Here is a 72089-nt window from a genome sequence, read left to right on the forward strand (position 1 = left end):
ATCCCCCTTATAAACAAGCCCTCTCTGTTGATCTAGTGAGGTATTAAATATCCTCTTATAAACAAGCCCTCTGCTGATCTAGTGAGGTATTAAATATCCCCCTTATAAACAAGCCCTCTCTGCTGATCTAGTGAGGTATTAAATATCCTCTTATAAACAAGCCCTCTCTGCTGATCTAGTGAGGTATTAAATATCCTCTTATAAACAAGCCCTCTGCTGATCTAGTGAGGTATTAAATATCCTCTTATAAACAAGCCCTCTGCTGATCTAGTGAGGTATTAAATATCCTCTTATAAACAAGCCCTCTCTGCTGATCTAGTGAGGTATTAAATATCCTCTTATAAACAAGCCCTCTCTGCTGATCTAGTGAGGTATTAAATATCCCCCTTATAAACAAGCCCTCTCTGTTGATCTAGTGAGGTATTAAATATCCTATTATAAACAAGCCCTCTGCTGATCTAGTGAGGTATTAAATATCCTCTTATAAACAAGCCCTCTCTGTTGATCTAGTGAGGTATTAAATATCCTCTTATAAACAAGCCCTCTCTGCTGATCTAGTGAGGTATTAAATATCCTCTTATAAACAAGCCCTCTGCTGATCTAGTGAGGTATTAAATATCCTCTTATAAACAAGCCCTCTCTGCTGATCTAGTGAGGTATTAAATATCCCCCTTATAAACAAGCCCTCTCTGCTGATCTAGTGAGGTATTAAATATCCCCCTTATAAACAAGCCCTTTCTGTTGATCTAGTGAGGTATTAAATATCCCCCTTATAAACAAGCCCTCTGCTGATCTAGTGAGGTATTAAATATCCTCTTATAAACAAGCCCTCTCTGCTGATCTAGTGAGGTATTAAATATCCTCTTATAAACAAGCCCTCTCTGCTGATCTAGTGAGGTATTAAATATCCCCCTTATAAACAAGCCCTCTGCTGATCTAGTGAGGTATTAAATATCCTCTTATAAACAAGCCCTCTCTGCTGATCTAGTGAGGTATTAAATATCCTATTATAAACAAGCCCTCTCTGCCTTGAGAGAGAGCTTCCCCTCAATCCAAATCCAACACACACACACACACACACACACACGGCTCTCTCCCCCTCAATCCAGAAACATGTGTCCGTCTGCTCTTTCCCAGCCACATCTCCGTTACGTTGCTCCCGTCCCATCTTTGTCAAACCAATACCAGTTGGCCCCCCAGCACCCTTCAACTGTCTGCCTGGTCCCTTTCCTGTGTAATTATCCTCTCCCTCCTCTCTGGGCTGCAACATGCAGAGAATAGAGCTGCCTCGTCTTACAGCCTCTCCTCTCCCTATCCGTCTTGTCATGTGGAGGTTGTGTGTGTGTGTGACTGTGTGTTTGACTGTGTGTGTGTGTGTGTGACTGTGTGTGTGTGTGTGTGTGTGGGGGGGGGGTACCTCTACAGATACTGGACTGGATTTAGGAGGGGGGGGGGGGGGGGGGCTTGTGAAGTCCAACTGAATGGTGAGGGCTGTAGACATACGTCTTCTCCTCTGTAATAACATGGCATTGGGTGGTCCCACTTGGACCCCGTTTGGGATTAAAGAGGGTCGACGAGGAGATACCGCTTCATAGTGTACATACATACACATGTATGCCTTCTGATTAGGTAGACGTCTAGGTTCAAAGACAGTCTCCAGAAGAACATGTAGTCCAGGAAATTGGGCCGATGTCATATAACCGTAACATATAGTGCATGTAGCAATCTTAATAGTACTATATCTTGTCAAGAGATTTAGATCTCTTAGTTTCACAGCTAAAGTATTAGGCCGACAGTCACAGGGACCCTGGTTTGAGTCGTGGTAGTGGGGGTTTACCTCCTAATGCGGCACATTGGTGTCAGGGCCAATGAAAGCGCCCCTAATTCGCCATGATAAAATAATCTTAGATTTTTTGGGGAGGTTAAATATTCAGAGCAGTTGTTATCATTGAATGAAATAATCGACTCAGATAATTGCTAAAAATTGCTGTAAAACATATTTATGCTGAACAAAAATATGAACGCAACATGCAACAATTTCAAAGATTTTGTATGAGTTACAGTTCATTTAAGGAAATCAGTCAATTGAAATAAATTCATTAGGCCCTAATCTATGGATTTCACATGACTGGACAGGGGCCCACTCACTGGGGAGCCAGGCCTAGCCAATCAGAATGAGTTTTCCCCCACAAAATGGCTTTATTACAGACAGAAATAGTCCTCAACACCCCCCCCACCCCCCCTCAGACGATCCCACAGGTGAAGAAGCCGGATGTGGAGGTCCTGGGCTGGCGCGGTTACACGTGGTCTGCGGGTTGTGGACGTACTGCCAAATTCTCTAAAACTACGTTGGATGCAGCTTATGGTAGAGAAATTAACATTACATTATCTGGCAACAGCTCTGGTGGACATTCATGCAGTCAGCATGCCAATTGCAAGCTCCCTCAAATTTGAGACATTGTGTTGTGTGACAAAACCACACATTTTAAAGTGGCCTTTTACTGTCCCCAGCACAAGGTGAACCTGTGTAATGATCATGCTGTTTAATCAGCTTCTTGATATGCCACACCTGTCAGGTGGATGGATTATCTTGGTAAAGGAAAAATGCTCACTAACAGGGATGTAAACAAATTTGTGCACAAAATTTAAGAGAAAAAAGCTTTTTGTGCATATGGAACATTCCTGCGATTTTTTTTTTTTCAGATCATGAAACATAGGACCAACACTTTACATGTTGCGTTTATATTTTTGTTCAGTGTATTTCAGCGTCTTGTTACCTGGCACCTGCGCTGCCTATGTGCGGTCCTTTAAAATGTGTACTCTGCCGCCACCTGTTGGATAGTAGTAGGTACTTTAAACAATCATCCTGAGATTTCCAATTTCTTGATGCCCAGATTGAATAACTATCAAACGAATTATTTACACATAATAACGCAAACTCCGTTTAACCAATCAAGTAGTATGCTAGCCTATATTTCTGCTGTTACTCCCAACCCACAACCCATCCGGATTCCAAAAGTCCCCAGCAGGCCAAGAAAGAAACAATGCAGTTAGTGACATCACTGGGCAACAGGTAAAGTCGCTTTTACATTCCTGAGGGTGAGAAACAAATGCGGTGTTTGAATTCAGAAGAAGTGGTTTGTCAGGTGCACCGAATGCTATTTTTGTTACGTGCAAATGTCGAGTTGAAATATAATCCTCCTTTGAACGCGCTGTGTGGTTTGGTCGTTGGAGACCTACAGCGGAGAGAACTCTCTCTGTTGGATTGAACAGCTGTCATGTCGCGGCACAGGAGACAGGTAGATAAAACTATTGTTCTTATAGGAATCCACCTGCCTGTCAACAGGATGTTTGAGTATCGGTTTAGCCTACTTATTTATTAACTATACATGAACAAATAATCGTCATACGTTTTTATTCATTGCTAATTGGGTATGCATTTGCTGTGGTCTTTCACATTGGTGGGTAATTAATTGATTCATTTCGTAGCCATTTCATGGATTGGAAGAAATAGATGAATGGGCAGTTTAATATGATGCTGTGATTTACCTTAATTGCATAGGCTACGTTTTCAAATATTGCATAATTCCACTTTTTATTTGCATAGCATACCCAGGCTTAGGCTAACACATTGACATAGGTGGCCCCTGCTCTTTCTCTCAACGTGCCATAATACACATGGTCATATACAGTTGAAGTCGGAAGTTTACATACATCTTAGCCAAACTCCGTTTTTCCACAATTCCTGACATTTAATCCTAGTAAAAATTGCCTGTTTTAGGTCAGTTAGGATCACCACTTTATTTTAAGAATGTGAAATGTCAGAAGTAGAGAGAATGATTTCTTTCAGCTTTTATTTATTTCATTACATTCCCAGTGGGTCAGAAGTTTACATACACTACAAGTTTACATGTAGTCCCATGTAGCTCAGTTGGTAGAGCATGGCGCTTGCAACGCCAGGGTTGTGGGTTTGTTTCCCACGGGGGGCCAGTATGAAAATGTATGCACTCACTAACTGTAAGTCGCTCTGGATAAGAGCGTCTGCTAAATGACAAAATTTTTTTTTTTTTTGGTAGCATTGCATTAAATTGTTTAACTTGGGTCAAAGGTTTCGGGTAGCCTTCCACAAGTTTCCCTCAATAAGTTGGGTGAATTTTGGCCCATTCCTCCTGACAGAGCTGGTGTAACTAGTTTGGGAACCGCAAGTCTAATTGCTGTCTTGGAGTCATCTAATTAAAGAAGATGAAGAAGATGATGTTCATACTCACCGTGCTGTGTGGTCCTGTGTTCTCACCATGTTTCAGGCCAGCATCGAACTCCTGGAGCTGATGGGAGTGGTGAAGGAAAACGGGCACCCTTCCGATAGTCCTGAGACATCACCACTACTTCCCACAGTGGTAAGAGATGACTGATGAAACGCAGGCCTGTTTCACTGGGTTACTGTATGTAACCCGGCTTTACAGTGCATTGCTGGTTGTTGTATATACTCTATCGACAGTATACAGTGCATTCGGAAAGTATTCAGACCCCTTGACTTTTTCCACATTCTGTTACGTTACAGCCTTATTCTAAAATTGATTAAATTGTTTTTTTCCCCCCTCATCATTCTACCCACAATACCCCATAAAGCAAAAACTGGTTTTTAGAAATGTTAGCAAATGTATTAAGAATAAAAATAATGAAATATTACATTTACATAAGTATTCAGATCCTTTACTCAGTACTTTGTTGAAGCACCTTTGGCAGCGATTCTTCGGTATGACGCTACAAGCTTGGCACACCTGTATTTGGGGAGTTTCTCCCATTCTTCTCTGCAGATCCTCTCAAGCTCTCTCAGGTTGGATGAGGAGCGTTGCTGCACAGCTATTTTCAGGTCTCTCCAGAGATTTTTGATCGGGGTTCAAGTCTGGGCTCTGGCTGGGCTACTCAAGGACATTCAGAGACTTGTCTCGAAGCCACTCCTGCGTTGTCTTGGCTGTGTGCTTAGGGTTGTTGTCCTGTTGGAAGGTGAACAGTCACCCAAGTCTGAGGTCCTGAGCACTCTGGAGAAGGTTTTTTATCAGGGATCACTCTGTACTTTGCTCCGTTCATCTTTGCCTCGATCCTGACTAGTCTTCCAGTCCCTGCCGCTGAAAAACATCCCCACAGCATGATGCTGCCACCACCATGCTTCACCATAGGGATGGTGCCAGGTTTTCTCCAGACATGACACTTGGCATTCAAACCAAAGAGTTCAGTCTTGGTTTCATCAGACCAGAGAATCTTGTTTCTCATGGTCTGAGAGTCCTTTAGGTGAATTTTGGCAAACTCCAAGCAGGCTATCATAAAGGCCTGATTGGTGGAGTGCTGCAGAGATGGTTGTCCTTCTGGAAGGTTCTCCCATCTCCACAGAGGAACTCTGGAGCTATATCAGAGTGACCATCGGGTCCTTGGAAACCTCCCTGTCCAAGGCCCTTCTCCCCTGATTGCTCAGTTTGGCCGGACGGCCAGCTCTAGGAAGAGTCTTGGTGGTTCCAAACTTCTTCCATTTAAGAATGATGGAGGCCACTGTGTTCTTGGGGACCTTCAATGCTGCAGAACTTTTTTGGTACCCCTCCCCAGATGTGTGCCTCGACACAATCCTGTCTCGGAGCTCTACGGACAATTCCTTCAACCTCATTGCTTGGTTTTTGCTCTGACATGCACTGTCAACTGTGGGACCTTATATAGACAGGTGTGTGCCTTTCCAAATCATGTTCAGTCAATTGAATATACCACAGTTGGACTCCAATCAAGTTGTAGAAACATTTCAAGGATGATCAATGGAAACAGGATGCACCTGAGCTCAATTTCGAGTCTCATAGCAAAGGGTCTGAAATCTTATGTAAATGTGATATTTCAGTTTTTTATATTTTTATATACATTTGCTAAAATTTCGAAAAACCTGTTTAGAATAAGGCTGTAACATAAAAAAAAGTGGAAAAAGGGAAGGGGTCTGAATACTTTCCGAATGCGCTGCATGTAATCATCATGTCACAGATTCAGTTATTGTTTTGTTTAATCGTCATGTTTAGTATTAGATCCATCAAATCACTGAAGTCTACACTATCTTGTTCATCCTTCCTCCTCAGCATACTCCACTATCGTACGACTATGTCCTGGTCGCTAAGACAGTGGATGATCCGGAGAAAGATACCTTCAAGATGCAAGAGGCCTTCATCGAGAAACTAAAGATGAAGAACTTGAAGATAACAGTGAGTTATGTTACCAGTTTAACAAGCTGTAGAGTTATGTTACCAGTTTTAACAAGCTGTAGAGTTATATTACCAGTTTTAACAAGCTGTAGAGTTATGTTACCAGTTTAACAAGCTGTAGAGTTATATTACCAGTTTTAACAAGCTGTAGAGTTATGTTACCAGTTTAACAAGCTGTAGAGTTATATTACCAGTTTTAACAAGCTGTAGAGTTATGTTACCAGTTTAACAAGCTATAGATAGATACCTTCAAGATGCAAGAGGCCTTCATCGAGAAACTAAAGATGAAGAACTTGAAGATAACAGTGAGTTATGTTACCAGTTTAACAAGCTGTAGAGTTATGTTACCAGTTTTAACAAGCTGTAGAGTTATATTACCAGTTTTAACAAGCTGTAGAGTTATATTACCAGTTTTAACAAGCTGTAGAGTTATGTTACCAGTTTAACAAGCTGTAGATAGATACCTTCAAGATGCAAGAGGCCTTCATCGAGAAACTAAAGATGAAGAACTTGAAGATAACAGTGAGTTATGTTACCAGTTTAACAAGCTGTAGAGTTATATTACCAGTTTTAACAAGCTGTCGAGTTATGTTACCAGTTTAACAAGCTGTAGAGTTATATGACCAGTTTAACAAGCTGTAGAGTTATGTTACCAGTTTAACAAGCTGTCGAGTTATGTTACCAGTTTAACAAGCTGTCGAGTTATGTTACCAGTTTAACAAGGTGTAGAGTTATATGACCAGTTTAACAAGCTGTAGAGTTATATTACCAGTTTAACAAGCTGTAGAGTTATATTACCAGTTTAACAAGCTGTCGAGTTATGTTACCAGTTTAACAAGGTGTAGAGTTATATGACCAGTTTAACAAGCTGTAGAGTTATGTTACCAGTTTAACAAGGTGTAGAGTTATATGACCAGTTTAACAAGCTGTAGAGTTATATTACCAGTTTAACAAGGTGTAGAGTTATATTACCAGTTTAACAAGCTGTAGAGTTATGTTACCAGTTTAACAAGGTGTAGAGTTATGTTACCAGTTTAACAAGCTATAGATAGATACCTTCAAGATGCAAGAGGCCTTCATCGAGAAACTAAAGATGAAGAACTTGAAGATAACAGTGAGTTATGTTACCAGTTTAACAAGCTGTAGAGTTATGTTACCAGTTTTAACAAGCTGTAGAGTTATATTACCAGTTTTAACAAGCTGTAGAGTTATATTACCAGTTTTAACAAGCTGTAGAGTTATGTTACCAGTTTAACAAGCTGTAGATAGATACCTTCAAGATGCAAGAGGCCTTCATCGAGAAACTAAAGATGAAGAACTTGAAGATAACAGTGAGTTATGTTACCAGTTTAACAAGCTGTAGAGTTATATTACCAGTTTAACAAGCTGTCGAGTTATGTTACCAGTTTAACAAGGTGTAGAGTTATATGACCAGTTTAACAAGCTGTAGGCCTTTTCACACTGCATGTTCTTAGGCCAAGGATAGTTTAGCCTCCTTTTGTTGTTCTTGTAGAATACATATTATCTTTATTAGAGGTTTTAAAACCAAACGTAAGTATAATCATGTCTCTGTGGGCTTGAAACTAAGATGAGTTTACCTGCTCAGGATTTCAAAGTCTATTGTCATAGCTTTGTTACAAGGCATTATATAGGCTAAGGCCTCTATTTTAACAAATCTAACACACTGGTCAATCTAAGCACAGTGGGTAGCGCTAGGTTCAGGGGTGTGTCTGAAATATTTTCGCTATTTTCACTATCACAATTATCGTGGGGCACTTGCTTAGCGTTGGCGCGAAAGGGCCGTGTTTTGATGAATAAACAAGTTGTGGGTGTGTCGAGGCTTGGCCCCTCACTGGCCAATCAGAACGTGCTCCATTGGTGAAATATGTGGTTGCTTCAAGTTGAGTATTTATTATTATGTAATTGATGTATTACATTGGAATCAACTCAAATTCCAATCTTAGTCAGTTATAGTTTGTTAAATGGCTTACAGAAACGAAATAACAAAATGACCTATCTTTGCTAAAATACTTCAACTTGAACCCATTTGCAGTCCACATATTTCTAACTAATTGCATGGCTTCAATAGCATTCACACTGATATAGGGGCTAGGCCTACTGTAAATTACATTATGGCTGAGCATGGACATGCCAAACATTGTCAATAAGCAAGACTAAATTCATTATTGATAAGGCCTAAAAAGAGAACAAATTCTAAACAAAACGAAACAACTAGTTTAAAATAAGCTATGTCACACTTACAGGCGCCATCATTTCACTCCCTGGGCATATAATATTAAAACAATGCAGACTAGGGAGGGTTTTACGCACGTCCAAACTTTTCACAGTAGCTGGACAAAGATCCAATATAAAGAGTAAGGGAGAACGTCCTCTCACCGTTATACTGTTTTATGAACATAATCGAAACCATCTTACAGATCAGATCGCATTCAAACATCAGCAGAAGTTGCAATGCATGCTCGCCACAGACGTTGTAACCATAAAAGCAGGAAGGTGAATCCTTCTAATAACGTTGCTTGTTTTTTTCGATTGATTTTACTACAACTAATCCGTTTTTTTTTAAACAACCACAACAATAAATACATGTAAAATGTAATGATGTCATAAAACCTCCAGGATAAAAAAGACATTGTTGTTGAACCAGCCTTCATTATAGTAGACCTGAGGGAGGGGCTTGTTGTTGAACCAGCCTTCATTATAGTAGACCTGAGGGAGGGCTTGTTGTTGAACCAGCCTTCATTATAGTAGACCTGAGGGAGGGCTTGGGTTGTTGTTGAACCAGCCTTCATTATAGTAGACCTGAGGGAGGGCATGTTGTTGAACCAGCCTTCATTATAGTAGACCTGAGGGAGGGCTTGGGTTGTTGTTGAACCAGCCTTCATTATAGTAGACCTGAGGGAGGGCTTGTTGTTGAACCAGCCTTCATTATAGTAGACCTGAGGGAGGGCTTGGGTTGTTGTTGAACCAGCCTTCATTATAGTAGACCTGAGGCAGGGCTTGGGTTGTTGTTGAACCAGCCTTCATTATAGTAGACCTGAGGGAGGGCTTGGGTTGTTGTTGAACCAGCCTTCATTATAGTAGACCTGAGGGAGGGCTTGGGTTGTTGTTGAACCAGCCTTCATTATAGTAGACCTGAGGGAGGGCTTGGGTTGTTGTTGAACCAGCCTTCATTATAGTAGGCCTGAGGGAGGGGCTTGGGTTGTTGTTGAACCAGCCTTCATTATAGTAGACCTGAGGGAGGGCTTGGGTTGTTGTTGAACCAGCCTTCATTATAGTAGACCTGAGGGAGGGCTTGTTGTTGAACCAGCCTTCATTATAGTAGACCTGAGGGAGGGCTTGTTGTTGTTGAACCAGCCTTCATTATAGTAGACCTGAGGGAGGGCTTGGGTTGTTGTTGAACCAGCCTTCATTATAGTAGACCTGAGGGAGGGCTTGTTGTTGAACCAGCCTTCATTATAGTAGACCTGAGGGGTTTTGAACATATGAAACTGAAAACAAGCAATTGTTACAGGTTACAGATAACTTCTAAATACGAGGTTCACTGGTATTCGCCGAGGTTCTCATCTCTCGTTTCATGATGGCCATGGAAACAGCCTACCTCATGAAGGGAGTTTTATAAATTGATTGAAAATTGATTTTACGCACGTCCAAAATGGGACCTGCTTGGCTAAAATAATGTGGGCCTGCCTACAATACATAGATAAAAAGGGAATGTCAGCTCACTGTTTTACTCCTCTCAAACTTGATATTTTAGTAAAGCTTTGGTGATAAATATTTATTTCCAAGCGGTCTCAGCAGCCAAACCGTTTATCGACAGTCTTGACTACTTCGCGATTGCATTGAGCAGGACAAAAAAAAAAGCCTTAATTGAGAGGAGGGGAGGCTATGCTTGGTTTTTAACCAAATAAAATGAAATGGGGAAAAAACATTAGTCTTTTATGTTTCTAAATACGAAGTATACAGGCACCAAAAGCACATTAGGCTACTCTTGTTCCATGTGTATATGGGCAGTGCGCGTCACGGCTGGATAGGCTGCGTTTTCGCTGTCAAAATTCATGACGTAACCTACTGCGTTACAGCTAAAACCAAATATCCATATCAGCGGTACCTGAAATTAGCACTTTGGATCATGTTTCTAAGGACACACCTAAAATATTTCCAACCCTACCATCTGAGCACAAGCAAAGTAACATGACGAAATTGAAAACGAACCTGTGTTTAACATTAGCGCCAGCCGAAAACAGAGCCCTCATACATGCTATACAAGTACTAAAGCATTATACCTGCAGCATTTAAGTAGTAGTTTAACAAGTACTAAAGCATTATACCTGCAGCATTTAAGTAGTAGTTTAACAAGTACTAAAGCATTATACCTGCAGCATTTAAGTAGTAGTTTAACAAGTACTAAATAATTATACCTGCAGGATTTAAGTAGTAGTTTAACAAGTACTAAATAATTATACCTGCAGGATTTAAGTAGTAGTTTAACAAGTACTAAAGCATTATACCTGCAGGATCTAAGTAGTACTTTAACAAGTACTACCCAATTGTGCTATCTCTAGATGAGTTTGACAAAAAAATACTGTAATTGTATTGCTTGTATTTCTGTGTTATTAATATTGCTTGTATTTCTGTGTTAATAATATTGAGTTTGACAAAAAAAATACTCTAATAATATTGCTTGTATTTCTGTGTTATTAATATTGCTTGTATTTCTGTGTTAATAATATTGAGTTTGACAAAAAAAAAAAATCTGTAATAATATTGCTTGTATTTCTGTGTTATTAATATTGCTTGTATTTCTGTGTTATTAATATTGCTTGTATTTCTGGTGTTAGAAAATTGTAGACGACACTGTGGTCTTTTATGGGATCCAAGCCCCAAAGGAAGTCTTTGAGAAGTACATGTATCTACTGAAGGTGTCTGATGCGTGCAACTGGAGCAAACAGCAAGGAACTGTCCCTCTTTCCACCAGGTAAGGCATGCACACACATTTTTACATTTTTCATACATAACCCCCCCCCCCCGTGGGAAACAAACTCACAACCCTGGCGTTGCAAGCGCCATGCTCTACCAACTGAGCTACAGGGGGACACGCATGCAGAGACACACACACTCACACGGTCTGATGACTCAACGTATTAGCATGACAAACATTCTAAAAAGGAATCATCCCATGTACATAAACAGATACTCAGTCTTGTCAGCCATCTTTAAAATATCTTCTTTATTTCAGGATCCGGATTGTTCACTATATGCTGAATCATGTCTTCCTCGATACAGGAGGTGAGTAGTGCTCTTCCCTCACCCACGCCAATCCTCTCTCTCTCTCTCTCTCTCTCTCTCTCTCTCTCTCTCTCTCTCTCTCTCTGTCTCTGTCTCTGTCTCTCTCTCTCTCTATCTGTCTCTCTCTATCTGTCTCTCTCTCTCTCTCTATCTCTATCTCTATCTCTATCTCTATCTCTATCTCTATCTCTCTCTCTCTCTCTCTCTCTCTCTCTCTCTCTCTCTCTCTCTCTCTCTCTCTCTCTCTCTCTCTCTCTCTCTCTCTCTCTCTCTCTCTTTCTCTCTCTCACACGTTACACTGGACCCTTCCTAATGTTCCCCTCCTCCTTCTCATCTGTCCATTCTTACAGAGAACCTGTGGGAACTCATGAAGAAGAAAGTGTTTGAAGCAAAGTTCTGCCTGCACGAGGTAAAGACAGTAGTCTGCTGCTCTGGTCAAAAGTAGTGCACAATGTAGGGAATAGGGTGCCATTTGGGATACAACCTGTGTCTCTATGGTGTGTGTGGATCTCTTCCTGACGCTGAACAGCATGGTTCAGGTAGACAGTAGACACACCCATGAGGAAATGGGGTCATGTAGTGTCCATAGATAGAAAAGTACCTGGATTTACTGCCAGAATGAGAGTCCATTTATATGAAATGTTATGTACTGTAGTATAGCATTGTATAACAGAGTTTAATCAAAGGGTATGATAAGTAAATAGACAATGTGCCTGGCTGGCAGTGAAATGTTTCTACAGTATCTTTCATTACAAATGTCATCCCGTGTCCCATTTTACCTTTACGTCATTTAGCAGACGCTCTTAGTAGATGCGAGCGGAGGAGCACACAGACAACTTATTGTGAAAAGGGAAAGCATACCTGTGAGGGAGAGTCTACCCTACACCCTGTACCCTACACCCTGTACCCTACACCCTGTACCCTACACCCTGTACCCTACACCCTATACCCTACACCCTGTACCCTACACCCTATACCCTACACCCTGTACCCTACACCCTGTACCCTATACCCTATACCCTACACCCTGTACCCTACACCCTGTACCCTACACCCTGTACCCTACACCCTATACCCTACACCCTGTACCCTACACCCTGTACCCTATACCCTATACCCTACACCCTGTACCCTACACCCTGTACCCTACACCCTATTCCCTATACCCTGTACCCTACACCCTATACCCTACACCATATACCCTATACCCTATACCCTACACCCTGTACCCTACACCCTATACCCTACACCCTATACCCTACACCATATACCCTATACCCTATTCCCTATACCCTGTACCCTACACCCTATACCCTACACCATATACCCTATACCCTATACCCTACACCCTACACCCTACACACTATACCCTGTACCCTACACCCTATTCCCTATACCATATACCCTATACCCTATACCCTATACCCTACACCCTACACCCTACACACTATACCCTGTACCCTATACCCTGTACCCTACACCCTATACCCTGTACCCTATTCCCTGTACCCTACACCCTATACCCTGTACCCTATACCCTGTACCCTACACCCTATACCCTGTACCCTATTCCCTACACCCTATTCCCTATACCCTATACCCTACACCCTATTCCCTGTACCCTATTCCCTATTCCCTTTACCCTACACCCTATACCCTATACCCTATTCCCTATACCCTATTCCCTGTACCCTACACCCTATACCCTTTACCCTATTCCCTACACCCTATGCCCTATACCCTACACCCTATACCCTGTACCCTAAACCCTATACCCTGTACCCTACACCCTATTCCCTGTACCCTACACCCTATATAGTGTCTCTGGTCAATATAGGGAATAGGGTGCCATTTTGGATGCACACTATACACTACCCAAGTGTCTGGGTTTATCTGATTGAAAATACGTTTCTGTGTCAAAGTGATGTGAGAGAATGGCTGCCGTAAAGACTCCTAAAGGTCAAAGTGATGTGAGTGAATGGCTGCCATAAAGACCCCTAAAGGTCAAAGTGATGTGAGTGAATGGCTGCCATAAAGACTCCTAAAGGTCAAAGTGATGTGAGTGAATGGCTGCCGTAAAGACTCCTAAAGGTCAAAGTGATGTGAGTGAATGGCTGCCGTAAAGACTCCTAAAGGTCAAAGTGATGTGAATGAATGGCTGCCATAAAGACTCCTAAAGGTCAAAGTGATGTGAGTGAATGGCTGCCATAAAGACTCCTAAAGGTCAAAGTGATGTGAGTGAATGGCTGCCATAAAGACTCCTAAAGGTCAAAGCGATGTGAGTGAATGGCTGCCATAAAGACTCCTAAAGGTCAAAGTGATGTGAGTGAATGGCTGCCGTAAAGACTCCTAAAGGTCAAAGCGATGTCATTGTTTTCCTCTGTTTCTCTGAGAGACTACTGAGCCACCCTCAGAGTTAAACATAGTGAGGTGATTATTTTCTGTCTGACGGCACCTCCTCTGTTCTTGTTAACTGACATTTGCATGAATGCGTGCACGCACACACACTCAACACACACACTCACACACACAAGTGATGATTCATTTTTGAAGATGTTAAAACATTTCTCATGCTAATACATTGAGTCATCTGTGTATGTGTGTGTGTGTGTGTGTGTGTGTGTGTGTGTGTGTGTGTGTGTGTGTGTGTGTGTGTGTGTGTGTGTGTGTGTGTGTGTGTGTGTGTGTATATGTATGCTCCAGTCCCTGACTCTGTGCTTGTGCTTTCAGAGGAAGAATCAGAAGGAACTGAGGAAGAGTTGGGCCAGATGGACTGCCTGTCTCCAGGGCCAACCCATCAGTGATGTTAGGTTAGTTAGTTCCACCACCCGTGTTCTGCCTGTCTCCAGGGCCAACCCATCAGTGATGTTAGGTTAGTTAGGCTCACCACCCGTGTTTCTGCCTGTCTCCAGGGCCAACCCATCAGTGATGTTAGGTTAGTTAGGCTCACCACCCGTGTTCTGCCTGTCTCCAGGGCCAACCCATCAGGGATGTTAGGTTAGTTAGGCCCACCACCCGTGTTTCTGCCTGTCTCCAGGGCCAACCCATCAGTGATGTTAGGTTAGTTAGCACCACCACCCGTGTTTCTGCCTGTCTCCAGGGCCAACCCATCAGTGATAGGTTAGTTAGGCCTACCACCCGTGTTTCTGCCTGTCTCCAGGGCCAACCCATCAGGGATGTTAGGTTAGTTAGGCCTACCACCCATGTTTCTGCCTGTCTCCAGGGCCAACCCATCAGTGATAGGTTAGTTAGGCCCACCACCCGTGTTCTGCCTGTCTCCAGGGCCAACCCATCAGTGATAGGTTAGTTAGGCTCACCACCCGTGTTTCTGCCTGTCTCCAGGGCCAACCCATCAGTGATATGTTAGTTAGGCCTACCACCCGTGTTTCTGCCTGTCTCCAGGGCCAACCCATCAGGGATGTTAGGTTAGTTAGGCATACTACCCATGTTTCTGCCTGTCTCCAGGGCCAACCCATCAGGGATGTTAGGTTAGTTAGGCTCACCACCCGTGTTTCTGCCTGTCTCCAGGGCCAACCCTCACCACCCGTGTTTCTGCCTGTCTCCAGGGCCAACCCATCAGGGATGATAGGTTAGTTAGGCTCACCACCCGTGTTTCTGCCTGTCTCCAGGGCCAACCCATCAGTGTTAGGTTAGTTAGGCTCACCACCCGTGTTTCTGCCTGTCTCCAGGGCCAACCCATCAGTGATAGGTTAGTTAGGCCTACCACCCGTGTTTCTGCCTGTCTCCAGGGCCAACCCATCAGGGATGTTAGGTTAGTTAGGCCTACCACCCGTGTTTCTGCCTGTCTCCAGGGCCAACCCATCAGGGATGTTAGGTTAGTTAGGCCTACCACCCGTGTTTCTGCCTGTCTCCAGGGCCAACCCATCAGTGATAGGTTAGTCAGGCTCACCACCCGTGTTTCTGCCTGTCTCCAGGGCCAACCCATCAGGGATGTTAGGTTAGTTAGTTCCACCACCCGTGTTTCTGCCTGTCTCCAGGGCCAACCCATCAGGGATAGGTTAGTTAGGCCTACCACCCATGTTTCTGCCTGTCTCCAGGGCCAACCCATCAGGGATAGGTTAGGTTAGTTAGGCCCACCACCCGTGTTCTGCCTGTCTCCAGGGCCAACCCATCAGTGATAGGTTAATTAGTTCCACCACCCGTGTTTCCTCTTCTTTCTTTAGCACAAGGGGCCCGGAAAGCTATGGTTCTTCCTCCGTGGAGGACTGTCTGCATTAAACAAGCACTGTATATCTGAATAAATCAACTAACCATCTGAGGGATCTGTTTGCAACATTTCTGTCTTACTAAAAACAGCCAAGTCCTATTGAATGACCTACAGTGCATTCGGAAGGTATTCAGACCCCTTGACTTTTTCAAAATGTTGTTGCGTTACAGCCTTATTCTAAAATTGATTACATTGTTTTTTCCCCCTCATCAATGTACACACAATACCCCATAATGACAAAGCAAAAACAGGTTTTTAGAAATTTTAGCAAATGTATATAAAAATAAATAAATAATGATATCACATTTACATAAGTATTCAGACCCTTTACTCAGTACTTTGTTAAAGAACCCTTGGCAGTGATTACAGCCCTTTGTCTTCTTAATTATGACGCTACAAACTTGCCACACCTGTATTTGGGGAGTTTCTCCCATTCTTTTCTGCAAATCCTCTCAAGCTCTGTCAGGTTGGATGGGGAGCGTCGCTGCACAGCGATTTTCAGGTCTCTCCAGAGATGTTAGATTGGGTTAAAGTCCGGGCTCTGGCTGGGCCACTCAAGGACATTCAGAGACTTGTCCCGAAGCCACTCCTGCGTTGTCTTGGCTGTGTGCTTAGGGTCATTGTCCTGTTGGAAGGTGAACCTTCGCCCCAGTCTGAGGTCCTGAGCGCTCTGGAGCAGATTTTCATCAAGGATCTCACTGTACTTTGCTCCGTTCATCTTTGCCTCGATCATGACTAGTCTCCCAGTCCCTGCCTCTGAAAAACATCCCCACAGCATGATGCTGCCACCACCACGCTTCACCGTAGGGATGGTGCCAGGTTTCCTCCAGACATGACGCTTGGTATTCAGGCCAAAGAGTTCAGTCTTGGTTTCATCAGACCAGAGAATCTTGTTTTTCATGGTCTGAGAACCCTTTAGGTACCTTTTGGCAAACTCCAAGCGGGCTGTCATGTGCCTTTTACTGAGACGTGGCTTCCGTCTGGCCACTCTACCATAAAGGCCTGATTGGTGGAGTGCTGCACAGATGGTTGTCCTTCTGGAAGGTTCTCCCATCTCCACAGAGTTCCTCTGGAGCTCTGTCAGAGTGACCATCAGGTTTTTTCTCACCTCCCTGATCAAGGCCCTTCTCCCCCGATTGCTCAGTTTGGCCGGGAGGCCAGCTCTAGGAAGAGTCTTGGTGGTTCCAAACTTCTTCCATTTAAGAATGATGGAGTCCACTGTGTTCTTGGGGACCTTCAATGCTGTAGACATTTTTTGGTACCCTTTCCCAGATCTGTGCCTCGACACAATCCTGTCTCGGAGCTCTACGGACAATTCCTTCGACCTCATGGATTGTTTTTTGCTCTGACATGCACTGTCAACTGTGAGACCTTACATAGACAGGTGTGTGCATTTCCAAATCATGTCCAATCAATTGAATATACCACAGGTGGACTCCAATCAAGTTGTAGAAACATCTCAACGATGATCAATGGAAACAGGATGCACCCAAGCTCAATTTCGAGTCTCATAGTAAAGGGTCTGAATACTTATGTAAATAAGGTATTTCTGTTTTTAATTTTTAATAGATTTGCAAAAAGATTTTATAAACCTGCTTTTGCTTTGTCATTATGGGGTATTCTGTGTAGATTGAGGGAAAAAAAAGAATATAACGTAACAAAATGTGGAAAAAGGGAAGAGGTCTGAATACTTTCCGAATGCACTGTATGCCCCTTTAACTTTGGCGGAAATTACTTTGGGGCGAAGGTGTATTGGTTTAGGTTCAGGCTGAACATGTGTTTTTAGAGAAGCAATGTTCTATTCAAGGCTGTATGGAACTATTCTGGAGAAAAAGCAGTCCCTCCAGGATTTTGCGATTCTGCTATACATTTTTTGTGTGCAAAATCAACAATTTCCCGCATATTATGCTAGGGCTTGCAAATTTGACCAATCACTTCACTATTACTTCACTATGTCTGTCTTTATCTTGTCACCTGTCTGTCTTTATCTTGTCACCTGTCTGTCTTTATCTTGACACCTGTCTGTCTTTATCTGTCTTTATCTTGACACCTGTCTGTCTTTATCTGTCTTTATCTTGACACCTGTCTGTCTTTATCTGTCTTTATCTTGTCACCTGTCTGTCTTTATCTGTCTTTATCTTGTCACCTGTCTGTCTTTATCTGTCTTTATCTTGTCACCTGTCTGTTTTTATCTGTCTTTATCTTGTCACCTGTCTGTCTTTATCTGTCTTTATCTTGTCACCTGTCTGTCTTTATCTTGTCACCTGTCTGTCTTTATCTTGACACCTGTCTGTCTTTATCTGTCTTTATCTTGTCACCTGTCTGTCTTTATCTGTATTTATTTTGTCACCTGTCTGTCTTTATCTGTATTTATCTTGTCACCTGTCTGTCTTTATCTGTCTTTATCTTGTCACCTGTCTGTCTTTATCTGTCTTTATCTTGTCACCTGTCTGTCTTTATCTTGTCACCTGTCTGTCTTTATCTGTCTTTATCTTGTCACCTGTCTGACTTTATCTGTCTTTATCTTGTCACCTGTCTGTCTTTATCTGTCTTTATCTTGTCACCTGTCTGTCTTTATCTGTCTTTATCATGTCACCTGTCTGTCTTTATCTGTCTTTATCTTGTCACCTGTCTGTCTTTATCTTGTCACCTGTCTGTCTTTATCTGTCTTTATCTTGTCACCTGTCTGTCTTTATCTGTCTTTATCTTGACACCTGTCTGTCTTTATCTGTCTTTATCTTGTCACCTGTCTGTCTTTATCTGTCTTTATCATGTCACCTGTCTGTCTTTATCTTGTCACCTGTCTGTCTTTATCTTGTCACCTGTCTGTCTTTATCTGTCTTTATCTTGTCACCTGTCTGTCTTTATCTTGACACCTGTCTGTCTTTATCTGTCTTTATCTTGTCACCTGTCTGTCTTTATCTGTCTTTATCTTGTCACCTGTCTGTCTTTATCTGTCTGTATCATGTCACCTGTCTGTCTTTATCTGTCTTTACCTTGTCACCTGTCTGTCTTTATCTGTCTTTATCTTGACACCTGTCTGTCTTTATCTGTCTTTATCTTGTCACCTGTCCGTCTTTATCTGTCTTCATCTTGTCACCTGTCTGTCTTTATCTTGTCACCTGTCTGTCTTTATCTTGACACCTTTCTGTCTTTATCTGTCTTTATCTTGACACATGTCTGTCTTTATCTGTCTTTATCTTGACACCTGTCTGTCTTTATCTGTCTTTATCTTGTCACCTGTCTGTTTTATCTGTCTTTATCTTGTCACCTGTCTGTCTTTATCTTGACACCTGTCTGTCTTTATCTGTCTTTATCTTGACACCTGTCTGTCTTTATCTTGACACCTGTCTGTCTTTATCTGTCTTTATCTTGTCACCTGTCTGTCTTTATCTGTCTTTATCTTGTCACCTGTCTGTCTTTATCTGTCTTTATCTTGTCACCTGTCTGTCTTTATCTTGACACCTGTCTGTCTTTATCTGTCTTTATCTTGTCACCTGTCTGTCTTTATCTGTCTTTATCTTGTCGCCTGTCTGTCTTTATCTTGACACGTTTCTGTCTTTATCTGTCTTTATCTTGTCACCTGTCTGTCTTTATCTGTCTTTATCTTGACACCTGTCTGTCTTTATCTGTCTTTATCTTGTCACCTGTCTGTCTTTATCTGTCTTCATCTTGTCACCTGTCTGTCTTTATCTTGTCACCTGTCTGTCTTTATCTTGACACCTGTCTGTCTTTATCTGTCTTTATCTTGTCACCTGTCTGTCTTTATCTTGACACCTGTCTGTCTTTATCTGTCTTTATCTTGACACCTGTCTGTCTTTATCTGTCTTTATCTTGACACCTGTCTGTCTTTATCTGTCTTTATCTTGTCACCTGTCTGTCTTTATCTGTCTTCATCTTGTCACCTGTCTGTCTTTATCTTGTCACCTGTCTGTCTTTATCTTGACACCTGTCTGTCTTTATCTGTCTTTATCTTGACACATGTCTGTCTTTATCTGTCTTTATCTTGTCACCTGTCTGTCTTTATCTGTCTTTATCTTGTCACCTGTCTGTCTTTATCTTGACACCTGTCTGTCTTTATCTGTCTTTATCTTGACACCTGTCTGTCTTTATCTGTCTTTATCTTGACACCTGTCTGTCTTTATCTGTCTTTATCTTGTCACCTGTCTGTCTTTATCTGTCTTCATCTTGTCACCTGTCTGTCTTTATCTTGTCACCTGTCTGTCTTTATCTTGACACCTGTCTGTCTTTATCTGTCTTTATCTTGACACATGTCTGTCTTTATCTGTCTTTATCTTGTCACCTGTCTGTCTTTATCTGTCTTTATCTTGTCACCTGTGTGTCTTTATCTGTCTTTATCTTGACACCTGTCTTTATCTGTCTTTATCTTGACACCTGTCTGTCTTTATCTGTCTTTATTTTGTCACCTGTCTGTCTTTATCTGTCTTTATCTTGTCACCTGTCTGTCTTTATCTGTCTTTATTTTGTCACCTGTCTGTCTTTATCTGTCTTTATCTTGTCACCTGTCTGTCTTTATCTGTCTTTATCTTGACACCTGTCTGTCTTTATATGTCTTTATCTTGTCACCTGTCTGTCTTTATCTGTCTTCATCTTGTCACCTGTCTGTCTTTATCTTGTCACCTGTCTGTCTTTATCTTGACACCTGTCTGTCTTTATCTGTCTTTATCTTGTCACCTGTCTGTCTTTATCTTGACACCTGTCTGTCTTTATCTGTCTTTATCTTGACACCTGTCTGTCTTTATCTGTCTTTATCTTGTCACCTGTCTGACTTTATCTGTCTTCATCTTGTCACCTGTCTGTCTTTATCTTGTCACCTGTCTGTCTTTATCTTGACACCTGTCTGTCTTTATCTGTCTTTATCTTGTCACCTGTCTGTCTTTATCTTGACACCTGTCTGTCTTTATCTGTCTTTATCTTGACACCTGTCTGTCTTTATCTGTCTTTATCTTGACACCTGTCTGTCTTTATCTGTCTTTATCTTGTCACCTGTCTGTCTTTATCTGTCTTCATCTTGTCACCTGTCTGTCTTTATCTTGTCACCTGTCTGTCTTTATCTTGACACCTGTCTGTCTTTATCTGTCTTTATCTTGACACATGTCTGTCTTTATCTGTCTTTATCTTGTCACCTGTCTGTCTTTATCTTGTCACCTGTCTGTCTTTATCTGTCTTTATCTTGTCACCTGTCTTTATCTGTCTTTATCTTGACACCTGTCTGTCTTTATCTGTCTTTATCTTGTCACCTGTCTGTCTTTATCTGTCTTTATCTTGTCACCTGTCTTTATCTGTCTTTATCTTGACACCTGTCTGTCTTTATCTGTCTTTATCTTGTCACCTGTCAGGAGTTACTTTGGAGAGAAGGTGGCGCTGTACTACCTGTGGCTGGGTTGGTACACCTGTCTGTTGATCCCTGCTGCTGTGTTGGGGGTCATTGTGTTCCTCTACGGACTGGCTTTCTTCAACACCTCACCACTCATGTGAGTGTGTGTATGTGTGTGTATGTGTGTGTATGCGGACTGTGTGTGTGTATGAAGACTATGAGTGTGTGTGTGTGTGTGTATGCGGACTGTGTATGTGGACTGTGTGTGTATGCGGACTGTGTGTGTCTGTGTGTATGCGGACTGTGTGTGTGTGTATGCGGACTGTGTATGTGGACTGTGTGTGTATGCGGACTGTGTGTGTCTGTGTGTATGCGGACTGTGTGTGTGTGTGTGTATGCGGACTGTGTGTGTGTCTGTGTGTATGCGGACTGTGTGTGTGTGTGTGTGTGTGTATGCGGACTGTGTGTGTCTGTGTGTGTATGCGGACTGTGTGTGTCTGTGTGTGTATGCGGACTGTGTGTGTGTGTGTGTGTGTATGCGGACTGTGTGTGTGTGTGTATGTGGACTGTGTGTGTGTGTGTGTGTATGCGGACTGTGTGTGTGTCTGTGTGTATGCGGACTGTGTGTGTGTGTGTGTGTATGCGGACTGTGTGTGTCTGTGTGTGTATGCGGACTGTGTGTGTCTGTGTGTATGCGGACTGTGTGTGTGTGTGTGTATGCGGACTGTGTGTGTGTGTATGCGGACTGTGTGTCTGTGTGTGTGTGTCTGTGTGTGTGTGTGTGTGTATGCGGACTGTGTGTGTGTGTGTATGCGGACTGTGTGTGTGTGTGTGTATGCGGACTGTGTGTGTGTGTCTGTGTGTGTGCGGACTGTGTGTGCGTGTGCGGACTGTGTGTGTGTGTGTGTGTGTATGCGGACTGTGTGTGTGCGGACTGTGTGTGTCTGTGTAATATTACTATGTGATAACCTGTATCAAGGCATCAACCTGGTTAATAATGTTTTTCTTGTAGAAAGGAGGTGTGTGAGTCTAAGACAATAATGTGTCCGCTGTGTGACAAGAGATGCAAAGTGTGGCTACTCAGCGATACCTGCCTCTACGCCAAGGTACGCACTCACTCATTCACTCATCACTCATTCACTCACTCACTCACTCACTCACTCGTTAGTTATTATTTATTTTTTTTATATTTTTTTTCGAAAAACAATAAAACCCAACAAGTATCAATACAAAGCATTGCCATGGTAAAATCATAACATACACTCAGTGGTCAGTTTATTAGGTATACCTATCTAGTACCGGGTCGGACCCCCCTTTGCTTCCAGAACAGCCTGAATTGTTCAGGGCATGGATTCTTTTATTTTTTGAGGGGGATGTAATTTTCCCCCAATTTCGTGAAATCCAATTGGTAGTTATGATCTTGTCTCAACGCTGCAACTCCCCATTGAGGCGAAGGTCGATACATGTGTCCCCCGGAACGTGACCCGCCAGGCCGCGCTGCTTCTTAACACACTGCTCGCTTAACGCCGAAGCACCAATGTGTAGGAGGAAACACAGTTCGACTGACAACTGAAGTCAGCTTGCAGGCGCCCCGCCCACCACAAGGAGACGCTGGGCCAATTGTGCGCCGCCCCTGGGGCTCCCGGTCACAGCCGTCTGTAACACAGTGTGGAATCCCCAGGCTGTAGTGGAGCCTCAGCACTGTGATGCAGTGCCTTAGACCGCTGAGCCACTCGGGAGGCTTCCCAGCATGGATTCTAAAAGGTGTCGGAAACGTTCCACAGGGATGTTGGTCCATGCTGACGCGATGGCAGCACGCGGTTGCTGCATAATTGGACAGCGGTACATTCATGCACCACCAGCCTGTACTTTTGACACCAGGCAGGATGGGTCCATGAACTCATGCTGCTTACGCCAAATCCTGACTCTGCCATCAGCATGACGCAACAGGAACTGGTATTTAGTCGGAACAGGCAATGTTTTTCCACTCCTCAGTTGTCCGGTGTTGGTGATGGCGTGCCCACTGGAGCCGCTTCTTCTTGTTTTTAGCTGATAGGAGTGGAACCTGGTGTGGTCGTCTGCTGCAATAGCCCATCTGTGACAAGGATCAACAAGTTGTGTGTTCCCGAGATGCCGTTCTGCACACCACTGTTGTACTGCGCCGTTATTTGCCTGTTTGTGGTCCGCCTGTTAGCTTGCATGGTTTTTGCCATTCTCCTTCGACCTCTCATCAACGAGCTGTTTTCACCCACAGGACTGCCGCAGACTGGATGTTTTTTGTTCGTCACACCGCTCTCTGTAAACCCTAGACACTGTCGTGCGTGAAAAGCCCGGGAGGGCGTTTCTGAGATACTGGAACCGGCGCGCCTGGCACCGACGATCATACCAGGGTCAAAGCCGCTTAGGTCACTAGCTTTGCCCAATCTAACATTCAATCAAATCAAATCAAATCAAATCAAATCAAATCAAATTTTATTGGTCACATGCGCCGAATACAACAGGTGCAGACATTACAGTGAAATGCTTACTTACAGCCCTTAACCAACAGTGCATTTATTTTAAACAAAAAAAGTAAGAATAAAACAACAACAAAAAAAGTGTTGAGAAAAAAAGAGCAGAAGTAAAATAAAGTGACAGTAGGGAGGCTATATATACAGTAAAATAAAGTGACAGTAGGGAGGCTATATATACAGGGGGGTACCGTTGCATAGTCAATGTGCGGGGGCACCGGCTAGTTGAGGTAGTTGAGGTAATATGTACATGTGGGTAGAGTTAAAGTGACTATGCATAAATACTTAACAGAGTAGCAGCAGCGTAAAAAGGATGGGGTGGGGGGGCAGTGCAAATAGTCCGGGTAGCCATGATTAGCTGTTCAGGAGTCTTATGGCTTGGGGGTAGAAGCTGTTGAGAAGTCTTTTGGACCTAGACTTGGCACTCCGGTACCGCTTGCCGTGCGGTAGCAGAGAGAACAGTCTATGACTAGGGTGGCTGGAGTCTTTGACAATTTTGAGGGCCTTCGAACAGTAACTGAATGCCTCGATGCCTGTCTGCCTGCTTTATATAGCAAGCCACGTCCACGTGACTCACTGTCTGTAGGAGCGAACCATTTTCATGAACGGGGTGGTAAACAGGGTGGTGTACCTTAATAAACTGGCATGGATATTACAGGAGCTAGAGTAATGTTGAAATGTTGCAAAAACATACCAAAAAAAAAATAAGAAAAAAAACTCAACTGAAAGATGTTGACAGGGGTTGATCTGAAACTAAGTGGTTCTAGCACAGTGGCTTAAGGGAAGAATTCTGTGGTTACACAATACAACTTAGAAATGTGTAGTCTTCTACTAAATAAGGCCACTCAGGTTTTTGTGAATGCAATTGTAGGCTGTGAACTAACAGGCAGACTACTGCATTATATTATTACTACTACTGCATTATACTTTTACTACTACTGCATTATACTACTACTACTGCACTATACTATTACTATTACTGCATTATACTATTACTACTACTACCGCATTATACTATTACTACTACTGCATTATACTATTACTACTACTGCAGTATACTATTACTACTACTGCAGTATACTATAACTACTACTGCAGTATACTATTACTATTACTGCATTATACTATTACTACTACTACCGCATTATACTATTACTACTACTGCATTATACTATTACTACTACTGCAGTATACTATTACAACTACTGCAGTATAATATTACTACTACTGCAGTATACTATAACTATTACTGCATTATACTATTACTACTACTGCAGTATACTTTTACTACTACTGCATTATACTATTACTACTACTGCAGTATACTATTACTACTACTGCAGTATACTATTACTACTTCAAGCATTATACTATTTCTACTTCAAGCATTATACTATTACTACTACTGCAGTATACTATTACTATTATATAATTACTACTACTGCAGTATACTATTACTACTACTGCATTATACTATCACTACTACTGCAGTATACTATTACTACTGCTGCTGTATACTATTACTACTACTGCATTATACTATTAATACTACTACTGCACTATACTATTACTACTACTACTGCATTATACTATTACTACTACTGCGGTATACTATTACTACTATTGCAGTATACTATTACAACTACTGCAGTATACTTTAACTACTACTGCAGTATACTATTACTACTTCTACATTATAATATTACTACTACTGCAGTATACTATTACAACTACTGCGGTATACTATTACTACTACTGCAGTATAATATAACCACTACTGCTGTATACTATTACTACTACTGCAGTATACTATTACTACTACTGCATTATACTATTACTACAACTGCAGTATACTATTACTACTACTGCAGTATACTATTACTACTTCAAGCATTATACTATTACTACTTCAAGCACTATACTATTACTACTACTGCAGTATACTATTACTACTACTGCAGTATACTATTACTATTATATTATTACTATTACTGCAGTATACTATTACCACTACTGCATTATGCTATTACTACTACTGCAGTATACTATTACTACTACTGCATTATACTATTACTACTACTACTGCAGTATACTTTTACTACTACTGCACTATACTATTACTACTACTACTGCATTATACTATTACTACTACTACTGCATTATACTATTACTACTACTGCATTATACCATTACTACTACTGCAGTATACTATTACTACTATTGCAGTATACTATTACAACTACTGCAGTATACTTTTACTACTACTGCAGTATACTATTACTACTTCTGCATTATAATATTAATACTACTGCAGTATACTATTACTACTTCTGCATTATACTATTACTACTTCTGCATTATACTATTACTACTACTACTGCAGTATACTATTACTACTACTGCATTATACTATTAATACTACTGCATTATACTATTACTACTACTGCAGTATACTATTACTACTATTGCAGTATACTATTACAACTACTGCAGTATACTTTTACTACTACTGCAGTATACTATTACTACTTCTGCATTATAATATTACTACTACTGCAGTATACTATTACTACTTCAAGCATTATACTATTACTACTACTGCAGTATACTATTACTACTTCAAGCATTATACTATTACTACTTCAAGCATTATACTATTACTACTACTGCAGTATACTATTACTACTACTGCAGTATACTATTACTACTACTGCATTATGCTATTACTACTACTGCAGTATACTATTCTACTACTGCATTATACTATTCATACTACTGCATTATACTATTACTACTACTGCAGTATACTATTACTACTACTGCAGTATACTATTACTACTACTGCATTATACTATTACTACTACTGCAGTATATTATTACTACTTCAAGCATTATACTATTACTACTTCAAGCATTATACTATTACTACTACTGCAGTATACTATTACTACTACCGCATTATACTATTACTACTACTGCATTATAATATTACTACTACTGCAGTATAGTATTACTACTACTGCATTATACTATTACTACTACTGCAGTATTATTTTACTACTTCTGCATTATACTATTACTACTACTTCATTATACTATTACTACTACTGCAGTATACTATTACTACTACTGCAGTATACTATTACTACTTCTGCATTATACTTTTACTACTACTGCATTATGTTGAAATCCGCATATGTGCTGCCACTCCATAAGGATGGGGAAACACATGATCTGGACAACTATCGCCCCATTTCAAGACAACCTTGTTTAGCTAAGATTATTGAATCCTTGGTTAATGTACAACTTTGTAACTTTTTATCTGATCGTTGTATTTTTTATATAAACCAATCAGGGTTTGGGCCTGGGCATAGTGCTACCACGGCAACCACGCTAGTTGTTAAAGATTTTGTCAATGCCTTGGATGCTAAAAAGAGCTGTGCTGCCTTGTTTATTGACCTGCCAAAGGCGTTCGACACTGTTGATCTGTTTTGCTGAAGACGTTATCTAGAGTAGGCCTGGGATATACAGCCTGTTTATGGTTTCAGAATTATCTTAGTGACACAACTCAGGCCATCTTGACAGACGGGGTTACATCTGAATTTCTTGAGATTCTAAAAGGTGTTCCTCAGGGTTCTATTTTGGGTCCATTATTGTTCATATTAATGACAGAGGAAACACTGTTAATACTTGTAACATTCATCTCTATGCAGATGACACAGTTTTGTATTCCTGTGCCACCTCAGTGCAGCAGGCCATTCGTGAACTTCAGCATGACTTTGACTAAAAATTGACAGATAATTAATTAAGTGTTAAATACAAGTGAAACCAAGCTCATGCTGTTCTCTAGGTCACGAAATGTTGACCCCTGAGGACCTGCATATTTGCGCTACAAATGGAGCCCAAATTGAGATTGTTTCTCAATATAAGTACCTGGGTGTCTGGATTGATGACAAGTTATATATATATATATATGTGTATGTTGTTTTATTAGTCTGTTTTTATTATAATGGATACAGGGATCTCTTGGGAAATAGATTGTGTATCTCAATGTGACTCCCTGTTTAAATAAAGGTTAAATAAAAATAAATAGAAATTATACTATTGGTAGTACTGCAGTATACTATTACTACTACTGCAGTATACTATTACTACTACTACTAATACTACTACTACTACTGTATTGTACTATTACTACTACTGCAGTATACTATTACTACTACTACTACTACTACTACTACTACTACTACTGTATTATACTATTACTACTACTGCAGTATACTATTACTACTACTACTACTACTACTACTACTACTACTACTGTATTATACTATTACTACTACTGCAGTATACTATTACTACTACTACTACTACTACTACTACTACTACTACTGTATTATACTATTACTACTACTGCAGTATACTATTACTACTACTACTACTACTGCAGTATACTATTACTACTACTACTGCCTTATACTATTACTATTCTACTACTGCAGTATACTATTGGTAGTACTATTACAGCAAACATAATGGTCAGAGAAGTAACGTTCAAAACATGACATAGACTGACCAGGTGAATCCAGGTGAAAGCTATGCTCCCTTGTTGACGTCACCAAGTATCCCCTTTTCCCTTTTTCCCCATCACTTGAGCTATCTTGGTAGAAATTATAAGTATATGACACGCAGCAAGAATGTGATCAAATCAAAGTTGATTGGTTGCGTACACAGTTCAGCAGATGTTATAGCGTGTGCAGCGAAATGCTTGTGTTACTGATTCGAATCAGAGCGCCGGAGGGGAGCAACGTGAGGAGATGTGACAAGATGTCATATTAATTTGTATTTACATCAAGTATTTATAGCCTTTTCATCATAATTCATGATAAATGTTATAAAATATTGACCACAGTAAAAGTCAGAAGGGGTTAAATGGTATTTACTAAGGCAGTGACTGGCATCGCTGTTTTTGGTCTGAAGTCGGTTCCATGGTTGAACTGGTTGATGGTGGGTGTGTTCTTGTGTTCTCTCTGGCCCCATTGGTCTATGCCCTGGAGGCCTGGCCAATAGTCTCTCACTGGGCAGTGCTTAAAGAGTTGTAATCAGCAGGCAGTTTGATTGGCCAGACCTTGCCATTAGGTGGGCCGAACATCAAAACTCCATGATAGTGACCTGGAACTGACCGCTCATGACTTCAGAGATCTCTATGAGGAATGGCGAGTGGTTGCCGTAGTGTTCAATTATGTTGTTATCCATATTGGCGAAAAATCCCTCTTTTGCATGTCTTGTAGATGTTTCCCAATGGTGTCCTCTTGTAGGCCATACATTTCAGAAATCACTTGTCTCAGACCTTTCAGAGTTGGGGTGTTGAGCATGAGCGCATCAAACACCTCCTCAGAATCTGTTCTCACGTACAGGAGTGCTCTCTGCTGCACCTCCCATCTGGCCTGCTTGCTTGGAGGTGGGCTACCACTGCTCTGGTCCACTCTATCAGGGTACAGTCTCTTCAGGGAGGTCCTTTCAATCTCCTCCATTGTTGTGGGGCGGGGTGCAAGGCCGCAGGGCTGCATCTCTGGGATGAAGAGGACAGGGCTGGTGACGTGGTCCTCCAGGGTCTTGAGAAGGTGCTGTCGTGGAGCTGGTGACGTGGTCCTCCAGGGTCTTGAGAAGGTGATGTCATGGAGCTGGTGACGTGGTCCTCCAGGGTCTTGAGAAGGTGATGTCGTGGAGCTGGTGACGTGGTCCTCCAGGGTCTTGAGAAGGTGATGTCGTGGAGCTGGTGACGTGGTCCTCCAGGGTCTTGAGAAGGTGCTGTCATGGAGCTGGTGACGTGGTCCTCCAGGGTCTTGAGAAGGTGATGTCGTGGAGCTGGTGACGTGGTCCTCCAGGGTCTTGAGAAGGTGATGTCGTGGAGCTGGTGACGTGGTCCTCCAGGGTCTTGAGAATGTGCTGTCATGGAGCTGGTGACGTGGTCCTCCAGGGTCTTGAGAAGGTGATGTCGTGGAGCTGGTGACGTGGTCCTCCAGGGTCTTGAGAAGGTGCTGTCGTGGAGCTGGTGACGTGGTCCTCCAGGGTCTTGAGAAGGTGATGTCGTGGAGCTGGTGACGTGGTCCTCCAGGGTCTTGAGAAGGTGATGTCGTGGAGCTGGTGACGTGGTCCTCCAGGGTCTTGAGAAGGTGATGTCGTGGAGCTGGTGACGTGGTCCTCCAGGGTCTTGAGAAGGTGCTGTCATGGAGCTGGTGACGTGGTCCTCCAGGGTCTTGAGAAGGTGATGTCGTGGAGCTGGTGACGTGGTCCTCCAGGGTCTTGAGAAGGTGATGTCGTGGAGCTGGTGACGTGGTCCTCCAGGGTCTTGAGAATGTGCTGTCATGGAGCTGGTGACGTGGTCCTCCAGGGTCTTGAGAAGGTGATGTCGTGGAGCTGGTGACGTGGTCCTCCAGGGTCTTGAGAAGGTGATGTCGTGGAGCTGGTGACGTGGTCCTCCAGGGTCTTGAGAAGGTGATGTCGTGGAGCTGGTGACGTGGTCCTCCAGGGTCTTGAGAAGGTGATGTCGTGGAGCTGGTGACGTGGTCCTCCAGGGTCTTGAGAAGGTGATGTCATGGACCTGGTGACGTGGTCCTCCAGGGTCTTGAGAAGGTGCTGTCATGGAGCTGGTGACGTGGTCCTCCAGGGTCTTGAGAAGGTGATGTCATGGAGCTGGTGACGTGGTCCTCCAGGGTCTTGAGAATGTGATGACATGGAGCTGGTGACGTGGTCCTCCAGGGTCTTGAGAAGGTTTATGTAATGGAGCTGGTGACGTGGTCCTCCAGGGTCTTGAGAAGGTGATGTCATGGAGCTGGTGACGTGGTCCTCCAGGGTCTTGAGAAGGTGCTGTCGTGGAGCTGGTGACGTGGTCCTCCAGGGTCTTGAGAAGGTGATGTCATGGACCTGGTGACGTGGTCCTCCAGGGTCTTGAGAAGGTGATGTCGTGGAGCTGGTGACGTGGTCCTCCAGGGTCTTGAGAAGGTGATGTCATGGAGCTGGTGACGTGGTCCTCCAGGGTCTTGAGAAGGTTTATGTCATGGAGCTGGTGACGTGGTCCTCCAGGGTCTTGAGAAGGTGCTGTCGTGGAGCTGGTGACGTGGTCCTCCAGGGTCTTGAGAAGGTGCTGTCGTGGAGCTGGTGACGTGGTCCTCCAGGGTCTTGAGAAGGTGATGTCATGGAGCTGGTGACGTGGTCCTCCAGGGTCTTGAGAAGGTTTATGTCATGGAGCTGGTGACGTGGTCCTCCAGGGTCTTGAGAAGGTGATGTCATGGAGCTGGTGACGTGGTCCTCCAGGGTCTTGAGAAGGTGCTGTCGTGGAGCTGGTGACGTGGTCCTCCAGGGTCTTGAGAAGGTGATGTCATGGAGCTGGTGACGTGGTCCTCCAGGGTCTTGAGAAGGTGATGTCATGGAGCTGGTGACGTGGTCCTCCAGGGTCTTGAGAAGGTGCTGTCATGGAGCTGGTGACGTGGTCCTCCAGGGTCTTGAGAAGGTTTATGTCATGGAGCTGGTGACGTGGTCCTCCAGGGTCTTGAGAAGGTGATGTCATGGAGCTGGACACTACTGACTTTGTTGTTGATGACCTGCTTTTCTGAGGTGGGGGAGAGAGGGGGGGAGATGGGCAAAAGCTTGATGTTCAGGTCCAGCGCCTCCTGGGGGTGGCTGGAGGAAATTGTCTCAGACAGCAGCTTTATGATGTTGGAGGGTGTCTCCAGGGAGGCCAGCTCAGGCGAGGAGCCACACAGTCCTCTGTAATGACTTGTACATACTGCTGCCTCGCATGCATGCAACCATTTTTTGTTCTTTGGGTGTGTCTTGCACTGGTATGGAGATAGTGGTAAGGTTGTCCTCAGTGTCGGGTCTGGGTTTGGTGAGTAGGTTGTCCGGGTAAGATGGTCCTCTTTATTGGGTCTGGGTTTGATGAGTAGGTTGTCCGGGTAAGATCGTCCTCAGTGTCGGGTCTGGATTTGGTGAGTAGGTTGTTCAGTTCCATTCTGGTCCTTGCCGGCTCCCCACATTTATTTTCCTGCCGACAGGTAGCTTCCTGATTGGCCAAGGGCTCTGAAGACAGGTGCCTGATAGAGCAGGTGTAGAGGGGTTAACTGTTTCAGTGCTGGTGAGAAACCAGGTGTGAGTGGTGGGTACCTAACAGGACAATCCTGGGCAGTGTTTCACACATCTCATTAGGAGTTAAAGACAAGAATGAGATTGGTTTCTGCAAGGTGTGAAAGGCTTCTTATTTTGAGTGAGAAACCAAATATAGTTTGCAGGCTTTAAAATGGTTTATATAATTCAGTATCATTATTTTGTCTCTCTGGGTCTACAGTGTTTAGAAAATGCAATTGGTGGTTTTGGTGCACTTATTTGCTGGGATCAGTGTTTGTAATTGTTGTTGGCAAAACTATTTGATGAGAGTTGTTGCTGAGGACTTTGGATAGGTTTTGAAAGTATTTTGTTCCTTTGCATATGAAATTATCCACACAGAATAAAGATTATAATATAAAGTCTCTATAAAGAAACAAATACCATATTAATTATTTCAAATTTAGATACCGGTAGATTACATTTTAATTTATTTAATGAGCAGGAGTTAATTTATCCAATATTTTTCAAAAAACATTTGCTGTTTAATGTTTTAAGAAGTAATTAGGATTTGTTATGGTTTGGATTTGTCACGATCGTTAGACGGAGTAGACCAAGGCGCAGCGTTGAAGGCAAACATATTTATTTAAAGAGAGTAAACACTCGAACAAAACAACAAACGATACGTGCAGTCCTACGGTACAAACCAAAAGGAACAAACCAACTGGAACAAGATCCCACAACTAATGTGGGAAAACAGCCTCTATAAGTATGGCTCCCAATCAGAGACAACCAGCAACAGCTGACACTCGTTGCCTCTGATTGGGAACCACTCTGGCCAACACAGAAATACAATACATAGAATATACACAACTAGACACTCAAACACAGCATACAAACACAATGAATCTACACACCCTGGCTCAACATATAGAGTCCCCAGAGCCAGGGTGTGACAGTACCCCCCCCCAAAGGCGCGGACTGCGACCGCGCCTTAACCTGAACCAAACAGGGGAGGGCTGGGTGGGCATTCCTCCTCGGAGGCGGTTCCGGCTCCGGGCTTGCCCACCACCCTCCAATAATCCCCCCGTAGCGCCCCTGGTCCGGTCTGGCCCCGCTGGCTGGAGCTGGACTGGACATCGTAGAAGCGGATCGCTTCAGCTCCGGTGTGGAGCAGCTGACCGGTACCTGACCAGGCACCGGTGACCCAGGCACGGGTTGTGCCGGACTGACGACGCACACCCCTGGCCTGGTGCGTGGAGCAGGGACGGGCCGGACCGGGCTGACGATGCGCACCCCTGGCTTGGTGCGTGGAGCAGCTACGGGCCGGACCGGGCTGACGATGCGCACCCCTGGCTTGGTGCGTGGAGCCGGAACGGGCCGTACCGGGCTGACGATGCGCACCCCTGGCTTGGTGCGTGGAGCAGCTACGGGCCGGACCGGGCTGACGATGCGCACCCCTGGCTTGGTGCGTGGAGCCGGAACGGGCCGTACCGGGCTGACGATGCGCACCCCTGGCTTGGTGCGTGGAGCAGGAACGGGCCGGACCGGGCTGACAATGCGCACCCCTGGCTTGGTGCGTGGAACAGGAACGGGCCGGACCGGGCTGACGACTCGCACCCCTGGCTTGGTGCGTGGAGCAGAAACGGGCCGGACCGGGCTGACGACTCGCACCCCTGGCTTGGTGCGTGGAACAGGAATGGGCCGGACCGGGCTGACGATGCGCACCCCTGGCTTGGTGCGTGGAGCAGGAACGGGCCGGACCGGGCTGATGACTCGCACCCCTGGCTTGGTGCGTGGAGCAGGAACGGGCCGGACCGGGCTGGAGCGAGTGGCAGGAACAGGCCGGGCCGGGCTGGCGACGCACACCGTAGGCTTGGTGCGAAGGGCAGGAACAGGCCGGGCCGGGCTGGCGACGCGCACCGTAGGCTTGGTGCGAGGGGCAGGAACAGGCCGGGCCGGGCTGGGCTGGCGACGCGCACCGTAGGCTTGGTGCGAGGGGCAGGAACAGGCCAGGCCGGGCTGGCGACGCACACCGTAGGCTTGGTGCGAGTGGCAGGAACAGGCCGGGCCGGGCTGGCGATGCGCACCGTAGGCTTGGTGCGAGGAGCAGGAATAGGCCGGGCCGGGCTGGCGACGCGCACCGTAGGCTTGGTGCGAGGGGCAGGAACAGGCCGGGCCGGGCTGGCAACGCGCACCGTAGGCTTTGTGCGAGTGGCAGGAACGGGCCTTACCGGGCTGACGACTCGCACCGTAGGCTTGGTGCGAGGAGCAGGAACAGGCCGGGCCGGGCTGGCGACGCGCACCGTAGGCTTGGTGCGAGGAGCAGGAACAGGCCGGGCCGGGCTGGCGACGCACACCGTAGGCTTGGTGCGAGTGGCAGGAACAGGCCGGGCCGGGCTGGCGACGCACACCGTAGGCTTGGTGCGAAGGGCAGGAACAGGCCGGGCCGGGCTGGCGACGCGCACCGTAGGCTTGGTGCGAGGGGCAGGAACAGGCCGGGCCGGGCTGGCAACGCGAACCGTAGGCTTGGTGCGAGGAACAGGAACAGGCCGGACCGTACTGGGAACACACACCACTGGCCTTAAACGGGGATCAGGAACGGGCCGGACCGGACTGGCAATACACCTCAGTACCTCTCGCCGTGCCTCTACAACTTCCTTCCCTCCTCTCACCAATGGCTCCCGTAACCCGGTGGCCTTCTCTCCTCGTCTCCCATTTCGCCCTGTGGCAGCCTCCTGCTGCCCAGTCGCCCATGCCGTGTGCCCCCCCCTAAAAAAATTCTGGGGTTGCCTCTCGTCCGTCCGACGACGACACTGTTGACGCCATTGCTCCTCTCTCGCCAGGGCCTTAATCTTAGCCCATGGCCCTTTGCCCCCGAGCATGTCCTCCCAGGACCACGATTTGCCCACCTGGGCCATCGCCAACCTCTCCAGCTCCTTTCCCGGCGCTTCCTCCCATGTCCAGGCCGCCTGCTCCTGGACACGCTGCTTGGTCCTGGTATGGTGGGATCTTCTGTCACGATCGTTAGACGGAGTAGACCAAGGCGCAGCGTTGAAGGCAAACATATTTATTTAAAGAGAGTAAACACTCGAACAAAACAACAAACGATACGTGCAGTCCTACGGTACAAACCAAAAGGAACAAACCAACTGGAACAAGATCCCACAACTAATGTGGGAAAACAGCCTCTATAAGTATGGCTCCCAATCAGAGACAACCAGCAACAGCTGACACTCGTTGCCTCTGATTGGGAACCACTCTGGCCAACACAGAAATACAATACATAGAATATACACAACTAGACACTCAAACACAGCATACAAACACAATGAATCTACACACCCTGGCTCAACATATAGAGTCCCCAGAGCCAGGGTGTGACAGGATTTTACATTTCAATATAGATAAAACTGAAATATATATTATTTCAAATCTGGAAAGAAATTGAAGCGAGAATTCACAATTCTCAAAGTGCAATACATCTTTAAATACGTAATATTTAATATGAAACATCACACTATATGTTTTATGTTATTGTATTTCTTTAAGCTTATTACCATGTGATTCCAGAGGAAACTAAATGTCAGATTCATGTGAAAGGGATTAGCCCATTCAGCAGAAACCACAATATGTAAATGTAGGAACCTCCAAAGTTATTGGCACCCTTGCCAAAGATGAGAAAAAATGACTGTGTCAAATAAATAATACAAATACTGAGCTATATTGTATGCTCCAAAAAATGTGAAGATTATACTATTTTGTACTAATACAATTGCACAGAGAAATATATTTTGTTAAACAATAATAAAACAATTTCTCAAAGGGGATAGGTTTCAAAATTATTGGTACTCCGGTGTGAAATTGCTAGCTAGTTAGCGGTGACGTCACTCGCTCTGAGACCTTGAAGTAGTTGTTACCCTTTGCTCTGCAAGGGCCGCGGCTTTTGTGGAGCGACGGGTAACGGTGCTTCGAGGGTGACTGTTGTTGATGTGTGCCGAGGGTCCCTGGTTCAAGCCCAGGTTGGGGTGAGGAGAGGGATGGAAGCGACACTGTTACACAAGGATAACAACACTGAGCATTTTTTTTCAAATAATGTTTTATGAGATTGGAAATGTCCCACTCTGTCTGCCGTATTAATTATTTCACATTGGGAGGGATCTTAGACCTCCATACAGAATCTTTCCAGAGCCTGGATATCCTTCGGTTTGCACTTATGGACTGCCCTTTTCAATTAAAACCACATGTTTTCAATGGGGTTCAAGTCTGGAGACTGAGATGCCCCATTACAAAATGTTCATTTTGTGGTCAATTTATAATTTCTTTATGGATTTTGATGTGTGCGTGGGGCTATTGTCTTGCTGGAAGATCCACTTGCGGCCAAGTTTCAGCCTACTGGCAGAGGCAACCAGGTTTTTGGCTAAAATGTCCTGGTGCTTGGTAGAGTTCATGATGCTGTTGACCTTAACAGGGGCCCTAGGACCAGTGGAAGCAAAAAAAAGCCCCATTAAATCAAATATCCACCACCATATTTGACAGTAGGTGTGAGGTTATTTTCTGTCTTCATTTGACACCAAACCCACCACTGTGTACACTACAAAAATATGTGTTGTGGAACTGGTTTCTAACTAGTACAATGTAACTATCTCTTTCTCTACAGGTCAGCATCCTATTTGACAACGAGGGGACGGTTATGTTTGCTATGTTCATGGCAGTATGGGGTGAGTCGGTACATACAGTAGTAACCTAAATATATGTTTACTATGTTCATGGCAGTATGGAGTGAGTCGTATATACTCCAGTAGTAACCTAAAGATATGTTATGTTATGTTATGTTTTCAGTGCTGAGAAAGCTACAGATGTAGGATCTCAATTTGCCCTATATTGTCGCAACAAAATAATCTTGCAGCAACAGGCTTTTAATGTTTAGTCCATAATGTTGCTTGATCGGTGGTTGGGTCATGAAAAGTGGAATACTGTTAATATGTGTTAATGTGGGTTTTCATTTAATTTATGTACAGTACCAGTCAAAAGTTTGGAAACACCTACTCATTCAAGGGTTTTTCTTTATTTTTTACTATTTTCTACATTGTAAAATAATAGTGAAGACATCAAAACTATGAAATAAGACATATGGAATCATGTAGTAACCAAAAAAGTGTTAAACAAATTTTTCAGATAGCCACCCTTTGCCTTGATGACAGCTTTGCACACTCTTGGCATTCTCTCAACCAGCTTCACCTGGAATGTTTTTCCAACAGTCTTGAGGGAGTTCCCACATGTGCTGAGCACTTGTTGGCTGCTTTTCCTTCACTCTGCCGTCCGACTCATCCCAAACCATCTCAATTGGATTGAGGTCGGGGGGATTGCAGAGGCCAGGTCATCTGATGCAGCACTCATCACTCTCCTTCTTGGTAAAATAGCCCTTACACAGCCTGGAGGTGTGTACCCAAGATTGTCTTGTTGAAAAACAAATGATAGTCCCATTAAGCCCAAACCGGATGGGATGGCGTATCGCTGCAGAATGCTGTGGGAGCCATGCTGGTTAAGTGTGCCTTGAATTATAAATAGATCACAGACAGTATCACCAGCAAAGCACCCCCACACCATAACACCTCCTCCTCCATGCTTTACGGTGGGAACTACACATGCGGAGATCATCCGTTCACCCATACTGCGTCTTACAAAGACACGGCGGTTGGAACCAAAAATCTCAATTTTGGACTCCAGACAAAAGGACACATCTCCGCTGGTCTAATGTCCATTGCTCGTGTTTCTTGGCCCAAGCAGGTCTCTTCTTCTTATTGGTGTCCTTTAGTAGTGGTTTGAAGGCCTGATTCACACAGTGTCCTCTGAACAGTTGATGTTGAGATGTGTCTGTTACTTGACCTCTGTGAAGCATTTATTTGGGCTGCAATTTCTGAGGCTGGTAACTCGAATGAACTTATCCTCTGCAGCAGCGGTAACTCTGGGTCTTCCATTCCTGTGGTGGTCCTCATGAGAGCTAGTTTCATCATCGCGCTTGATTGTTTTTGCGACTGAAATGTTCTGTGTTGACTGACCTTCATGTCTTAAAGTAATGATGGACTGTCGTTTCTCTTTGCTTATTTGAGCTGTTCTTGCCATGATATGGACTTGGTCTTTTACCAAATAGGGCTATCTTCTGTATACCCCCTTACCTTGTCACAACACAACTGATTGGCTCAAACGGATTAAGAAGGAAATAAATTCCATAAATTAACTTTGAAGAAGGCACACCTGTTAATTGAAATGCATTCCAGGTGACTACCTCATGAAGCTGGTTGAGAGAATGCCAAGAGTGTGCAAAGCTGTCATCAAGGCAAAGGGTGGCTATTTGAAGAATCTCAAATATAAAATATATTTTGATTTATTTAACACTTCTTTGGTTACTACATGTTTCCATATGTGTTATTTCATAGTGTTGATGTCTTCACTATTATTCTACAATGTAAAAATTAGTAAAAATAAAGAAAAACCCTTGAATGAGTACGTGTGTCCAAACCTTTGACTGGTAGTGTAAATCACGAAGCTCATCTGCATTTCTCATCAGATTATTCCCAGCAACAAAAAAGTGATCAAATTAAGATCCCACACCTGTACTAATAGGAATCATTGCCAGGTTACCAGTTTGTTTCTGCTCTCTTGCTAACTCCTGGAATTGTCTTGACGTTTGGTGTGACAATGAGTGAAAAGGTCTGGGACAGATCTGGGACCAGGCTAGGATGATTCCATGAATGTCTTTAAAACATCTCCAATGTTGTTGTTTTTATGTTATTATGGGGTAGTCTTGCATATGGTAGTAACCTAAAGATATGTTATTATGGGGTAGTCTTGCATATGGTAGTAACCTAAAGATATGTTATTATGGGGTAGTCTTGCATATGGTAGTAACCTAAAGATATGTTATTATGGGGTAGTCTTGCATATGGTAGTAACCTAAAGATATGCTATTATGGGGTAGTCTTGCATATGGTAGTAACCTAAAGATATGTTATAATGGGGTAGTCTTGCATATGGTAGTAACCTAAAGATATGTTATTATGGGGTAGTCTTTCATAAGTTAGTAACTTATAGATATGTTATTTTGGGGTAGTCTTGCATATGGTAGTATGTTACAGATATGTTATTATGGGGTAGTCTTGCATATGGTAGTATGTTACGGTTTTAGCACTGAGATACAGTACTGCTGTTGTTGTTTCTTCAGCCACCCTGTTCCTGGAGTTCTGGAAGCGACACAGGGCCTCCTATACATGTGCATGGAAGGTGTTCGACTGGTGTGAGGAGGAGGTATGGTCCCGCGGAACACATGCCCTGACGTTAGTCTTTGGTCAACTTTGTTTCCAATCTTTTAAAGAAAAAATAGGTAGAGCTATCTGTACATGTCCCGAACCGTCCCCGCAGAATATGGCTCTGTGAAACTAGTGGGATTGTTTATCGGCAAAGCCTCTCCCCCTTTTTGAGTGTTATAATCGCCATATGTGCCTCTGTCTGTAGGAGGAGCTGATCCTGGAGATAGTGAACGATGCAGAATGTGAGCCTAAACGGCACAAGCACTCCTACCTACGCAGCACCCTGGTCCTCATCCTGGCCACTCTCGTAGTGAGTGCCTATTTTACAAACAGCTTGTTTGAAACCAGTTTGAAAGAGACATCTGGCCCACAACTTATAGTCTAAAGATGAATCTGACTTCAATTCTGACTTTCAAATCGGATTCTCAAGACAGCTCCATATAGGGACAGTTCTGAGCAGTATTTCTTTAAAGAGAATGTCTTTACAGATGCTGCTGATCATCGGCCTGGCCCACGCTCTGGTGGTGTTCCGGGTGGTTGCCACGGTGATGTTGGCTGAAGGATCATGGGAGTTCCTTAGTGACCACTCCAACACGGCCGCTGTGATACTAGGAGCTGTGCTACACTACTTCACCATCACCATCATGACATGGGTACACACTGTGTGTTTGAGTGTGAGTGTGTGTGTGTGTGTGTGTGTGTGTGTGTGTACAGACTGATCAGTTGAGTGTGGCCCATGGCTATTTCCCTGCCTGTAATCCTGCTAGTAATTTTACCCTTTACCCCTTTTACCCTTTTACCCTTTACCCTTTAACCTTTAACCTTTACCCTTTACCCTTTACCCTTTACCCTTTAACCCTTTAACCTTTACACTTTAACCTTTACCCCTTTACCCTTTACCCTTTACCCTTTAACCCTTTAACCCTTTACCCTTTACCCTTTACCCTTTACCCTTTACCCTTTAACCTTTACCCTTTAACCTTTACCCTTTTAACCTTTACCCTTTTACCCTTTACCCTTGACCTTTTACCCTTTTACCCTTTTACCCTTTCTCTGACTGTATTCTTCTATATTTGCAGGTCAACAGGATTGTGTCGCTGAAACTCTGTAATATAGGTTGGTGAAATCTTACATGATTCAAAGTACTTTTCAGTCCCTCCAGGATTTTGCAGGGATTTTTCTGTGATATTTGCGAGCAAAAATGATTGATTTGCTGCTGCAATTCTGATATTTAGCATGGCAATATGCAAGGATTTTGTCCAATTTGTTGAGAAAGTGTGTTGACGAGGGAAAAGGTTTGTTGACGTGTGGCTTGATTGAACCATATTATGCGGAAATAGTTCAGTGCTTTGTCAAAGGAATTGTTGGTTTTGCAAAACATTTTGCGATCCCAGAATCGCAGAATCCTGTAGGGACTTCCTTTTGATAGTTACTTTGTAAACTTCCATCTGGTGGTCAAGTTGTGATTTACAGACTGCCATCTGGTGGTCAAGTTGTGATTTACAGACTGCCATCTAGTGGTCAAGTTGTGATTTACAGACTGCCATCTGGTGGTCAAGTTGTGATTTACAGACTGCTATCTGGTGGTCAAAGTTGTGATTTACAGACTGCCATCTGGTGGCGTAGTTGTGGTTTATAAGTCTTCACGAAGTCTTTTGTCTTTCAGAGGAGAATCAGTCATTTGCTGCCACCGAGAGGAGCTTCACGGTCAAGATGTTCACCTTCCAGTTCTTCACCCTCTTCTCCTCGCTCTTCTACATTGCTTTCTTCCTGGGCAGGTGAGATCTCCACGGCCCATTCATCTGGGATTAGTGGCGCAGTGGTCTAAGGCACTGCATCGCAGTGCTAACTGTGCCACTAGAGATCCTGGTTCGAATCCAGGCTCTGTCGCAGCCGGCCGCGACCGGGAGACTCATGGGCGGCGCACAAGTCGTCCAGGGTAGGGGAGGGAATGGCCGGCAGGGATGTAGCTCAGTTGATAGAGCATGGCGTTTGCAACGCAAGGGTTGCGGGTTCGCTTCCCACGGGGGGCCAGTATAAAAAAATATATGTTTTCACTAACTGTAAGTCGCTCTGAATAAGAGCGTCTGCTAAAATGTAAAATGGATTAGAAGAGTGTTTGTGAAGTTAGAGTAGAGGAAGACACAGCATGAGGAGGTTTGAGATCCATTTGTTTGTGGAGCAGTGGGCTGGAGTTTCTTCCTTTTTTATTGATCAGATTTATCTCCAAGCAGCTGAATAAACCATAGGTGTGCATATAACACTTTTTCAAATTAACTTAGAGTAGTGACACGTTTGTTGAAGTTGGAGTAGTGACATGTTTGTCGCTCTTCTCAGGATAAATGGACACCCCGGTGGCTACGTGCGGATAGCAGGGAAGTGGAGGCTGGAGGAGGTGAGGGATCCTGCGGGATCCAGGAACATGTGTAACAATTTGATTATCCTTCACAAATAGTAGTTGAAATGGGAGTGGAAGTTAAGAGAAAAATAATTCGATATTCACTGTTTACCTGACGCTAGCTAACTGCTGTATGTTGTCCCCGTGTCGTCCCTGTTCAGTGCCACCCCAGTGGCTGCCTCACAGACCTTTTCATCCAGATGGCCATCATTATGGTTCTGAAACAAACCATCAGCAACATCTTCGAGTTCGGAGGCCCGTAAGTCTACATCGACACAAGTACATTGCTATAGTGTATGTTGATGAGGGAAAGTTGATTAACATCTCTTGTTGTTATGAACAGATTTGGGTTAGCGATGTATGAAACACGGGGGACAGGTGATACAGAAAGTTAGTGCAAGGAGCCAAGGATCTAAGGGCTGGCTCTGAGAGCAATGTGTGGTCATGGGTCGGCATAGGTCCCACTAAACCAGACCATGACCCAATATTGAATGGTCTGTCCATTTGAGAGCCCAGGTCCATCATTCAGCGCTGTTTCCTGTCTCTGTGTACAGCTGGTTCAACAGGTGGCTGAAGAGGAAGAGGACCAAGCTACAGAGGAAGTGTGCCCACTGTTACAAGAAGGAAGACCAACAGACCAATCAGGGGCAAGATCTGTGTGAGAACTGCATGCTCCGTGATTGGCTAAGAAACTACCGTCTCAAAGACGTGGACTCCTTCAGCCTCTTCAATGAGTTCCTGGAGATGGGTACGTCACAGATGACCAGGGCAGGGTCAGGGTTCAGCCTATTCAGAGGCTATGTTCCAATATCCACACTAGTACAGTGAGGGAATAAAGTATTTGACCCCCTGCTGATTTTGTATGTTTGCCCACTGACAAAGAAATGATCAGTCTATAATTTTAATGGTAGGTTTATTTGAACAGTGAGAGACAGAATAACAACAACAAAATCCAGAAAAACGCATGTCAAAAATGTTATAAATTGATTTGCATTTTAATGAGGGAAATAAGTATTTCACCCCCTCTCAATCAGAAAGACTTCTGGCTCCCAGGTGTCTTTTATACAGGTAACGGGCTGAGATTAGGAGCACACTCTTAAAGGGAGTGCTCCTAATCTCAGCTTGTTACCTGTATAAAAGACACCTGTCCACAGAAGCAATCAATCAATCAGATTCCAAACTCTCCACCATGGCCAAGACCAAAGAGTTCTACAAGGATGTCAGGGACAAGATTGTAGACCTACACAAGGCTGGAATGGGCTACAAGACCATCGCCAAGCAGCTTGGTGAGAAGGTGACAACAGTTGGTGCGATTATTCGCAAATGGAAGAAACACAAAATAACTGTCAATCTCCCTCAGCCTGGGGCTCCATGCAAGATCTCACCTCGTGGAGTTGCAATGATCATGAGAACGGTGAGGAATCAGCCCAGAACTACATGGGAGGATCTTGTCAGTGATCTCAAGGCAGCTGGGACCATAGTCACCAAGAAAACAATTGGTAACACACTACGCCGGGAAGGACTGAAATCCTGCAGCGCCCTCAAGGTCCACCTGGGTCCACCTGCTCAAGAAATAACATATACAGGCCCGTCTGACATTTGCCAATGAATATCTGAATGATTCAGAGGAGAACTGGGTGAAAGTGTTGTGGTCAGATGAGACCAAAATGGAGCTCTTTGGCATCAACTCAACTCGCCGTGTTTGGAGGAGGAGGAATGCTGCTTATGACACCAAGAACATCATCCCAACCGTCAAACATGGAGGTGGAAACATTATACTTTGGGGGTGTATTTCTGCTAAGGGGACAGGACAACTTCACCGCATCAAAGGGACGATGGACGGGGCCATGTACCGTCAAATCTTGGGTGAGAACCTCCTTCCCTCAGCCAGGGCATTGAAAATGGGTCGTGGATGGGTATTCCAGCATTACAATGACCCAAAACACACGGCCAAGGCAACAAAGGAGTGGCTCAAGAAGAAGCACATTAAGGTCCTGGAGTGGCCTAGCCAGTCTCCAGACCTTAATCCCATAGAAAATCTGTGGGGGGAGCTGAAGGTTCGAGTTGCCAAATGTCAGCCTCGAAACCTTAATGACTTGGAGAAGATCTGCAAAGAGGAGTGGGACAAAATCCCTCCTGAGATGTGTGCAAACCTGGTGGCCAGCTACAAGAAACGTCTGACCTCTGTGATTGCCAACAAGGGTTTTGCCACCAAGTACTAAGTCATGTTTTGCAGAGGGGGTCAAATACTTATTTCCGTCATTAAAATGCAAATCAATGTATAACATTTTTGACATGTGTTTTTCTGGATTTTTTTGTTGTTATTCTGTCTCTCACTGTTCAAATAAACCTACCATTAAAACTATAGACTGATCATTTCTTTGTCAGTGGGCAAACGTACAAAATCAGCAGGGGATCAAATACTTTTTTCCCTCACTGTATAACATATATAATAATATGACATTTAGCAGACGCTTTTACCCAGTCTTACAGTCATGCATGCAAACATTTTTCGTAATGGATGGCCCCCGGGGAATCGAAACCCACCATCCTGGCGTTGCCATGCTCTATACCAAATGAGCCACACAGGACCACTTTGAATGCATGTGTGGGAGAGTGGAAGTTCCACCCAAACCGGTCAACACGACCATACTCAAGAAGCACCATCAATACCACCGACGCAGAAAAGCCAAGGCATTTCACTGGATCTGTGTTCCTCCTAGGTCTCAGGCAGTCAGTAAGGATGCCTTCTGCTACACATGCCCCAAAAACAGTGCTTCATTGTAAGTGTTATGCTAGTGCTGAAGTTGGAACAGAGGCCAGATGCTTTGAGGGTACTGAAGTCATTGAAGTCATAGTTAGTTTGGGACTCAGTTTTTATTGTTTTGTTCCCTCGCCAGTTCTCCAGTTCAGTTTCACCACCATCTTTGTGGCTGCGTTCCCCCTGGCTCCCCTGCTGGCCTTCATCAACAACGTCGTCGAGATACGCCTCGACGCCATCAAGATGGTCAGTTTGGAGCGCAGGATGGTACCCAAGAAGACCAACAACATCGGTGAGAAACAGAACGTTTATGAATGAGGTCTTCACAGTGTACATCTGACAACCTGGTTAAATATGAACGAGGTCTTCACAGTGTACATCTGACAACCTGGTTAAATATGAACGAGGTCTTCACAGTGTACATCTGACAACCTGGTTAAATATGAACGAGGTCTTCACAGTGTACATCTGACAACCTGGTTAAATATGAACGAGGTCTTCACAGTGTACATCTGACAACCTGGTTAAATATGAACGAGGTCTTCACAGTGTACATCTGACAACCTGGTTAAATATGAACGAGGTCTTCACAGTGTACATCTGACAACCTGGTTAAATATGAACGAGGTCTTCACAGTGTACATCTGACAACCTGGTTAAATATGAACGAGGTCTTCACAGTGTACATCTGACAACCTGGTTAAATATGAACGAGGTCTTCACAGTGTACATCTGACAACCTGGTTAAATATGAACGAGGTCTTCACAGTGTACATCTGACAACCTGGTTAAATATGAACGAGGTCTTCACAGTGTACATCTGACAACCTGGTTAAATATGAACGAGGTCTTCACAGTGTACATCTGACAACCTGGTTAAATATGAACGAGGTCTTCACAGTGTACATCTGACAACCTGGTTAAATATGAACGAGGTCTTCACAGTGTACATCTGACAACCTGGTTAAATATGAACGAGGTCTTCACAGTGTACATCTGACAACCTGGTTAAATATGAACGAGGTCTTCACAGTGTACATCTGACAACCTGGTTAAATATGAACGAGGTCTTCACAGTGTACATCTGACAACCTGGTTAAATATGAACGAGGTCTTCACAGTGTACATCTGACAACCTGGTTAAATATGAACGAGGTCTTCACAGTGTACATCTGACAACCTGGTTAAATATGAACGAGGTCTTCACAGTGTACATCTGACAACCTGGTTAAATATGAACGAGGTCTTCACAGTGTACATCTGACAACCTGGTTAAATATGAACGAGGTCTTCACAGTGTACATCTGACAACCTGGTTAAATATGAACGAGGTCTTCACAGTGTACATCTGACAACCTGGTGATTTTTATTAATTTTTTATGAGCATGTTATCAATTTCCTTGTTAGCTTGGAAATGGTATATTGTTGTGTAATATGGAAATATACGTTATATAATACATGGTATAATCTACTATGCAATGTATGTGTTGTTTTCTGTTTCTTACCTTAGGTGTATGGACAGATGTGTTGGAGGCTATCGGTGTGTTGGCAGTCATAGCCAACGGCCTGGTTATTGGCATATCTTCAGATTTTATCCCCCGCCTGGTATACCGCTACCATTATGGACCCTGCGTCAATGGAACAGTCACAGATATGGAGTAAGTCTGTCCATTCTGACTAGACAGTTTCAGGGTTGGGGTCAATTCCATTTCAATTCAGGAAGTAAACTGAAATTCCCAATTGACTGAATTGGAAATGGAATTGACCCAAACCCTGGTGAGTAGATCATTCCCGTTACTACCACATGCATACTGTACACGTAGCATCATCCAGTGAGTAACACTACATGCTCTAACCTACTGAGCCATCGGTGGTTCATGTTATGAATGGGGACGGGTTTGTGTCACTGGCTATGTACATCCCAAATGGCACCCTATTCCCTATACAGTGCACTACTTTTGACCAGGGCCCATAGCAAACTATTCCCTATACAGTGCACTACGTTTGACCAGGGCCCATAGCAAACTATTCCCTATACAGTGCACTACGTTTGACCAGGGCCCATAGCAAACTATTCCCTATACAGTGCACTACGTTTGACCAGGGCCCATAGCAAACTATTCCCTATACAGTGCACTACGTTTGACCAGGGCCCATAGCAAACTATTCCCTATACAGTGCACTACGTTTGATCAGGGCCCATAGCAAACTATTCCCTATACAGTGCACTACGTTTGACCAGGGCCCATAGCAAACTATTCCCTATACAGTGCACTACGTTTGACCAGGGCCCATAGCAAACTATTCCCTATACAGTGCACTACGTTTGACCAGGGCCCATAGCAAACTATTCCCTATACAGTGCACTACTTTTGACCAGGGCCCATAGCAAACTATTCCCTATACAGTGCACTACTTTAGACCAGGTCCCATAGCAAACTATTCCCTATATAGTGCACTACTTTTGACCAGGGGCCATAGGGCCCCATTTGGGACACACCTATGTGTCACAGTCAGTGTTGACAGTTCTGTGAGTCCCTCAGGCTACATGTCTGCTAATAGTAACAGTATATATATTTCAGTATGTTCTCTTTATCCTATAGTTGCATGTCCGGCTACATCAACAACACCCTGTCCATAGTGCTACATGTCTGCTAATAGTAACAGTATATATATTTCAGTATGTTCTCTTTATCCTATAGTTGCATGTCCGGCTACATCAACAACACCCTGTCCATATTGCACATGAACGACCAGAGAATCTACAAGGAGTTCTCACCGGACCAGATGGTGACGCCCGGCGGACAGAATGTCTCCTACTGCAGGTTCATACCCCTTACCAGCCCCTAATCATCCCGAAATGATGTCCATGTTGTCCGTTTTAAACAGGGATAGTCCAGAGGATGCATAAGTATTATTTCTGAAATTGAATGAAACAAGGAAAGGTATTCAACATGGAAGCAAAAGTTGTTCCTTTATACTAGGAAATTAGTGATAATTTATGATGGAATAACTTTCGTTTGCATGTATTTAATACTTGTCCTTACTTCATTCCACTGATCCCCTGGAATATCCTTCCAGGATTCTCTGCTTAGTCGTTGATTTGGGATTTGAATGTCTGTGTTTTCTCACTCTCTCACCAGTTATAAAGATTATAGAAGTAATGAAGACTACAGTTTCACTCCACAGTTCTGGCTCATCTTAGCCATGCGCTTCGCTTTTGTCATCCTGTTTGAGGTAAGCTAGAAATATTTAGCTCAAATAATTTATAGACCATTTCTTGTCTTGACTCACAGTAAAATTGAGCGAAGTAACTTTGCCATTTACTTGATAGTTGATACGTTGACATTTGAAAATGGATTATTTCCAATTGAATATTATTAACTCAATTGAATATTATTAACTTAATTGAATATGATTAACTTAATTGAATATTATTAACTTAATTGAATATTATTAACTTAATTGAATATTATTAACTTAATTGAATATTGTTAACTTAATGTTGATGTTTTTTCTTCCCTCCCTCTCCTCGTAATCTCTGTGTACAGCATGTGGTGGTCATATGTAAATTCATCACCGCCTGGTTTGTTCCCAGCGTTCCCTTGGATGTCAAGAATCTCAGGCTCTTTGATAAACTCAACAGGTTGAAGGAAGAGCTCAGGTAGGGGGTTTTCAAAGGGAGTGGATATTACTGGAAACTTTCAAAGTTTACCAGTAAACTACCAGAATGATGGTATCTTTCAAAGGTTTTTTATGTAATCTAGCACAAGACATCTAGTGGCCCTTTTGGGTACTTCAGATTACCACAGGTGTCTGTAATTATCTCTGGCCCTCTGTGTGGCCTTATCACGTGTATAATATATGAAACCATTTTATACGATTTTTTTTTTTTTTTTAAACAATAGAATGACAAAGCTGTAATGTTTTACAATCCTAAATACAAACCATCAACTTAGTGAATACCATTGGTGTTTAATATGAGGGTTTCAGCATGAAATATCACTTTTATACACTTATTTATTTAACTATGTCAGTATGTATTTGTTGCCAATGCTTTGGCGTCAAACTGGTTGGGAAAAAAATCAAAAGTTAGAAGAGTTTCAGAGTTAATTGAAAATAATGGCATTGTTGATTCATGCTTTTTTCATTAATTCGGCTATTTTCTCTTGAACCATATGGGCTATCTACTAGAAACTCATAGACATTATGGGAACAGATGTAAAAAATGAATACTATATATTAATACATTTTGTAAAAGTTATTTAAGTATAAATTACCAAAGTTACGATAGATTGCCATATATTTTCTGTTAATTAGCAAAATGACAGAAGATTCCGGTAACTTTGGTAAATTACCGGTAGCTCCGCAGCTTAATTAGCAAAATGACAGAAGATTCCGGTAACTTTGGTAAATTACCGGTAGCTCCGTAGCTTAATTAGCAAAATGACAGAAGATTCCGGTAACTTTGGTAAATTACCGGTAGCTCCGCAGCTTAATTAGCAAAATGACAGAAGATTCCGGTAACTTTGGTAAATTACCGGTAGTTCAGCAGCTTAATTAGCAAAATGACAGAAGATTCCAGTAACATTGGTAAATTACCGGTAGTTCAGCAGCTTAATTAGCAAAATGACAGAAGATTCCGGTAACTTTGGTAAATTACCGGTAGTTCTGCAGCTTAATTAGCAAAATGACAGAAGATTCCGGTAACTCTGCAGCCCTAAGCTCAGGTAAGCTGATACTATAGACATGTCTGGTAACAAAAAAGAACCTGCAGGGTCAGTAAATAGATGTTTTAATGTTTTTAGAGTTTTCAATTGAAATGATACGTCTATTAGTGCCTATATCGAGCATTTTAATACACTATGCATAGCTCATAAGGCATTATAAATGTGCTTTAAATGCATTCTGAAGAGGATATTCATAGGAAGTCTTACCCTATTTCCTTTTGTCAAATTCAGCATTTGCTATTGCTAAATGTCTAATTCCCGTCTCATATTGTTCAAAATGAAAGAATGTGCTTGTGGTTCTTACAGGTCATCGAAGGTATGACATCGTCACAGTGTTTGGAGCAGTCTAACACAGTATCCACTCGGATGTGACTGATTACCAGCGCTATGGAGGACGTGTTCAGTGTGCGGAGAGAGAGAGGGAGTGCTTATCGCCTGGGTTTTATTGGTTTGTATTTGTTGTTTTGTGTCAGATGATGTCAGAATGCTGGACATATGACTTCTGACCCTAGATATAGTTACCGTTTCTTATGAGAGAAAAACATTGTCTTAATGTAAAAGGACATATGACTTCTGACCCTAGATATAGTTATAGTTCATGTAAAAGGAAAACACTTCTAGATGTTGCTATTTGTTATGTTTCGTGAAGTTGCACTGTGTGTTTTTGTTGTTAAATCATCTTGTTTACCGTTCTGTACAGGCATGTTGTGGCATGGTATTGCATCACAGTGGTATGTTATGTTTTAAGTGAGATACTTGTGTTTGTAAACTGTGGACAGGAAATGTAATATATTATTTTAAACACTGAGATATGCTTCGCGTTATAAGACATAACACATTCACTTTAACTTAACGAAAGTGACACTTAAGAGACATTGTTATTAATGTGCTACCAATGACCTATATTACTTTGTATTGTACCTGGATGGATGGATGGGGGCGGAGTCATGTAATAAACTACAGTAACGACTGTAAACTCGGTCACATGACTTTTTTTTTATACAGTATGTTCATCGCTTCTGATCCAATGTAACTTGATAATTGTCCTAATTAAAAAAAACCTGTTCAGACTCAGCGTTCATTGTGAGGACTGTTGTAAAAGGTAAGCAGATAGCCTACTTCTGAAAGTTTCCGCGAACAGGTGCAGGTTGACTTTATTGTCATGAATCTGCTGCATAAGTTGGCTATAGGCCAATCCTAAAAATTTATGTTTTTTTTTGTTGTTGCTTTTTGGTCTTAATTTAAAGTTAGGGTTAGCAGTGTGGTAAAGGGTTAAGGTTGGATTTTCTGACTTTGTGGCTGGTAGCTTAGTGGTCAAGAGCGTTGTGCCAGTAACTGAAATGTCGCTGGTTCTAATCCCCGAGCCGACTAGGTGAAAAATCTGTCGATGTGCCCTTGAGCAAGGCACTTAACCCTAATTGCTCCTGTAAGTCGCTCTGGATAAGAGCGTCTGCTAAATGACTTATTATTATAAGAGCTGCCTCCAGTACGTGAGTCATGACAATAAATGCTAACCTTGCTAAAAGGTGAGACGTCACGTGACCACAAGTACAGGATCCGCAAGTAATTCTAGCAGCTGGACCGAAAGTCAAGCCTTGGAGTTATTCATCCACAGGAGGAGCCGGATGATATATGATTTCATCCTAGCGCGCGCCTTGATTTTGAAAGCACAAATGAAAAAATAAAAGAGAACAAAAGACTTCAAATGATTTGTGCTTCCAATTTGGTGATGTTCACTCTGGCACGTACCCAGACTGCGTCTCGCCGACGTCGGCCCGATGTGGTATGGAGAGCGTTTGCACATCGCCAGTGGTGGAAAAAAGTACCCAATTGTCATACTTGAGTAAAAGTAAAGATACCTTAATAGAAAATGACTCAAGTAAAAGTGAAAGTCACCCAGTAAAAAACTACTACTTAAGTAAAAGTCTAAAAGTATTTTGTTTTTTAATATACTTAAGTATCAAAAGTAAATGTAATTGCTAAAATATACTTAGAGTTGAAGTCGGAAGTTTACATACACCTTAGCCAAATACATTTATATAATTCCTGACATTTAATCATAGTACAAATTCCCTGTCTTAGGTCAGTTAGGATCACCACTTTATTTTAAGAATGTGAAATGTCAGAATAATAGTAGAGAGAATGATTTATTTCAGCTTTTATTTATTTCATCACATTCCCAGTGGGTCAGAAGTTTACATACACTCAATTAGTATTGCCTTTAAATTGTTTAACTTGGGTAAAACGTTTCGGCTAGCCTTCCACAAGCTTCCCACAATAAGTTGGGTGAATTTTGGCCCATTCCTCCTGGCAGTGCTGGTGTAACTGAGTCAGGTTTGTAGGCCTCCTTGCTCGCACACGCTTTTTCAGTTCTGCCCACAAATGTTCTATAGGATTGAGGTCAGGGCTTTGTGATGGCCACTGCAATACCTTGACTTTGTTGTCCTTAAGCCATTTTGCCACAACTTTGGAAGTATGCTTGGGGTCATTGTCTATTTGGAAGACCCATTTGCGACCAAGCTTTAACTTCCTGACTGATGTCTTGAGATGTTGCTTCAATATATTCACATAATTTTCCTTCCTCATGATGCCATCTATTTTGTGAAGTGCACCAGTCCCTCATGCAGCAAAGCACCCCCACAGCATGATGCTGCCACCCCCGTGCTTCACAGTTGGGATGGTGTTCTTTGGCTTGCAAGCATTCCACTTTTTCCTCCAAACATAATGATGGTCATTATGGCCAAACAGTTCTATTTTTGTTTCATCAGACCAGAGGACATTTCTCAAAAAAGTACAATCTTTGTCCGCATGTGCAGTTGCAAAGCATAGTCTGGTTTTTCTATGGCGGTTTTGGAGCAGTGGCTTCTTCCTTGCTGAGCAGCCTTTCAGGTTATGTCAATATAGGACTCATTTTACTGTGGATATAGATACTTTTTGTACCTGTTTCCTCCATGATAGAAGCATTTAAATGTTTAAAGTAATGACTAAAGTATTCTACCCCGAAACTGTATAACTGTGTGAAATGTGTTAGAATCATAAGACTATAATCTGATGATGTGTGTAGCTTAGTTAGACTTAGAAATAGGACCTTGTGGTCTTTTGCAGCTATGCATGCAGGGGTTGGATGGGAAACCAGATGTCCCCACCTAGGGAGGGGAAGCGAGAGGCTTGTAGATGTGATAACCATGTAGAGGCCTAATGGAAAAATACAGCCCGCCTAAGCAGGGAGTAGCCTATGATAAGAACTTGTGTGTGTGAATAAAAGGACTTGCTCTGCACTTTGGGGGCAGAGCGCTCTCTGAATAAAAGACTGATCTATTGCAGACTGGGACTTTGTTTAATTCTTTGTTAACCAGAACCTTACAACCTCTGGGAATTATTCAAAGCTGGAGTGATAGTTGAGTTCAACCATTGAGATAACAACATTTTCATGACACTCCAGCATCTTCACAAGGTCCTTTGCTGTTGTTCTGGGATTGATTTGCACTTTTCGCACCAAAGTACGTTCATCTCTAGGAGACAGAACGCGTCTCCTTCCCGAGCGGTATGACGGCTGCGTGGTCCCATGGTGTTTATACTTGCGTACTATTGTTTGTACAGATGAACATGGTACCTTCAGGCATTTGGAAATTGCTCCCAAGGATGAACCAGAATTGTGGAGGTTTACAAAAAAAATTCTGAGGTCATGGCTGATTTCTTTTGATTTTCCCGTGATGTCAAGCAAAGAGGCACTGAGTTTGAAGGTAGGCCTTGAAATACATCCACAGGTACACCTCTAATTGGTTTAAATTATGTCAATTAGCCTATCAGAAGCTTCTAAAGCATGACATCATTTTCTGGAATTTTCCAATCTGTTTAAAGGCACAGTCAACTTAGTGTATGTCAACTTCTGACCCACTGGAATTGTGATACAGTGAATTATAAGTGAAATAATCTGTCTGTAAACAATTGTTGGAAAAATTACTTGTGTCATGCACAAAACTATAGTTTGTTAACAAGAAATGTGTGTAGTGGTTGAAAAACGAGTTTGAATGATTCCAACCTAAGTGTATGTAAACTTCCGACCTATATTAAGCAAACCCGACGGCACCATTTTATTTTATTTTTTTTAAACGGAAAGTCAGGGACTCCAACACTTAGACATAATTTACAAATGAAGCATGTGTGTTTAGTGAGTCAGATCAGAGGCAGTAGGGATGACCAGGGATGTTCTCTTGATGAGCGCTTGAATTGGAATCCATACATTTTCCTGTCCTGCTGAGTATTCAAAATGTAACGAGTACTTTTGGGTGTCATGGACAATGTATGGAGTAAAAAGTACATTATTTTCTTTAGGAGTGTAGTGAAGTAAAAGTAAAAGTAGTCAAAAATATCAATAGTAAAGTAAAGTACAGATACCCCAAAATATTACTTAAGCAAAACTACTTTAAAGTACTAAACTGCACATTGGCAAGATGTGTCCTAACGTCGGCATTAGATCGCTGTTTGGACGATGTGTGTCAAAGCTTCTAAACTATACTGGCAATAGTAAAAAACAATATGCTTTACATTTGAGTCATTTAGCAGACACGATTTACAGTGCATACATTCTATTAGGCCATTGCTATACCATCAAGTTCTTAAAAGAACTCCAGCACAGAGAAACAGAAACATCACATTTAACTAAAATATAGCTCATGCAGAGGGTGTGCAGTTAGTTCGATAAAGATAGATTTAAGGTTTTATTGCAGGCTAAGAGCAGTGAATATGTGATGAATATATTTACAAAAAAAAACGTTACATTTCAGCCACGTGGTGAAAAGAATGCATGGGACAAGTAACATCTTCTGGATGTATCGTGTATACATGCTGGGAAACTGAAAAACATCTTCTATCTCAAGGTCATCAGACTGTTAAACAGCCATCACTAGCACATTAGTGGCTGCTGCCTATAGACATAGACTAGAAATCACTGGCCACTTTAAGAAATGGAACACTAGCCAATTTAATAATGTTTACATATCTTGCATTATTTAGCATGTTTTGGTGTTAGTTAGGAGAACATTCCTTTAATGTCAAACAGAACTTACCCAGAACGTGGTTACCTTGTTCTCAGAATATCTTATATTAATGTTCCAGACACGTTTCATGGGAACGTTGCAAGAACATTCATGTATCCAGTTTTCTGAGGGTTAGGAGAATATTCCATCAATGTCACACCAAACATACACAAAACATGGTTGCCATTTTCATGTTTCATTGGAAAGTTGCAAGAACATGCCTGTGTCCAAGGATGTTTAAAAACATAGGACATTCTGTCACGGTCCCCTGGAGGTCTTTGTCTAGTTCCCGGCTTGTTACAGAGACGTCCGTAAATATGTTTTTAGGACGTTGTCTGATGGTCCCAAAGAAACGTTAGCCAAATGTATATATATTTTTGGTTACACGTCACCCTCTGTTGCCGAGCCTATCAAAGCCACTGGCGTAGCGCGTGTTGAACAGTACTTACTGTGCAAATGAACATGCACAATGTAATCATGTATGTCAAAGGGTGTCGAACATGTAAGTTGAAAACACTGTACGTTAAAGGAATTGTTTGTGTGTCCCTTGCCAACAAACAAAGAGCTGTGAATGGATCAGTGGTTCACCAATCAGAACCTTGATGGGCTCAGCCAAGGTAACAAGGGGTGATGTATAATGCTGTTAGTTTTTCTTGGGGGGGGGGGGGGGGGGGGGGGTTGGGGACGTTTCTTTGGGACCATCAGATGACGTCCTGACGACTGATACACAGGAACGTTCTTCTAACTTTTCCATGAAACATGTCTAGACCATTAATATCTTATATTCTCAGAACATGGTACAGTGGGGAGAACAAGTCTTTGATACACTGCCGATTTTGCAGGTTTTCCAACTTACAAAGCATGTAGAGGTCTGACATTTTTATCATAGGTACACTTCAACTGTGAGAGACGGAATCTAAAACAAAAATCCAGAAAATCACATTGTATGATTTTTAAGTAATTAATTTGCATTTTATTGCATGACATAAGTATTTGATACATCAGAAAAGCAGAACTTCATATTTGGTACAGAAACCTTTGTTTGCAATTACAGAGTTCATACGTTTCCTGTAGGTCTTGACCATGTCACGAGTTCTGTAGTGGATGCGGTGGTGGAGTCAGGCGCAGGACACAGAAGAATAGTCAAGACGACTTTACTCAAAATTAAGTGAGGTACACACAAAAATAACAACCTCCCAAAAACACAAGAGGTGTAAACAAATACGCAAGTGCGCAAATACCATACAAAGGCAAGGACACAGAACCTAACACGCTAGACAGGCGGACAATAACACACAAAATGCAAACCTAACAAAGGGGAACTTATAGGAGACATAATCAAGACAGAATACAAGACAGGTGCACCAACTAGACAAAACCAAACAAACATCGAAAACATCAAGCGGTAGTAGCTAGTACTCCGGGGACGACGAACGCCGAAGCCTGCCCGAGCAAGGAGGAGGAGCAGCCTCGGCGGTCTCCGTGACAGACCAGGCGATACATGGCCTTGGGGTTGTACTCATCCTTCTTCTTCCTCCAAACACGGCGAGTGGAGTTTAGACCAAAAAGCTCTATTTTTGTCTCATCAGACCACATGACCTTCTCCCATTCCTCCTCTGGATCATCCAGATGGTCATTGGCAAACTTCAGATGGGCCTGGACATGCGCTGGCTTGAGCAGGGGGACCTTGCGTGCGCTGCAGGATTTTAATCCATGATGGCGTAGTGTGTTACTAATGGTTTTCTTTGAGACTGTGGTCCCAGCTCTCTTCAGGTCATTGACCAGGTCCTGCCGTGTAGTTCTGGGCTGATCCCTCACCTTCCTCATGATCATTGATGCCCCACGAGGTGAGATCTTGCATGGAGCCCCAGACCGAGGAAAATTGACCGTCATCTTGAACTTCTTCCATTTTCGAATAATTGCGCCAACAGTTGTTGCCTTCTCACCAAGCTGCTTGCCTATTGTCCTGTAGCCCATCCCAGCCTTGTGCAGGTCTACAATTTCATTCCTGATGTCCTTACACAGCTCTCTGGTCTTGGCCATTGTGGAGAGGTTGGAGTCTGTTTGATTGAGTGTGTGGACAGGTGTCTTTTATACAGGTAACGAGTTCAAACAGGTGCAGTTAATACAGGTAATGAGTGGAGAACAGGAGGGCTTCTTAAAGAAAAACTAACAGGTCTGTGAGAGCCGGAATTTGTACTGGTTGGTAGGTGATCAAATACTTATGTCATGCAATAAAATGCAAATGAATTACTTAAAAATCATACAATGTGATTTTCTGGATTTTTGTTTTAGATTCCGTCTCTCACAGTTGAAGTGTACCTATGATAAAAATTACAGACCTCTACATGCTTTGTAAGTAGGAAAACCTGCAAAATCGGCAGTGTATCAAATACTTGTTCTCCCCACTGTAACCACGTTCTGTGTATGTTATGTTTGGCATTAAGGGAATGGTCCTTTGGAAACAGTCCTTGCACATCACTGGAACATTCCTATGAAAACATTAGGTAATAACCTAACGAGACTCTTAAAGGGAACGTTCTCTAATGTTGTAGGAACATTTGTTGTTAGCTGGGTTTCCTGCAGGCTATAATGTGTAAAGTGCATTTTTGGAGAGGCCTTTTGTGCTAGAAAATTCCGAATTTTTATTAAAAGGTCTATGCATTCAGAAGGATAGTTTAGCCTACAGTGATCTGCACAGGTTGTTGATGATCAATAGGAAACCGAAGTGTTGGGTTACTCAGAGATCAGAGGTTTAACTAGTTGCCCCAGGGCACATTTCACTATGAGAGGTTTAACTTGTTCCCCCCAGGGCAGGTTTCACTATAGCCTACTCATTAACATAAGTTAATATGTTGACAAACTGGTCATGGAAGAGAGAGAGAGAGAGAGAGAGAGAGAGAGAGAGAGAGAGAGAGAGAGAGAGAGAGAGAGAGAGAGAGGGAGGATTGGCGTGGGTGAGGGAAGAGCACTACTCACCTCCTGTATCGAGGAAGACATGATTCAGCATATAGTGAACAATCCGGATCCTGAAATAAAGAAGATATTTTAAGATGGCTGACAAGACTGAGTATCTGTTTATGTACATGGGATGATTCCTTTTTAGAATGTTTGTCATGCTAATACGTTGAGTCATCAGTGTTTACCATTCTTATAGGTGATACAATGGTTTAAGATTGATGCTGAAATTAAATGAAATTGAAATTTAAACTAAATGGATCTGTTGTTGCCCTTTATGGCAGGATATGCAGGACCAGTTAGTATTAACACGTTGAACAGTGCTAGGCTAGAAAACAAGGCTTGTTATAGACCAGCTCTTATGTTTTTTCCTGTAGTACCGGTTTAACTTTTGGAATTGTTCAAAATCAGGCTACTGAAAGACAAGGAACCTATGGGCTATAATGTTCTGGTTTTCACAACCAATGACCGAACAGTAGACCACAGGAAATGTGCAGTTAATTATTTTACTATAACGCTGTATTTAGAGTCATCCACAGAACAGTCTGTAGACATTAGTCTCTGTCTGAGTCATCCACAGAACAGTCTGTAGACATTAGTCTCTGTCTGAGTCATCCACAGAACAGTCTGTAGACATGAGTCTCTGTCTGAGTCATCCACAGAACAGTCTGTAGACATTAGTCTCTGTCTGAGTCATCCACAGAACAGTCTGTAGACATTAGTCTCTGTCTGAGTCATCCACAGAACAGTCTGTAGACATTAGTCTCTGTCTGAGTCATCCACAGAACAGTCTGTAGACATTAGTCTCTGTCTGAGTCATCCACAGAACAGTCTGTAGACATTAGTCTCTGTCTGAGTCATCCACAGAACAGTCTGTAGACATGAGTCTCTGTCTGAGTCATCCACAGAACAGTCTGTAGACATGAGTCTCTGTCTGAGTCATCCACAGAACAGTCTGTAGACATTAGTCTCTGTCTGAGTCATCCACAGAACAGTCTGTAGACATGAGTCTCTGTCTGAGATCCACAGAACAGTCTGTAGACATGAGTCTCTGTCTGAGTCATCCACAGAACAGTCTGTAGACATTAGTCTCTGTCTGAGTCATCCACAGAACAGTCTGTAGACATGAGTCTCTGTCTGAGTCATCCACAGAACAGTCTGTAGACATGAGTCTCTGTCTGAGTCATCCACAGAACAGTCTGTAGACATTAGTCTCTGTCTGAGTCATCCACAGAACAGTCTGTAGACATGAGTCTCTGTCTGAGTCATCCACAGAACAGTCTGTAGACATGAGTCTCTAGTGGAGTCATCCACAGAACAGTCTGTAGACATTAGTCTCTGTCTGAGTCATCCACAGAACAGTCTGTAGACATGAGTCTCTGTCTGAGTCATCCACAGAACAGTCTGTAGACATTAGTCTCTGGCTGCGTCCTAAACTGTACCCTATAACCCTGGTAAAAAAGTAGTGCACGATATTGGGGATATGGTGCCGTTTGGGACACAGCCTAACAGACTATGTAAAGCATTGTCTCAGAACTTGGCTCTGTGCTTTAATTAGCAAATAAATGATGTTGTAATTTACAGTAATTTGCTTATTGTGTAATTTATTCAAAGGAAAGAAGCTCCAGAGTCCCACACATTGCTCTTGCAAAGTATAACTTACTGTAGAATCATAGATTTACACCAACAGACAGTGCAGTTCCCCCGACTCATTGATAAAGTAGAGAGAATTGAGGGCTGCACAATCACTGGCTTCGCTTTATTCCAGAAATACGTTCCCTCCCTTCTGCCCTTGTTCACTCCCCTTCACACATCTACTAGGAATGTCAGGAAGGAAGTGAATTGAAAAGGTATTTTCTACATCTGCGAAGAGGTATTTGGTTTTCAATGGGGTGTGCCTGCCTTTCAGCAGTGAGTTGGTTGGATCAGCCTTACAAGGTTGGGGACATGAAGGGCCCTTGTTGTTTTTGAGATCCTGCAGTCAGTCAGTAATTAACCAGCAATGGTTTTGCAGATAATAGATATTTTGAAGTTTTTTATTACTATGCTAGCAATAATCGTGGTTGTTTTACTTACTTTAGTTGAATGCACTTTGTAAGTCTCTTTGGATAAGAGCATCTGCTAAGTCAGTGGATCCCAAACTGTGGGGTACTCCCCTTAGGGGGGGGGGGGGGGGGGCGCGAGGTGTTGGTGGGGGGGTTCCCCCCCCCCCCCCACCCAATTTATTATAATGGTTTCTTTAGTCTGACTTTCAACTTATTCTTGAAAGTTGTAATAGTAGAATACACAAGGTGCAATTTCTTCATGTGCAAAGTCATTGCATTCCTTAGAGAGCTATTTATAACTTCTCAGAAATGTCCAGATCAATTAGCCCATGTCAGCTAACGTTTTTTAGCTAGGAGCAGTGGAAACACGTTCTCTGGAGTGATGAATCACTTGTCCGACAGACAAATCTGGTTTTGGCGGATGCCAGGAGAACGCTACCTGCCCGAATACATAGTGCCAAATGTAAATTTTAGTGGAGGAGGAATAGTGGTCTGGGACTGTTTTTCATGGTTCGGTCTAGGCCCCTTAGTTCCAGTGAAGGGAAATCTTAACGCTACAGCATACAAAGACATTCTAGACGATTCTGTGCTTCCAACTTTGTGGCAACAGTTTGGGGAAGGCCCTTTCCTGTTTCAGCATGACAATGCCCCCGTGCACAAAGCGAGGTCCATATAGAAATGGTTTGTCGAGATTGTTGTGGAAGAACTTGACTGGCCTGCACAGAGCCCTGACCTCAGTAATGCTCTTGTGGCTGAATGGAAGCAAGTCCCAGCAGCAATGTTCCAACATCTAGTGGAAAGCCTTCCCAGAAGAGTGGAAGTTGTTATAGCAGCAAAGGGGGGACCAACTCAATATTAATGCCCAGGATTCTGGAATGAGATGTTCGACGAGCAGGTGTCCACATAATTTTGGCCATGTAGCGTATATTTAGTCTTGCCCGCATTGAGTACAAGTTTTAAACCAACCAGGGCTTTCTGTAAGGCAACAAAGTCAGATTTCAGCTCTAACATAGGTCTACAGTTGGGGCAATGGAATACATAAGTGTCATCTGCATACAGATGAATATTACAAGTTTTAACATGTAGACCAATATTATTTATATAAATAGTCAAAAGAACAGGTCTCAATACCGACCCCTTCAGTACACCTTTTGTAATATCCAGGAAACCAGACTTGACACTATCAGAAATCTCGCATTGCGTCCTGTCTGACAGATCATTCTCAAACCACTTGCAAGAAGCCTGATCCAGGCCTATTTCAGTCAGCCTTTGAAAGAGAACGTAAGGTGAAAGGTCAACAGTGTCGAAGGCCTTGGAAAGGTCTATTAATAAGGCAGTACAATGGTGTTTATGATCCAAGCAATTTAACACATCATCTAGAACAGGGATGGGCAACTTTGATTGGGGTGGGGGGCCCCCCCCCCAAAAGAATCTGAACTCATCATGGGGGGCCGCAGTGACTCGCAGCGGCCGCGTACCCACGTCCATGTAGTCAGAGCTGACCCTAGCCTTTTGGGGGGCCCTAAGCAACATTTTGCTTCCCCCACCTTGCGAGCAAAACATTTTAGCGGACCCCCCCCCTCTTGAGAGCGGAGAGAAAAATGTAAAGTTTTAGACTTAATATCCTGCAATTCTTCACATTTTAGTCATTTAGCAGACGCTCTTATCCAGAGCGACTTACAGTTAGGCGAGTGCATACATTTTCATACTGGCCCCCCGTGGGAATCAAACCCACAACCCTGGCGTTGCAAACGCCACGCTCTACCAACTGAGCTACATAGGGTGGAGAGAAATGCGTGAAGTTTTTTTTAATATGATATCTGAGTAAGGGGTGACTAACAAAATCAATGGGGGCCCCACGGTCGGTCATTCGACTATGATTACTACAAGTTTAGATAGCTAGCCGCTAGAAAATGTTAGCTGATTGAGTGACTGCCAGAGACTGCTATAACAAGAAAAAAACTGCTGAAGCACACCAGATTTTGAAATTGCACCTTGCGTATTCTACCATTTTAACCTCCAAAAGGGGGGGCCGCCAGTTGCCCATTACCGATCTAGAACAAATCAAATCACACGTTATTTCAAATCTAATTTTATGTGTCACATGCGCCTAATACAACAGGTGTACAACCAACACGCAGAGTTTTTAAAAAGTAAGTAAAACATTTTTTTGCTAAATAAACCTGTATATATATATATAGAATGATTTGAAGACAGGCTTAGGAATACGTGTTAGGGGTTTTATTACTTCACCCAACACAAACACGTATGTATATACAAAAGGGATGTAACCCAAACAAAGAGTGAGGTGTTCCGCTACACAATACACGGGACGAGACCCGTAAACAACCAGAGCAGGACAATAATCGACAAGGACAATTGGGAACAGAGGGCACATATATACACATACTAATCAGGGGGAATGGGAACCAGGTGTGCGTAATGAGACAAGACAGTCCGGGGTTGGTGGTAATGATCCATGTCAGTGATGCCTAGAAAGCCGGGGACGTAGACCTCCGGAGCTGGTGAACGGAATGAGCAGCAGTACCCGGGGGGATCCGTGACAAAACCAAAGGAAAAATAGTAACTAAATAAAATAACAATAACGAGACTTTAGGAGACGGTCCTGGCGCTTGCTGGACTTTCTTGGGTGCCCTGACGCCTTCTTCACAACAATTGAACCGCTCTCCTTGAAGTTCTTGATGATCCGATAAATGGTTGATTTAGGTGCAATCTTACTAGCAGCAATATCCTTGCCTGTGAAGACGTTTTTGTGCAAAGCAATGATGATGGCACGTGTTTCCTTGCAGGTAACCATGGTTAACAGAGGAAGAACAATGATTTCAAGCACCACCCTCCTTTTAAAGCTTCCAGTCTGTTATTCTAACTCAATCAGCATGACAGGGTGATCTCCAGCCTTGTCCTCGTCAACACTCTCACCTGTGTTAATGAGAGAATCAGTGACATGATGGCAGCTGGTCCTTTTGTGGCAGGGCTGAAATGCAGTGGAAATGTTTTTTTGGGATTAAGTTAATTTTCATGGCAAAGAGGGACTTTGCAATTCATTGCAATTCATCTGATCACTCTTCCTGACATTCTGGAGTATATGCAAATTGCCATCATCAAAACTGAGGCAGCAGACTTTGTGAAAATTAGTATTTGTGTCATTCTCAAAACTTTTGACCACGACTGTACTGGTACCGAGTCAATGTGCTGGGGTACGAGGTAGTTGAGGTAATTGAGGTAATATGTACGTGTAGGTAGGGGTAAAGTGACTATGCATGGATAATAAACAGAGAGTAGCTGTCAGGTTTTGGCCATGACTGTTCGGGTTTTGGTCACTAGATGTCCCCATTGCACCTTTTTTGTACCTTTTGTTTTTTCTTGATCTAATTATTGTTTGCACCTGTAGGTCATTCCCCTGTTAGTATTTAAACCCTGTGTGTTCCTCAGTTCCTTGCTCAGTGTTTGTAAGTTAGCACCCAGCCCCAGCCCAAGCCTTGTGTTATATGGATATTTCTCTGGTGGGATTTTTACCACTTTGTGGAGTTTCTTTGTTTTTTGGAGGTTTTCCTCTTTGTGCCTCTTGGCTTTATTTTTGGACATTGTGGATTTAGTTTCTTTGCCTGAGGATTTTTGTTCTTTATTAAACCACCATCTCTAGTACTGCTGTGTCTGCCTCATCTTCTGGGTTCTGACAATTATTAGTGACTGTTTCTCGCATCGGGTCCTGACAGAAACACTGAGCCCTTATTATGAACCCAGAGGCAGCCAGTACCCAGGATTTTTTTTCCATGCTGTCCCACCATGAGGGGACTGTCCAACGCCACGAAGCTGCTCTGGTTCAGCAAGAGGCCTTAATGGCTAGACATTCTCAACTTCTGTCAGAGATGCTGACTTCCATAAAGCAGATTTCGGATCGACTTTCCCCGGCAACCGCTTCTGCTCCAGTTCATCCGATTCAAGGGCTCCTGGCAGTTAATCCCCTGGCGGAACCTCGTCTGCCGCCTCCTCAACGGTTCTCAGGGGACCCAAGTGTTTGTAAGGGGTTTTTCACCCAATGTTCTCTCTCCTTTGAGCTGCAACCATCGTCGTTTCCCACCGACCGGTCCAAGATAGCATATATCATCACCCTGCTGTCGGAAAAGGCTCTAGCCTGGGCTACTGCTGTGTGGGATGCCCAAAGTCCCTGCTGTGCCAGCTACTCTACCTTTGCTGAAGAATTCAAGCGAGTGTTTCAAGGTCCTACCAACGGCCCTGACTCAGCCAAACAGCTCCTGACTCTCCGCCAAGGTCGGCGCAGCGTGACGGACTGTGCCATCCAGTTCCGCACTGTGGCAGCAGCAAGTGGCTGGAACGACGAGGCGCTCACAGTGTGTTTTTTGAAGGGTCTTTCTGACACCATCCAAGATGAACTGGCCACTCGGGAACCACCGGACAACCTCGAGTCCCTTATCAAGTTGGCTTCACGCATAGACCAGCGTCTGAGAGAGAGAGAACAAAACCATAGACCGCTCACCCTAGTTCCTATCGGTTCCAACTCCGAGTCTCCACCTTTATCCTCGCTGGCTCCACCAGAACCCATGCAGGTTGGACGCATCTCCCAGGCTGAGAGAGACCGCCGAATGAGGGAGCGATGCTGTCTATATTGCGGCAAACCGGGCCATTTCCGCTCCACGTGTCCCGGGCTCCAGGGAAACGCACTCTCCCGTGCAGGCCTGGGAGGACTGTAACGGGAAACATAACCTCCTCCCATCCATCCAACTCCCGCCTGCTCATTCCTGTTACCCTTTCCTGGGACGACCACGAGGTTTCTCTTCAAGCCTTGGTAGACTCTGGAGCCGCAGGTAACTTCATGGATGGGATCTGGGCGAAGGAGAATGGCGTTCCGTCTGAACCTCTAAGTGACCCCATAAGGGTTACTACGTTGGATAGAAGTCCTTTGGGATCTGGACTTGTCACTCGTGCCACTACCCCCTTACGACTTTCAGTTTCCCAACACAAGGAAGTGATGAACTTTCATCTGATCGCCTGTTCCGAGTTTCCTCTCGTCCTTGGCTATCCCTGGCTTCACAGCCATAACCCTCACATCGACTGGTCTGTGGGCACTATCAAGCAGTGGGGTCCCACGTGCCAAGCCACTTGTATCTTCCCGAGTTCCCAGAGTTCTCCTTCCGAGTCTCTAGAATCCATCGACTTGTCCCGAGTTCCCGAGTGTTACCATGACCTCAAACTGGTATTTAGCAAACAGAGGGCCACCAAACTACCACCCCATAGACCTTACGATTGCACCATCGACCTGTTGCCGGGGACCTGCCCTCCCAGGGGTCGGATCTTTTCCCTTTCTCCACCCGAACGAGCTGCTATGGATACCTACATCAAGGACGCTCTGACAGCAGGCCTCATGCGTCCATCTACCTCGCCGGCGGGAGCAGGGTTTTTCTTTGTGGCCAAGAAAGACGGCGGATTACGACCTTGCATCGACTACCGGGGACTCAATGCCATAACTGTCCGTAACCGCTACCCGCTACCTCTTATGGCCACAGCCTTTGAGCTGCTCCAGGAAGCAGTTGTCTTCACTAAGCTTGACCTTCGGAACGCATACCATCTTGTGCGGATCAAACCCGGGGACGAGTGGAAGACCGCTTTCAACACGCCTACTGGTCACTACGAATACTCGGTGATGCCCTTCGGCCTGACCAACGCTCCGGCTGTGTTCCAAGCGCTCATAAACGATGTGCTTAGGGATATGCTTAACATCTTCGTGTTTGTGTACTTGGATGACATCCTCATCTTTTCGAGCTCCCTTCAAGAACACACTAAGCATGTCAGACAAGTGCTCAAACGCCTCCTAGACAGCCATTTGTACGTTAAGCCGGAGAAGTGTGAATTCCATTCCTCTCGAGTACAATTCCTGGGATTTATAGTGGAACCCGGACGAGTCCAGATGGACCCCAAGAAGGTAGAGGCGGTAGCGGATTGGCCCACCCCCAAGTCCGTTAAGGAAGTTCAACGTTTCCTGGGCTTCACCAACTTTTACCGCAAGTTCATCAAGAACTTCAGCTCGGTGGCAGCCCCTCTCTCGGCGGTAACCAAGGGTGGCAACACAAGGTTTCTGTGGGGAAGAGAAGCTGAGACGGCCTTCCAAGGACTCAAGCAGCGCATCCTCTCTGCTCCCATCCTGACACTACCAACGGCGGAGGAACCTTTTGTGGTGGAGGTAGACGCATCAGAGGTTGGGGTTGGAGCTGTCCTGTCTCAGAGGGGTGAAGACAAGAAGCTTCATCCTTGCGCCTTCTTCTCTCACCGGCTTACCCCGGCCGAGAGGAATTACGATGTGGGGGACCGTGAACTCCTAGCGGTTAAGATGGCATTGAAGGAATGGAGACACTGGCTCGAGGGGGCTTCTCAACCGTTTCAAGTGCTTACGGACCACAAGAATCTGGAGTATATCCAGCAGGCGAAGCGGTTGAACGCCAGACAAGCTCGATGGTCTCTTTTCTTCAGCCGATTTCAGTTTATCCTCACCTATAGACCCGGGTCGAAGAATCTCAAACCGGACGCCTTGTCACGAATCTACTCTCCTGCCATTCGAGAAGATACGGACATGACTGTCCTTCCGGCCGCTAAGATCGTGGCTCCGATCTCGTGGCAAGTGGAGGATACCGTGAAACAAGCTCAAGCCATCGAACCGGGCCCTGGTGGAGGTCCTGCTAATCGGTTGTTTGTTCCCAAGGCAGCAAGGTCCCAAGTCCTTCGGTGGGGGCACTCCTCTCGCCTCACCTGTCACCCGGGCATAGGCCGCACCTTGGAGTTCATCCAGCGTAAGTTCTGGTGGCCCACCATGAAGGAAGACGTTGCCACTTTCATCAAGGCCTGTTCCGTGTGCTGCCAGGGCAAATCTTCTCACCTTCGCCCTCAAGGACTCCTTCACCCTCTATCTATTCCCCACCGACCCTGGTCCCATATCTCATTGGACTTTATTACTGGCCTTCCTCCGTCCCATGGTAATACTACGATCCTAGTCATCATCGACAGGTTTTCTAAGGCGGCCAGGTTTGTTCCTTTGACCAAATTACCTTCTGCCAAGGAAACAGCTGAGTTGGTGATTAACCATGTGTTCCGAGTCTTTGGGATCCCGCAAGATATGGTTTCCGACAGAGGTCCCCAGTTCGCCTCAAGGTTTTGGAAGGCCTTCTGCCAACTCATAGGGGCCACGGCCAGTTTATCTTCCGGGTACCATCCGGAGTCCAATGGCCAAACTGAGAGGATGAATCAGGAGCTGGAAACCACCCTCAGATGCATGGTTTCCAACAACCCGTCCACTTGGTCATCCTTCATTGTTTGGGCCGAGTACGCGCACAACACCTTGTGCTCCTCCTCCACTGGTATGTCCCCGCATGAGTGTCAGTTTGGCTATGCACCTCTACTGTTCCCGGACCAGGAGGCAGAAGTCAGAGTGCCTTCAGCCTCGAGGTTCATCAGACGCTGTCGGCTTACGTGGAAGAAGGCACGTCTTAATCTTCTGCGTTCCTCTCAGCAGTACCAACGACAAGCCAACAGAGGTCGCCGTCCCGGTCCTACCCTGTACCCCGGCCAGAGAGTATGGCTCTCAACTAAGAACCTACCGCTACGGGTGGAGTCTCGCAAGCTGTCCCAGAGGTTCATCGGTCCCTTTAAGATTGCCAGGAGAGTCAATCCCGTTACTTTTCGCCTGCACTTACCCAGATCCCTTAAGATCAATCCAACATTTCACATTTCTTTATTAAAACCTGTTGTTTTTTCTCCCCTTATTCCGGCAGGCAGACCTCCCCCTCCGCCCCGTGTCATCGGTGGCCAGTCGGCTTATACCGTCCACCGGATACTGGATTCCCGCCGGGTGCAGCGGTCCTGGCAGTATCTGGTGGACTGGGAAGGCTACGGTCCCGAGGAGCGCTCCTGGGTTCCTGCCAAGGACATACTGGACCCTGACCTCATTCGTCAGTTCAGGGCCCTCCACCCTGAGAAGGCTGGTAGGAACGTCAGGAGCCGTTCCTAGGAGGGGGATTCTGTCAGGTTTTGGCCATGACTGTTCGGGTTTTGGTCACTAGATGTCCCCATTGCACCTTTTTTGTACCTTTTGTTTTTTCTTGATCTAATTATTGTTTGCACCTGTAGGTCATTCCCCTGTTAGTATTTAAACCCTGTGTGTTCCTCAGTTCCTTGCTCAGTGTTTGTAAGTTAGCACCCAGCCCCAGCCCAAGCCTTGTGTTATATGGATATTTCTCTGGTGGGATTTTTACCACTTTGTGGAGTTTCTTTGTTTTTTGGAGGTTTTCCTCTTTGTGCCTCTTGGCTTTATTTTTGGACATTGTGGATTTAGTTTCTTTGCCTGAGGATTTTTGTTCTTTATTAAACCACCATCTCTAGTACTGCTGTGTCTGCCTCATCTTCTGGGTTCTGACAATTATTAGTGACTGTTTCTCGCATCGGGTCCTGACAGTAGCAGCAGCGTGTGAAGACTGTGAAGGAATGTGAATGTGTGTGTGTTTTGTGTGTGTGTGTGTTGGAGTGTCAGTGTAGTATGTGTGAGTGCGTGGGTAGAGTCCAGTGAGTGTACATCGAGCCTGTGCAAGAGAGTCAGTGCAAAAAAAATAAGGGGGTCAATGCAAACAAGCGCAGCTGCTGAAATGGTGCTGTGTCCAGGTCTAAAACCTGACTGGTGGGCATTAAGAATATCATTTTAAATTGGAAAAAGTTATTCGCTGAGAGTTGGCCAGGGATTCAAAAACTTTGGAAAGGCAAGATAACTTGGAAATTCAATCGAATGTATTTATAAAGCTCCTTTTTACATCAGCAGTTGTCACAAAGTGCTTATACAGAAACCCAGCCTAAAACCCCAAACAGCAAGCAATGCAGATGTAGAAGCACGGTGGCTAGGAAAAACTCCCTAGAAAAGGCAGGAACCCTAGGAAGAAACCAAGAGAGGAATCAGGCTCTAAGGGGTGGCCAGTCCTCTCCTGGCTGTGCCGGGTGGAGATAAGAGTACATGGCCATTAAGGCCAGATCGTTCTTCAAGATACAGTACATTGGATGATAGTTATCTAAGTCAGAAGGATCTCCTGCTTTGTGTAGGGGGAGGACATGTGCCACTTTCCAGGACTCAGGGATAACACCAGAAACAATTGTCAAGTAAAAAATCTAGGTTAATGATTCTGGTAATAAGTGGAGCAGAGAGCTGCAGTTAGAAGAGATCAAGAAAATCAGTCGCTGTGGATTTTTTTTGACATGGATGTTTAGTAAAGGCACTTAGTACATCATAGATATAAAATGTTTGAAATGAAAATAGAGAATGTGTCTCTGGGAGTGCATCATTCTCTACAGTCTGTTTTGACGTGAATAAAGGACTCCCTCTACTGGAATAACCAGAGACAGAAATCTATTTCTCAAATGTCTGAAGGACTGCCAGTCAGATGTAGTATCAGTCAATCTTAGCCCAAGCTACATTTATTTTCTGTAATTTTCCAGACAATTCATGCGTAAATCAAGGGTTTGATCTATCCTTTACACCTAGTTTTTTATACGGAGCATGCTTATCTGCAACAGTGTTAAACAGAGAGGGAAAACCATTTAGGTTCCTGATCCGAGTCAGAGATAGAGGACACACCCTCCCAATCACAGAACCCCAGATCAGACATGAAATGTTGCTCATTCAAATTCCTAACATTTCTCTTTGTAATAATGCGTGGGCGGGATTTAGGGAGTTTAGCATTTCTTATGCAGGAAATTAGACAATGGTCACTGAGCGCAATAGCAAAGATTCCAGTGGCAGTATATTTATGAGGGCATTTGTTAGATCTTTCAACGTGTTTAAAGTTGGGGCGAGTTGGTTTAGTTATCAGCTGAGTTAGATTGAGCTCATTACACATATCTTTCAGCCTATCTGATACTAGCATCAACCAATCCAGATTAAAATCATCAAAATATGAATAATTCAGATTTAGCATAGTAATTCAGATTTAATCATTCAAGATTTAGAGCACAAGGCGGAGCCGAGGCAGGGCGATACATTTCCACTAGTGTCTGTTGGGCATTATTACCAGGGCCCACATTTAAGATTAGACATTCAAAATTGCTTAGGGACTGAAGTGGAAAGGGACACAGAAACTTTTCAATTGCTCTTTACGAATATGGCGACACCCCCTCCGCTACCAACTCTGTCAGATCTAAAACCATTATAACCAGTCGGATACACATCAGAATTTCGACATAGACTTCTTTAACCGAAATTCTGTAATAATCTGAACGTCTGCGTTGGTTTGAGAAAGCCCGAGTTACAATAAAATCAATTTTCTAAATCAAACTTCTGGCATTTACATGAATCAGCTAAAGGCCGCAGCTGCAGGATTTCAGACCAGAAGGAATCTCTGAAATATCCATGCTATGTTCAGTAGGTAACCCGCTGTGTTGCAGATACCGTAGGGCTGGCTTGAGTTGGTACAGATACAAGATCTCCCAGGACTGTACCATTATGCCTAGGCCTCGAACGAGGACGTGACTTAAAACAAGAGAGTTAATGAGGGTTACCTGTTGCGGCCCAGGACTGAAATCCCAGTACTAATTACTTAGTTACTATGTAGACTATGTTGTAGTTACTATGTAGACTATGTAGTAGTGACTATGTAGTAGTGACTATGTAGTAGTGACTATGTAGTAGTGACTATGTAGACTATGTAGTAGTTAGTATATAGTAGTTAGTATGTAGTAGTTAGTATGTAGTAGTACTGTAGTATGTAGTAGTTAGTATGTAGTAGTTAGTATGTAGTAGTACTGTAGTATGTAGTAGTTAGTATGTAGTAGTTAGTATGTAGTAGTACTGTAGTATGTAGTAGTTAGTATGTAGTAGTACTGTAGTATGTAGTAGTTAGTATGTAGTAGTACTGTAGTATGTAGTAGTACTGTAGTATGTAGTAGTTAGTATGTAGTAGTACTGTAGTATGTAGTAGTTAGTATGTAGTAGTACTGTAGTATGTAGTAGTTAGTATGTAGTAGTACTGTAGTATGTAGTAGTTAGTATGTAGTAGTACTGTAGTATGTAGTAGTTAGTATATAGTAGTACTGTAGTATGTAGTAGTACTGTATTATGTAGTAGTTAGTATGTAGTAGTTAGTATGTAGTAGTACTGTAGTATGTAGTAGTTAGTATGTAGTAGTACTGTAGTATGTAGTAGTTAGTATGTAATAGTTAGTATGTAGTAGTTAGTATATATTAGTTAGTACTATACTGTACTGACTACAGGGGATATGGACAGTACATTATACTATTAAATACAGAAAGCTAGAGTTTAACTGAAATATTTAGAAGTTGACATTAGCCAAAAAAGAGAGGAAAGGCTGTTCTAAGAAAGAAGGCCAAGCTGTTTCACTGAACATGCCATGATTAGATGGTGTTTATTAATGACTATTACTCATGATTGTTTTTGGGCGTGTGAGTGTGTGTTCACAGCAGCAGTGACAGCAGCCATCAGTCTCTTCCTACTCCTGACCAGAGCTGTGGCTGTCTACTGTCTGCTGTCTACTGCCTGCTGACTGCTGTCTACTGTCTACTGTCTACTGTCTGTCTACTGTCTACTGTCTACTGTCTGTCTACTGTCTACTGTCTACTGACTACTGTCTACTGTCTACTGACTGCTGTCTACTGTCTACTGTCTACTGTCTACTGTCTACTGACTACTGTCTACTGACTGCTGTCTACTGTCTACTGTCTACTGTCTACTGACTACTGTCTACTGTCTACTGACTACTGTCTACTGACTACTGCCTACTGACTGCTGTCTACTGTCTACTGTCTACTGTCTACTGACTGATGTCTGTCTACTGTCTACTGTCTACTGACTGCTGTCTGTCTACTGTCTACTGACTACTGCCTACTGACTACTGACTACTGTCTACTGACTACTGCCTACTGACTGCTGTCTACTGTCTACTGTCTACTGACTACTGTCTACTGTCTACTGTCTACTGTCTACTGACTACTGTCTACTGACTACTGCCTACTGACTGCTGACTACTGTCTACTGTCTACTGACTACTGACTGATGTCTGTCTACTGTCTACTGACTGCTGTCTACTGTCTACTGTCTACTGTCTACTGACTACTGACTACTGCCTACTGTCTACTGTCTACTGACTACTGTCTACTGACTACTGCCTACTGACTGCTGTCTACTGTCTACTGTCTACTGACTGATGTCTGTCTACTGTCTACTGACTACTGTCTACTGACTACTGCCTACTGACTGCTGACTACTGTCTACTGTCTACTGACTGCTGTCTACTGTCTACTGTCTACTGTCTACTGACTACTGCCTACTGTCTACTGTCTACTGACTACTGACTGCTGACTACTGTCTACTGTCTACTGACTACTGACTGATGTCTGTCTACTGTCTACTGACTGCTGTCTACTGTCTACTGTCTACTGTCTACTGACTACTGCCTACTGTTTACTGTCTACTGTCTACTGACTACTGACTGCTGACTACTGTCTACTGTCTACTGACTACTGACTGCTGACTGCTGACTACTGTCTACTGTCTACTGACTACTGACTGATGTCTGTCTACTGTCTACTGACTGCTGTCTACTGTCTACTGTCTACTGTCTACTGCCTACTGTCTACTGTCTACTGACTACTGACTGCTGACTACTGTCTACTGTCTACTGACTACTGACTGATGTCTGTCTACTGTCTACTGACTGCTGTCTACTGACTACTGCCTACTGTCTACTGTCTACTGACTACTGACTGCTGACTACTGTCTACTGTCTACTGACTACTGACTGATGTCTGTCTACTGTCTACTGACTGCTGTCTACTGTCTACTGACTACTGACTGATGTCTGTCTACTGTCTACTGACTGCTGTCTACTGTCTACTGTCTACTGTCTACTGACTACTGACTGATGTCTGTCTACTGTCTACTGACTGCTGTCTACTGTCTACTGACTACTGTCTACTGTCTACTGACTGCTGTCTACTGTCTACTGTCTACTGTCTACTGTCTACTGACTACTGACTGATGTCTGTCTACTGTCTACTGACTGCTGTCTACTGTCTACTGTCTACTGTCTACTGACTACTGTCTACT

The 72089-nt window shown here is 43.6% G+C and overlaps 1 protein-coding gene across 1 annotated transcript; it reads left to right on the forward strand.

Moving 5' to 3' along the window:
* Window positions 1-3278: 3278 nt before the first annotated feature.
* On the forward strand, window positions 3279-47856 carry LOC311148691 (anoctamin-9-like; the record flags this gene model as incomplete). The annotated part of the gene is made up of 23 exons (XM_084185670.1): window positions 3279-3299; window positions 4305-4397; window positions 6111-6233; window positions 11093-11229; window positions 11491-11540; window positions 11891-11949; window positions 14271-14350; window positions 21129-21263; window positions 22119-22212; window positions 36380-36440; window positions 38945-39027; window positions 39235-39339; window positions 39518-39682; window positions 40109-40145; window positions 40696-40807; window positions 41367-41424; window positions 41589-41686; window positions 41982-42175; window positions 44328-44480; window positions 45699-45846; window positions 46891-47013; window positions 47332-47425; window positions 47740-47856. The coding sequence occupies 23 exons, from the start codon at window positions 3279-3281 to the stop codon at window positions 47854-47856; spliced, it is 2340 nt and encodes a 779-aa protein (XP_084041796.1).
* Window positions 47857-72089: the final 24233 nt, after the last annotated feature.

The sequence above is a fragment of the Coregonus lavaretus genome (genome assembly GCF_964263955.1).
Source record: "Coregonus lavaretus genome assembly, chromosome: 21".
Taxonomy (NCBI): Eukaryota; Metazoa; Chordata; class Actinopteri; order Salmoniformes; family Salmonidae; genus Coregonus; species Coregonus lavaretus.